At 40.9% G+C, this 72,089-nt stretch overlaps 3 protein-coding genes across 4 annotated transcripts in view; 2 read left to right on the top strand and 1 right to left on the bottom strand.

The window, feature by feature from the left end:
• Positions 1–26,011, top strand: part of lingo3a (leucine rich repeat and Ig domain containing 3a) — a 41,556-nt gene extending 15,545 nt beyond the window's left edge. Inside the window, exons 2-3 of one of the 2 annotated variants that reach the window (XR_520037.1) lie at positions 20,401–23,812; positions 25,956–26,011. Coding sequence is in view for 1 of the 2 variants with exons in the window: in XM_008277500.1 (XP_008275722.1) it covers positions 20,462–22,288 (1,827 nt within the window). In the remaining variant the exon portion in view is untranslated. Of the gene's footprint in view, positions 1–20,400; positions 25,010–25,955 lie in introns of those variants that run through there. The other variant, XM_008277500.1, reaches the window with a different exon arrangement.
• A 15,843-nt stretch (positions 26,012–41,854) lies between these two features.
• LOC103354200 (uncharacterized) lies at positions 41,855–43,625 on the bottom strand. Its single transcript, XM_008277498.1, has 2 exons — positions 43,588–43,625; positions 41,855–43,221 (listed from the first exon to the last, which is right to left on the bottom strand). Exon 2 carries the CDS (start codon positions 43,215–43,217, stop codon positions 42,162–42,164), a length of 1,056 nt encoding a protein of 351 aa, XP_008275720.1. The 5' UTR covers positions 43,218–43,221; positions 43,588–43,625; the 3' UTR covers positions 41,855–42,161.
• Positions 43,626–51,535: 7,910 nt separating this feature from the next.
• On the top strand, positions 51,536–67,508 carry atp8b3 (ATPase phospholipid transporting 8B3). Its single transcript, XM_008277526.1, has 29 exons — positions 51,536–51,608; positions 51,895–51,985; positions 52,071–52,138; positions 52,239–52,296; positions 52,653–52,735; positions 52,867–52,980; positions 53,476–53,574; positions 54,190–54,251; positions 54,921–54,993; positions 55,223–55,293; positions 55,923–56,014; positions 56,180–56,338; positions 57,295–57,383; positions 57,471–57,664; positions 57,761–57,969; positions 59,245–59,354; positions 59,706–59,892; positions 60,061–60,173; positions 60,598–60,765; positions 61,063–61,174; positions 61,311–61,386; positions 61,479–61,602; positions 62,844–63,030; positions 63,159–63,382; positions 63,490–63,573; positions 63,656–63,880; positions 64,615–64,753; positions 64,997–65,127; positions 67,112–67,508. Exons 3-29 carry the CDS (start codon positions 52,130–52,132, stop codon positions 67,310–67,312), a joined length of 3,393 nt encoding a protein of 1,130 aa, XP_008275748.1. The 5' UTR covers positions 51,536–51,608; positions 51,895–51,985; positions 52,071–52,129; the 3' UTR covers positions 67,313–67,508.
• The last annotated feature ends 4,581 nt before the right edge of the window (positions 67,509–72,089 follow it).

Here is a 72,089-nt window from a genome sequence, read left to right as displayed (position 1 = left end):
AGCTTCTTAGATCTTGAAAACAACTGCTGATACCTGATTGAGGCTGGTAGGTAAAGGATATAATGCCTCTGCTGCAGCTCCAAAACCTTGGAACAGGCTTTCAATCAAATAGTCCTTCTCCATTTACACTTTTAAGAAGAATCTCTAGGCAAGCTTTCAACTGCTTCTTGTCGCTCTTAGTGGGCTTAATATTTTAGTATTTTCTGTTTAGAATTAGAAGTTGCTATCATATTTTTAAAAAGCACAGTTTGTTGCCTTTGTATATTAAACAGACTAGATATATTGCGGCTTGTTAATTAGCTCCAAGTGTTGGCTGGCAGATTTATTTTTGGCCGAGTGTTTCCCGCTGTAGCTTCGTATTTACCGTACAAACATGAGAGTGGTATCAACGTTCTCGGCCAACTCTTGGCAAGACGGCATATTTTTGCAAAATAATATTTAATAATATTTGGGGTTGTTTCTTTACATTTTAACCCTACCTTTGGCTTTTGTAGAAGTACACCACATTCCACCTTCTAAACTCCTCCTATTTCCTCGTCTTCACTTTGGCTGGTTCCTCCTCAGCTTCAGGTCCGTCTGGTGTCACAACTTCAGGGGGGCCGGTTCTGCCGCAGGACCAGCCAACACCCCTGACAACCAAAGTCACCCCCACAGCGTAGATTATGTGTTGTCACCAGGCAAGCTGTGCGTGTTTCAATTAGAGGACATTTTACTGAACTTGTGTACTTGTGAACATGTGCCTTCAAGGTGAAGCCTCGACTCCCCTTCAGCGTACCCACTCAAGGGTGAGGTAGAGCTTCTTCTCTGAACTTGCGTTAACTTTTTGAAGCCATTTTTTTTTCTCTAAGGTCTGTTTCAGTAAAGCTGGAGTCCATAAACTCTCTGTTTGTCACAGTGATGCAGTTGCTTTGTCCAAAAATGTCACTGTCAAGCTGCTAAAGGACATCTGCATCCTTCTGTCGCACGAGCGAGTCACACTTTCAGCTCCAGTTATGCCTCACATCTAATTTAAAATAATGAATGAATCAATTTGTTTTGTGGAGTTTGTCACAGATGCAGCTCCAGGAAAAGTGCCATTTCTTGGATATCACTGAGATAAACTTATTTCGTTGTGCTGGGTTTGCAAGGATGAAAGGAATGAAGTGCCTGTGACTTGTTTTTATAATAACAAGGGATCAAATGAAGCGTGAAAATGTAAAAAGGCTGTCTCTAAAAACGCAGAATCCACAGAGAATTATAACACCACTTACTATTTCCTCTGGGTCCAATGGACGCTTTTAATTTCTTTTAGATCAAACAGCATACATGGAAACTTCACCAACTACAGTAGCAAGTGATCATAGTTTAGCTTAAGTGTTTTGCAGCTAAAGGGCCAGAATTTAAATTAACCAAAGACTACACGCGATCAATTTAAAAGCCGAATGTCAGTTTGTGTTGAAGCTTGTTTCCACTGCCCCCAAGAAGACGAAAACATGACTTGTTGCTGCTTTAAGCTTTAGCAGCTATTCCTGTCTCTTACATTTGGTTTGGTGAATGCACTTGCCAGAGGACTGAGCAGTTATACTCCCTCGCGGGTAAAAGCTTAAATGGCTCCAATTGGAGGAAAACCAGTGTCTCAGCTATAAAAGTCTTAGCGAGCAACGCTTGGCAGCTGTCTAATTAGGCTTTTGACACTTCTTGTTAGACTGACACTGGCTCAGTCAGCTTATCTCCTCTTGAACTTTGTGGATGGACAGCTGTAGGATCTAATATGATGTGAACGCCGCGCATTCGTTGCTATCTGCCCCGTCCGTCTTTCCGCTAATAACAAGTGCCGTTCTCACCTGGGACCCTCGACAGCTCGGATGCCGATCTGCCCGATTCCATCAGCGCCTTTCAGAGATGTCTCTTCTTGGTTTATTACACAGACAGAACTTTCTCCACCTCACTGCTGTTGAGTGATGAATTATGAATAGATGTGAATCCAGCAGGCACTGCCGGCCAGACCTGAGGATTACTTTCAATTTGCACACAGCTCCCTTTGCTCCCTCGCTGCCTCGCGCTGTTAGTCAGACTTCTTTCTCAAGGGACCTCCAGGGGAGTATTAGATTACCACCTGAAACCCTAACCCCACCAATCGCGTAAAAAGTTTAAGAAATGAAGCTCTATGGATGCTCAATGTGGCGTATACAGTTACACAATGCACGCCGCCTCCTCTGCATGCGTAGCACTGCCTCTTACACGTAGATAACATTTCTCACTTTCCATCTGCAAGGAAGAGGACGCTCCATGTGTGACCCCCCCCCCTCTCAGATACTTGTTGACTCCTGATAACCGCTTGTAATTGGCCCAGTTGATGAGCAGGCAGCAGGCAGTGAAAGGGAAGTAGAAAGGACAGGGATCCTTTTAATGAAGCCAATGAGAAGGACATGGAGGGCCTGCGGGCGTCAAGAAGGATTAGAGCAGGCTCCAGCAGATTTTTGCCTTTTGATGCTTCCACAAGTCGCTCGAACCTGAGGGGAAGAAAGGCTAAGGAAAGTGTTGGAGTCAGAATATATAATGAGAGTTTACATTTATTGCAGTCATGCGCTGTGCTGTAGATATCCCCTCCTCTGCTATAACTTGATCTTTAGCTGCTCTTAATTCAGAGATGGTGTAAACAGGATTTTTTTTTTTTTCTTAAAGGTCAGCGTCCCCAAGACACTAACCTTTTATTATACAACTCACACACATCCCTCTGCAGATTGAGGACAGGGAGTGTGTGTGTGTGTGTGTGTGAATATGCCTGCCTCTCTTGTTTCTGCATCTTTGCGCATTCTTCTGTTTTCATATGTAAACTGAAAAAATCTGTGCATGTGTGGGGTGATGTGGAGTGCAAAAAAACCACAAGCGTGTGATGTGCGATGCCGGCCTAATACGCCCCATCGCCGCCTCCCCTCCCTGGATGTGGCGGGGAGTGTGAGAGCGCCGAGCCAACTGGCATGGAAAGAGCCTGGGTTGAAGTGATGGCTGGTGACATGGCAGACAGGCCAGCCAGGCAGGAAATAGATGCCAACAGAGATAGAGATCACACTCACCTCCACCTCTTGATGACTTTGTCTTTCTGGCCCTTGTCTCTTTGCTATCTATCCAAATACAAGCTGCAAAGTGCTTCTGCTTCAGATAAAAAAGCTGTGTACTTGTGCATTTATGGGGGTCACAGTTAAATTCTGCTGCTGTTACAGTAGCTTGTCAAAATTATTAACCTTTGCTCTGAGGTTGTGTTCAAAATCCTTTCCCAGTGGCTCATTTTGCTTGGCGCTGGGGTCTGCATCGTGATTTATTGCTTCCTACTTATTTTCAAAGTATAACTGGGCTCAAATTACCGGTATTTGTTTATTTCGCTGTAAGCAACGGGGCCAGATGAGGAATTGTCACTGCTTGTGCAAATTTACAACCATGGGGGTCTGAAATAATTGGTAAAGAGGGGAAAACAGCAAATGCGTTCAGTTATATTGGCTCTCTATTTTGCCAGCATAATGGAAACAGAAGAGAGTGTTATACAGTAATAGGTTGAACAGGTGCCATGCATACTGAACAATCAAAGCGGATGAGATGACAACGAGCCATTTGCTCTGAAGTTATGGAGAGCCACAAAGTAATGGATGTTTCCAAGTCATTACATTCAGTATTTGATCAGGGGGGCTTTCAAGGACGTGCATCTCATAGTTAAATGGCCCCTGACGCCTCCGAACTGGATTCTATCAACTTATCAGTAATTGCCAGAAACAATCAGGGCACTGACCTAATAACAAACTGTATTTTATTTTCCTTTTTTAAAAAAACAAAACAATAAAACAGCACTAAAAGATCTGGACAAGGACAAATGAACATATCTGATCTGTTCACTGAGCACAAACAATCCGTCCGTTCTCCCAGTTCCCCCCCAATTATGTCCTCTCTTTTCTGGTGGTCTGTCACTTCTCATCCCTGCTGCAGTCGTGTACGTAGCCTGAGAAGCTGCTGGAGGAGGGAGGACTGCTGGTTGACTGACACACTCTGATCATGGGGGCTTAAAGAGAGGATGGTCATTTAATAGGCTCGCTGCCAGCAGCAGCCTGTCCACATGGAAGCTGGCTGAAAAGACAGACGGGTGACCGACTGCTGTTGTTCTGCTGCGACGCCTGTTGTTGTTGTGTCCATATACGAAGACCAGCAGACCTATAAGGGTTCCAGATGCCACTATGTTGTCAATCAGTTTTCAGGGTTTTGTGCCAGAATGACATGACTGACACATGAAAAGGACTGTGAACATAAACTGGAATTGCTGTTTTTAAAAGGTACAGCAGTAAAAGAATAGTTTGACATGTTGGGAGATTTGTTTGATTGCTTGCTGAGAGTCAGATGAGAAGATTAACAGCACAGTCATGTCTGTCAAACTGGAGCCAGAAGGCCAGTAGCTTAGCTTTGCACAAAGAGGGACTCAAGCTGTCCCTAACTACCACAATGTTTAATCTGTGCAAAAATTGAAGTGCAACAATGACAAGTTGTGGTTTTACAGAGAGTAGAAGTCATTGTCGACAGGATGGTACTTATATAGCGCTTTTCTACCTTAGCGGCACTCAAAGTGCTTTACAATGTCTCTCATTCACAAACACATTCATACACCAATGGCGACAGAGCTGCCATGCAAGCCTGCCATTGGAAGCAACTTCAGTTCAGTGTCTTGCCAAAGGACACTTCAGCTGTGGAGGGGCGGGGGATCGAACTGCCAACCTTACAATCAGAGGACAACCGCTCTACCACCTGAGCCACAGCCGCCTAAATAGATAGATATTAGAAAAATAAGAAAGCATGTGTAAATAAGTGAGCTTTTCAAATGTTGGTGTATGTTTCAGCTTTAGACAGAACCAGATTAGCTCTGTTTCTGGTCTTTATGCTAAGCTAAGCTAACCATCTGCTGGCCTCATATTCATGTTGACATTACTAACAGGGAACATTTGTGTGGACTTGATCTGTTTGAAAAGATTCAGTTTTCAAACAGATCATTCAGTTGTCTTTTTCTTATCAATAGAGAAATGCTGCCATGTAAAGGGGGAAACATGCACTGCTTCAACATGGAGTGAGAAATCTGAATAATTAATGACTATAATTGGATTTTTAATCATTATTCGTCTATTCCCTGCAGACCCTCAAGTCTCATGAGACCATGAAATAAACAAGCAGAGGATAAATAAGTCTGCCACCCCTATAATAGGCCTAAACTAATGGAGCACAGTAATGAATTACTGTTACAGAACGCTGCTAATGAAAGTGTGTTGGGTTGTGTATTGTTACGACAACACTGTTGACGGTTCCATAAGCTTCAACTGGCATCATGGAGTGTGTGCGTGGCAGGAAGACGTTTCACACTGCATTACAGTGACGGGCTGTGGCCTCTCCCAGTGTGGCATCGGACTTAATGTTCTTTGGAGCCGCAGATGCCTTCGTGCTAACTCAAACTGACTGCCCTCGGAGGGCTCGGATTGCGTGGGAATGTTTGTGTTCGACCCTCGATATTTGTTTTAACCTTCAGCTGTGAACATGCCCCAGTACAAATTGATAAGAAAGAAAACCAGGTCATGACCCTGTCATGAGGCATCGCAGCTCCACCTATCCTCATGTTTGCACTGGATGAATTCCATGAATAAGATTTCCGTGAATACACTGAATTGAACAACTGCAATCTATCCTCCTACAGTGTATTTGTTTTGTAAGGTGAGGTGATAATTTCTGGGTCAACATTATGCCAGAATTTCTTGTGCTACTCTTCTGGATGTCCATGTGTTCACTGCAGCCATGTGAATAATTTATTGATTTTTTTTACTTCCCAAAATGAGAACACGTCTCCAAGATGCATTACATTCAGCTCTATTGTGGTCGCTGTTCCTGAAAAAATAGTGGCCTCTAAATTAAATTTCGTTCTGTATGAGCGCACAGTGACAATAGTATAGTATAACTGCTTGTTCTCCTCAGGGAACCTAAAACCTGAGTGAGGTCTATCACTGGATATCACATGTTACAGATCTCATTTCTCAAGCTGATCCTAAATAAAGTTGTGGGAATTTTTTTTTGTTTTTAATTTAGTGGCAGCACTAAAGCCCTCCGAACAGTTAGCTGTAAGTATTAATGGTCCAAAACAAGATAAACGGTTAATGCTATGTATAAGCAATTTCTTAGATGGTGCAATTGGAGTTTTGCATTTACATTTTAATAATATTATTAACTTAAACTTGGTGCAGGAAGACTTTTCAGTCTTTGGCAGTTTTAGCTGAAAGATGGAAATCCAAGAATTCAGCAACAAACAAACACACCACAGACTCTTACAGGCCTAAAAAAATAATTGCACCAAACTGTGTACTATTATTTACTACTTTTAGAACTCAAAACATATATCGTAGTAACAGTGGCCTTGAATTTCTCATTAATTAGTGGGATTAATTGCCTCATTAATCACACTAATAACCAGAGACCGTCTTGGGTTCACACCATCTGTGATGCTCATCACCACGTTGAGATTCTGAGCCAGGAACACGGCGGTCATTACTACGTCACGAGTTCTCAGATCAGAACCAATAGACATACAAGCAAAAGCCCACCATCAGAAAAGCAGTCTTTAAAGCTTCAGTAGAGGGCAATTGACTTGAGAACTCAAGAGGTCTCTTGGATGAGAACTGAAACATCTTCAAGAACCCAAAAAAAACAGAGGTCCAGTTGCCTTCTACTGAATCTCTTAGGATTACTATGACCTGGATGACTGAAAATCCTCAGAAAAGGCAAAGTGGGTAAATTATTTTGACCTTCACAACAAGAGAGATATTCAATGGCCATTTATATTTGCACATTTTCCAATAAACACTTTAAAGGCATGACTATTCCCTTTGAATCCCACTTTTGAAAATAAAATGTGCTCAAAATCCTTAGAAACATCGACAATGCACAAAGCGTCCCATCCATCAACATGCTGGTGACCACTCAGTAACCATGATTACATTAATGCATGAGTAATGATAATAAAAATACTTTTATTTGTATAGCACCTTCTGATAACAAAGTTACAAAGTGCTTTAAAACAAATCAAAAATCAAATTAGACAAATAGCGAAAACAAATTCAAACAAATAAACAAAATCCAAACACACAAGTTTTTTATATGGCACATTTAAGACAAATTACTCCAGTGCTTTCTACTAGAAAACATTATGAAAGTAGCAAGTGTAAGTGATGGGTTAAGACCCTTAAGTTTTATTTGTGGTGTGATTTCGCCAGAGTACTTTACATATGACGGATATATATAAAATGCTGCTTTACCTGAATATAACACATATGAAGGCTGATACCCCACAGTGTTATTAATTATGGACAATAACGTATCTAATGCAATAATATAGCTAAGACCCTACGGTAATATAAATTATGGAATTTAACCTAAGTAATATCAACATCATTGCTGGACATTACAGCATAATATTTGGATGTATTTTGGAAATTAATCTGACAAGTTTAAAGTTTTTAGTCTACAAAAACATACATGAAAACCCAACAGGATCCCCTCTGAACAAGCTTTTTTATTAGGGTCCGAGCACCCAAAAGGGTGTGAGACCCTACTGGAACTGCTTGTTTCTTTAATTATTATTATTATTCGTGACAAAGAGATGCCTTTTTGAGGTCCTAAAGATACTCGCACATGCACAAAACTTGGCACACACATCAGACCTGGCGAAAAATGTTACAATTAGGGTCAAAAGACTTATCCCACATCCTTCAAGTGGTGACTTCCACAGTTTCAGTTCACTGACACCTAACAGCATTTACTGTTTTATGAGAAAATTACCAGATGGTAAGCCAGAACATCACCAAAATTCAATCATGGGTTCATTGTGCCATTGTCAACATTTCCTGAAAATTTCATGAAAATCAATTTATAACTTTTTAGGTTATCTTGATAACAAACAAACAAACAGTGAGGAAAACTTGGCACACACATCAAACCCGGCGAAAAATGTTATAATTAGGGGAAATACATACCTCAATAGAAAAATGGCTCAACAGCGCCACCTAGAAAATTACGACAAAAGGGCCCCCGAACACACTTTAACATGCCAAGATGCACAAAAAAGTCTCCAGAACACATCCCTGAAACTCAACAGGAAGTCGGCCATATTGAAACAAATGTGGGATTTCATTCATAAAACCATGTTCAAAATATAGTGGCCTGTAGAATTTCGTCAAAACATCATAAAACGCCATAAAATGGGACGTGCTGTGTAACTTGCCTGTACACACTTTGATCTTCCTGAAACTGTACACGTGTGCTCCGAGTCCCAGCACGCCTTGCCACACACGCCGCCTCGGCTCGCCATTAAACAGGAAGTGGTGGGCATACACTCACAACGCAACTTGGGGCGTAGTCACAACCATACGCATTCGCCATGAAACAGGAAGTGAAGTGTAAATGCTTAAAATTCCTGTTTCATCGCAGTACAAGCCACATTACATACATATGCACACCGACTGTCTCAGCCGCAAGAAGCGAGGACCCGTCAAATGCCGCTTGCTTCTTTAACTTATTTTTGTATTTTGGGGGGGGCTTTTGCTTTATTTTAGAGTATTTTATGTGTTTTATTGTTATATTTATTTGGAACAGTGGAAAGAAACAACCTCCTTGTAACAGAGAGAGACCTCCAGCAGAAGCAGGCTCAGGGAGGGCGTCTGTCTGCCTCGACCGGTTGGGGTGAGAGTGAAGGACAGCGAGGAAACAGGATAGCAGAAGCAATCAGACAATGAACAAGAGAACAAATTGGCAGGGCAAGTAAAATAGATTAGACCTGTCCAGCTCCAAAGCCAGAAACACCTGAGAGAGAGAGGACAAAGCACAAACTACGAGAGAGACAAGACACGAGTTAATAACAAGCAACAGCAAGTATAACTGCCAGGAGGGCATGGCGAGGGCTGACATGTCAGCAATATAAATAGGATGACTACAGGGAAGTCATCACTAGATGAAAAAAGTTGGTCTACCATTTTCAAACTTGATTTCGATCCCAGCTACACACCTGTCGTGTTTCGTTACTGTATCTTGCACTGTTGTGGCGTTATTGTGTTGGCAAAGTCTGTCCAGAAAAACATACAAACACCTGCCAAAGTATTCAAATCCACTTTCTGTTGTAGCTCCTGCTGCAGCCGATGACACTCACAAAGTGAAAACAACTTCAATCACACTGTCACGGCTGGTAATCACAGAGATATTCTGCAGCTCACACGACTTATCTTCAAAAACTACTCCTTAGAAGCTGAAATGAGTTTATTATGTCTGACAAAAGAGAGGAAATACACCACATAGGCCTGTGTACTCACTCGTATAAATAAACTGAGAGAGCCAGGCTATTATCAACTTGATTTTGAGACCACATTGAAGCTAAGATGTTGCTTTGAAGTTTACATAATAGTTTCATAGCAGCTGAAATGGAAAATCAGTAGCTGACTATTACCAGTGCTGCTGCCGGTGGTTAGGGAGTATCATCTGTTTGTTTAGTTTTTTTCTATTTCTTTGGATATGTGGCTATTGCAGCTCCAGGAAAGGTCAAAGTCTCCATGTCAGTGGGTCATGACCACGCAGCATAACGTCATCTATTATTTAGCTCCTGTTCGTAGAAGCCTTTACGCATATAAGCCCTGAAACAGTTCTCTCTTATTAAACATTCATGGCACATGGCAAGACACATTCTTAATCACCCCTTTGTGTCCTTTGGTTTCACTGTTCATGCTTTGCATAGGACAGAAATGCAATTTAAGAATCTCCCCCATAATCCATTATTATAATGAGAATCCCGTTTGCCACATTTAAACTAGTGCTTCATATCAATCTGCATGCAGTGCCGAGGTCTAATGGAAATTTTAGACGTATCAGATCAGTTAACTGCAGCAGTTTTATTATGCAGGGCCCCGGGATAAAACCACTTTAAATAACTGGACTGTTTGCACATGATGACCCTCATCCATCTTCTCCTGACCTCTCCTGTCACCTCAGTGTCCTCAGCTGTTGAAAGAAACCCCCGTGTGGTCAAACACAAAGACGTATTCTTGACTTGATGGACTATCGGGGCCTGTGTTTGGCATTTTTTCAGTTTATTGGCGTTGTTATTTTTATGAACCAATGAAATAAATCCAATGTGCTCTGATGCAGCCGCCTTTTCTCCTGCTGTTGTTTTGAGCAGTGTTTGGTTGTCTGATAGGTTAGATGTCACACGTAATAGCCAATCAATATTGAAAGCCACTGTTTACAGACAAGGACAGACGATTTGCAAAGCTGAGCTGTATTTCAAAGGTGGGGTAGCAGACACTGCAGAAGTTGTAATAAACACCACAATCGTATGCAAGCACGCCCAGTTTACCCTTTAAACTTAAAACGACAGAATAAGTCACTGGTCGGTTTCAACTGGAACTTATTTTACTGACAGCGCTAGGCTAAGGCTGTCACAAAGAGGTTTGCTGTCGGGCTTGTGACAGACCCGTAACATCTTTCTAAAGTAAGATTCATATTAGCAATCTGCTCTAAGTGGCAGGCATGTCCGTCTGACAAAAAAACTGAACCACGAGCACGAGCCGTCGCTACAGATCAGGAAATTTGCTTCTTTCACAGCGGCTGGTGCTACGCTAACGGCAGCCGCAGATTACACTGGAACCGTGTCTAAACCACAATAAGAAATAATGCTTTAAGATATAGTGGGCAATAAAAGTGATAGAACAGTGGAAAATTAACATAACAGAGAAGAACAGCAGGAAACTGTTTAATTTCAATTAATCGACTTTACAGTAAACAGAGGGCAGCGTCACATGACACTCGGACACCATCGCCTCTATTGCTATTGTACATATTCAGTTACAGTAATCCTTATTAATGAATTAGTGTAGTTATGAAAGACAGGTTACCTTCTATTACGTGCTTTTAATATATAATATTTAATGTATATCTGTTCCAAATATCGGCCCTATTTGAACACTAATTATCGGCTTTGACAAAAAACTTATCAGTCGATCCCTAGTACACTCATGTAAACACACTCTCATTCTTCTTCCTAATTTCACAACATATGCCCACAACACAGGTGCTCGTTTTCTACACCAGCACCCCCAGTTTTCTATTTATTACACAGCAACTGGGTGTCCTTGCCTGTGGTGGTGGCGTGACCCTGCCAGTAACAGCCATCCATCACCGTGCTGCAAGGTAGATGTTACAGGGACATAAAGGGGAACAAGAAACTCAGTCACTTCTATCTCTAGGCTCTCTCTCTCTTATCAAGTGAGTGTGTGTGTAATGGCCTGTGTGTATGTGTGTGTTCCCTGGACCATGCACCGCCATGGGCTTCAGGGTTTCCCTGCATAGATTGATGGACAGTGACGATGGCTTCCCTCAGTGTAAATGACTAATGTGTTTTCTCTGGGGGACACTTCAACACATACCACAAACACACACTCAGACACACACGAAGGGAATTATGCTTATATAAAGCACCATGAGTGGGCACGGTACAAAAAATCAGTGAGTGCAGCCATTTGAGGAGCTTTTGTGGATGTTATGCCTCGGCCTGTTCGCCTTTCTGGAGAGTGGTTGGCTACACCTACACACTCTCCAACACGCTTCCTGCTCATTTGTCAGCTGTGTCCTACACCTGCAGCATGATTATTGGTCTGGCAGTCGCTTCCTCTGTTCGGCTGCAGCTGATTTTGATTCAGCCCTTTGCTGTAGATCACACACACACACACTTAGATAGAAAGACAACCTTATCAGAGAAGCTTTATGCATGTGTTAATGGGATGTGTACGTGTTTAATGCGTAAGATCCAGTGAGATATCAGCGCTGCCCTCTGTCTGATCCCATCCTAATGTCCTCATGTTAAAACATGTGCAGGCCTCACAATCTATTATTTGGAAATTGCCATGAAGGGCAGCGTTTGCATAAGGCCCATTAGCTTAATTTGCTGTCTTTCAAAGCCTAATAGCTTCCATTTAAACATAAAAGAGGCAGTAGAGGGGGTGAGACTGGAGTAGAGGTAGGGACGGATTAAATGATGTAGTGGTTTGTGTAAGGAGCGGTTGTGAAAGGAGGGGGTAGAGAAGTGGCATCTCGGTGAGCCCCCTACCGCTGCAGCTCCACAGCCCACTCCCCTGTCTATATCTGGCTCTGTTGCTATCTAACCTGCATTTGGCTTTTTACCTTAAAAGCTACACTTCTCCCGCTCTGTCCTCCTTTCACCGGCGGTGTCTGGATGGTAATTGGGCTACAGTCAAAGAGCACATGAATTCCAGGTCACCTGCTTTGTCATCCGTGCTTTGGAGACTCCGAACTGAGGAGGACCCACGCTGGCTGTAGCTGTAAAGAGAGGACAGTGGCAAATGAAGCGTTGTTTACTACGTTACGCGATTACACCGATTAGCCACAACATGGGGGAAAAAACAACGCGTGCCTAATGTTGTGTAAGTTCTTGGTTTGACTCTTCGAGGCCTGAACTCCACAAGACCTCTGGAGGTGTCGTGTGGTATCAGGCACCAAGACGTGAGCAGCAGATCCTTTAATTCTTGGAATTTGCAAGATGGAGCCTCCCTGGATTGAGCTTGTTCTTCCAGATGCAAATTCAGTTGTAGATCTGGGAAATTTGGAAGCCAAATCAACACCTTGAACTCTGTGTAGTGAGCATGCTTTGACCCAATCATCTAGCCACACTAGAAAATAATGTTTGGGCACAACAATCATTTGTGTTGGTCTTTTTGAGTTCAGACATCTTCTAGTGAAATTATGTTCAACCAACAAACTATATTGAGTTAGGGGAGTTAGCTTTACATCTACAATCAGTGGCATTGTTAATTATCTCTTACTATACAATTGGTCACATAAAAAAAGTTGTTTGCTTTTTAGAATGAAGTTATTCTAACTAGTTCTTACAGGTTATTAAAAAAAGATTTTTTTGTGTGTTACATACTTCAAGTTTTTAAGTTGGCAAATAAAAAAATAATAAATTAAGTTACTCCAATATTATTTAGATAGGGGAAAGTTAAAAAGCCAATTCAAGTTACCTCAACTTGAATTTAGTTTTAAATCAACTGGCGCAGAAATTTGAGTTTAAATTATGCACAATTTCAACCCCAATCCATCAAAATAATGATTGCAACTTAATTAGAAAATCAATACAATTGAATTTTTGTCTTGCAACCATGCATTTAATTAAGTTGTAAAAATAGATTCCTTGAATTGCTTTTTAAAGTACATCACAATCTGGCCCTTTACACATGCCCTTCTCCTTCCAATACATCAACTTGAAAAGCAAACTGTTGATTTGCTGTCCCACCTTTCAACAGGTGCCAAAATCAACAGTATTGATTTCACCTGACCTGTGGCTGTAATGTTGTGGCTGTTTTGTGTATATTATCTCCAAAGACGAAGCACAAATATCTGAAGTTGTAGCTGCAGTATTTGTCAAAGCAAGTTTGTTTCTGCAGACATGCTAATGCAGGGGTGTCCAATCCTGGTCCTCGAGAGCCCCTATCCAGCATGTTTTAGATGTTTCCCTCTTCCAACACACCTGATTCACATGATCAGGATCGTCATCAGGCTTCTGCAGAGCTTGATGATGAGCTGATCATTTGAATCAGATGTGTTGGAAGAGGGGAAACATCTAAAACATGCTGGATAGGGGCTCTCGAGGACCAGGATTGGGCTTTGTGAGGTTACACAGCAGTGTGTTGTGCTGAATGCTAACTTTAGCATGCTAACACTTTTTTAAAAATAGGTGACAACCTCATGGTGGTGCCAGAGGAGAAGTCAGAAGATCACCAAAGCCTTAAGGATATATTATCTGGAAACCATTTGTATCTGTACAAAATGTTCAGTTTGGACCAGAAGGTGGACTCAGGTCAGCCAGGTGCCCACTCTAGTCATATAATTAATTCTAAAAATTTGTGAATATTAATGACAATATTAATATAAATGTGAGTTAAGTACAATGATGGCTTATATGTGAGTAAGAGACACAATTATAACCCTGGAGAGCCCAGGAATGTCGAGTTTCATCTAAAGTAGAATGAGACATCTGAAAAACTAAAGATTCTGATGCACATCTTGTTTGCATCAGAAGCCCCCAACAGTTGTTTACTGTGAGACAGATCATGAAAGTGAAGGCATCAACAACCGCTTCCCTACCAAAGTGTCTTTAATGAAATTTTAATAACGTCGTATTCCCAGTCGTTTTCAGTCTGCTGCAGCCCGCTCACGGTTGAGGCTGTGCCATTAAACAGACGTGTACTGAATATTGTAATGTGACTATTTCATGAGGCAATGTTTGATTCATGTGCACTTTAGCATTTAGAAAAAAATGAAAAATGCTGTGCTGTTCTTCACTGAAATGGTAATATTGCGAGTTTATTTTGGTGCTTTCAAATGTTAGAAACGATAGCAGGGTTTCAGTGCCATCTGTTTGTAAAGTAGTAGAAGATTATTCTGTTGTTGCTTTTAGTTTAGCATATTCTTTGTCCGTTTTTGGATACTTCAGGCTAAACAAAAAAAAAAAGTTAATAAAGTTTGTTTCTTGTTGTAGATAGTGTTTGACTTGTGAGATCTGCAGTTTCAAGTCTCACAGTGCAGGGGAGGACAAGAGGAAGCCAGAATCCTTGATTTACACTTGTGTTCTGTCTTTCACAGCCCAGTTTGACTCTTCCGTAATGGAGGCGTTTCATCTCCTCAGGGACACAAAAAAACATATGTTTGGTACGAAGCCAACGATTGTGCCATGTGCTGGCAATGTGTAAGCAAACTCTTGTAAATTTGGACAACAAACAGTATTAGATCACTCTTACTTTTCCTCTAATGGTACCCATCTAAGAAAATGTAATAAGTGAATTTAATAATATTAGACTCAAATAGAGAAACCGTTTCTGCTTTTAGGGTTTTTTAACAGCACATCATTTGGTATATTGTGGTATAAAAAAAAAACAGGTGTAAGCAATTAAATGAAAGACGACTCAATTCTTTTTAACTGATTCTGTCTGGTGCATGTTGGCTCATTATCACACCTGCTTTTCCTTCTCTAACAAATCAAAATGCTGTAAAAAGCTCTACAACCCTCCATCCCAGTACAATCACATTCTACTCTATGCCTTTTAAGTGAACAAAGAAAAAAAAAAAACAGCTAAACTTTCATGCATGCAGTGTCTCTTTAAGCCCTTTGGTCTTATGAAGTCACCATGTAATTTATTTGTTTTTGATGTTGTTAGATGAGATGCCCCAAAAAATATAAAACAGGTGTAGCTAACGGCGGAACATTCTTAACAGAACATAAAAAAGCTGTTTCAAATCAATTCATCCCCCTGTGTATGAATATTGAGGCACCTCCAGAATAGAACATTACTTCAGGCGCTGAAGTTGCCTCTAATAGCTAGATGAGTAAATGTTGCCTGGCAACGAAAATAGTAAAATAAAGAGGACTGACCAGTTGTCTGATGCTAGTGGATGTGTGCACAGAATGTACTGACAATGCTTTTTATATGTAATTTACCAATTTGACAGTGACAGACAACCGGCAGCTGTCTTTTCTTGTGGTTTTGGCAACAAGTAACGAGAAACAGGATCGTAATGCAGATGTCAAGATACAACAAGCAAACACAGAAAGGCAGGAAATTATATGCAGATACGAGGCAGAAAAGATGTAAACAGCAACTTGGCAACATCGTGTAGATTGTCATCCTTGATATTTACTGATACGCTAATGTGCAAATGAGCGATGACCCGAACACTGAGGTGAGGTCAGAGCACAGAGGTGTGAAACTCACTGAGGGTGTCGAGCTGACAGGTGAGTTTTGAGCATTCTGTGGAAAAAAACTGGGAGATTAGGAAAAGTGTTTCAAGCTGGGGAGGAAAGTGTAGATGGAGACGGGCAGGCGTCACCATGACAACATTAAACACCTACAGTTTTGTCCTTTCAAAGCCGATCCGAGCATTGCAGTTCATATCAGAAGCTGCATATTGATTCTGTCTGCGAGGCAGAGCTGCTGTACTTGGGTTTTGGTGAACATCTTTTGACTTCACAGACGAGTTTTTACATAACTTTGCTGAAGCCAACAGCATATTTATCTGAAACAGGTATTTTAAGACCTAAACTGCATGAAGACTGTGACAGCAGCCGCTTAGTGCTGCTGCTCTGGAGGTTGTTTTGCAGTTTCATTGCTATTTTTCATTCTGCTTCAGAAGTGCTGTGTCTCTTTTTTTGTTGCAGTATCATCACTATCCATGCCATCGATCACGTTTTACCACTTGACTTAGCGTGAAACCACAAGAATTTTATCCTCCCGAAAAAAACAAAACAAGTGCTAATGAAATGTGAGCACTGAGGGAAAGTGGCTGTCAGTCAATCCCCTGTCAGGGGAACCAGTTTCTTTCCCCCGAGCAGTACCTCTGCTCTGCCCGGAGTCACCTGCATCTGCCGAAGGTCAGCAGGGAAGAGCGGCGTTGTAATCCTGCTGCATAATCAAAGAGATGTGACTCTGCTGGTTATTTTTGACTGCAGCTTACTACCAGGTAACAGTACTCCCTTGGACAGTAGTTACTGTATGTGGAGGGATGGTGCTGTGTACAGTAGTGTGCACACCGCTCCATCCACCTGCTGCTGACCCGCGGTGTGTTCGCTGGCAGGGGGCCCCAGGCTTATTAGTGAGCGACTGCTACCAGATATGGGTTTGTCAAACCTGGCCATGTGACTGACAGGGAAATTGGAGACATTTCAAAAAGGGGCTTGAGGGCAGCGGGGTGTGGGTCGGGAGGGAGGAAGTTTGTGGTTACTGCTGTTTCAGTCACTGCCCACCTACTGTTTATGGGAGGAAAAAGCTTAAAGTTTTGCAGAGGCAGGTGAGTTGCTACTGTTTTTGAAGGCAGGCTGCATGCCCCTAAGTCATACTGAATGGGATATAATGTCAACAAAAGGCTTAACAACAGGCAACATGCATGCCAAGGGGAGAAGTTCTTCAAATTATGCAGACAGAGCTGTCAATAACAGTGTTAGTTTTTTGTCTAATTTGACCTGATAATGGAATTTTCCACTATAGCAATTCATGAGATCCCAGCTTATAGTGTCAAATAATAATAACATTCCTGATTTAGAGTCAGTTTTGTTGCCAAGTAGGTTTAAACATATGAGGAATCTGACTTAAAGTGAACACTAACAGGCAGAAAGGTTTTAAAGAAAAGCTAAAACACACACAACACACATTGCAGTGTTGCAAGGCAGTGGATGGTAAGTGCTACAAGACAAATAATGGAGCAAGTGTCACATGTCAGCAAATCCAAGGGATTATGAAAGTAATAAAAAAGTAATAGAATTGTTTCCGGTGTGCAGGAATGTGCAAGTTTACATAGTGTGTAATGAAAACATGAATACTGCATCAGACTCCCAGCAACAAGGAACCCATCTCGGTACAAAGGTAATTAAATATTATGAAATATTGAGCCAGCGAAGTGCATTCACATTGTATCCAGTGGAATAGGGAAATGCACAAAGCATCCATCTATTACACAGTATCTGAATAGGAGGGGGGAAATAAAGCACAATTATCACACATGCACCTATGGAAACAGTCTATGTGCAGCATCAGTCACGTAAATGATGTCCCTCCTCGTAAAAAGAGAAGCAAAACAGGGATTTTAAAAAAAGCCTGCAGTGAGTGCTACCCATCTCACACAGCTGTAATCTCATGAGCACAATATTCACAGTGAGGTATTGGTTTTGAAGATTGCTGCTTTACAGCCGGAAGCTTCACCAGTGACGTCGTTGAGCAAATGTGTGCTTTTAACTGTGCATTGTTTATGTGATTGAATCCCCTAATTCTGTCAGAATTTCTCACCACGAGCTTCGTTACCGATTTCAGTGGGATGTACGGTGAAATTTGTCAGTGCCTCCAGATCTGCTGCCGTGTTTGTTTGTTTTTTTTTTCACAGTTACAAAGCCTGAACCAAAAATCCGAGCATTTCCCATGAGTGCAGAAAGAGCTCTTGCGTCAGTGTGTGTTCAGCCTTGTTAAACCACAGTGAATGACACAAAATTTGTGGGCTGACTGCAAAAGGCTACGTGTCAGGCGGCGATGACGTGTGTGTTTTTGTGTACGTGTGTGTTTGTTCGAGGTGGAGGGAGGACAAAGACACCTCGCTGTCTCTGGCGTTATGACTAATGGATTGTCAAAAGTCTGACATTTTCAAAATTTTGTGTCATGTTTAACAACGTTCTGCTCATTTTAAGTCCTCCTGCTATCAGCGGTGCTGCTCACATTTTTAGATTCAGGTAATTTTTATTCAGCAGAAAGTTGGCTAATGGGGATATTCATCTTTGAGCAAGGCTGAATTGTAAATTAGAACATGTGTAGAGGTGAGGGACATTAAAGGAGTTATTAAATCATCTGTGGAAGCAGGTGAGAATTTAATCTTCTGCGCCCCGAGCAGTTTCTGGGTGTTTCTGGCTGCTGTGGACTCATTTGTCACTGTAATATAAAATCCTGCACCTCTATTGGAACCGCACAGCTTTGGCTTTGTTCGGTATAACTTAACTTATTTTACAAGAATTGAAAAAACCTGGAGTCAACATTTACAAAATTGTTCCCGTGGGGGAAAAAGGACAACTCCACATGCTATAGATATTAAACTATTTACATTTATAATTTACTTGCCACCTGTTTGCGCAATACAGTGCTTGCAGTTCAGTCCAGTTTAGCTAAAAAGTCCCAGAATTTTTGTCACATGACTGTTGGTTGTAGCTGATTCATTAATACCTTTTCGGTTGAGCCAAGGAACACAGAATTTTTTGTTTTTCACAGAATCTATATATTGCAAATGCTTTATTTTTGGTGATTTGTCGACATGTAGAATAAATTGATTTTGATGAAATATTACAAAACAGCATGAATGGCATGTCACACGTAACATGCAGTGACATACTGAAAGCTAAAAAATCCATTAATTATTTCTGTTCTTGCAGTTTCTGACTGTAATTAATGGTGTCAGTTTGGTGATAACATGCCTTTCAAACACGCTGGCAGGTTTTGGGCTTCAAATGCCAAAACCTTTCACGTCTCAAGACTTTGTTTTGGTCGTGGCAAGTCGGGTTGTGTGTGTTTCTATGCAGTGATATTCTGGAGATTTTCTCTAACTTTGTCAAACATTCATGTCCTATTTCCTTTTTAAACAGTTGTAAATGTCGTATTTTGTAAATGACAGGCAGTAGCGAGAGAAAAGGGATCAGGGTCTCATGATGTGCTGTCTTTTGTGTTTTATAAGTGGATGTATCAGTGTGCATGTTTATGTGAGGCACAGGAGATGTGCCTTGTCAGTGTCTTTTAACACACTGTCAGCTTCACCATTCAGTTATAAAATTGTGGAATATGTTTTCCGGACTTACTTTCCTTCCGACTATTTGGCGTTTCACTGGAGGGGGGGGTTTAAATAGGGATTACCACTCTGCTGTCGACATCCATCTGCAGACAAAGGCACTGGGTGGGAGAGAGAGGAACTGTGCATGTGTGTCATACGAAACCCATTGGCAGGTCGGAGTAGGCAAGCTCCTCTCATGATAAGCCTCATGCCTCAGAGACTCATGCAGATGATGCGGTGGCCTGAGTTATTGTGATGCACTGAGTCGTAGCCTTCTGCTATGGTGAGCGACCTTGTCGGGCAGGAGAGGAGCTGGACATACTGTGCTATATGTCTTTTCATTGGTCAGTGTCAATTTGATGTTTTATTCAGCCTGCTCCCATGCCGGTATTCTCTCCTAAGTCTATTTGTTTCCTCACAGTATATAAACGGGCCATTGGAGTGCATTTGCGGGGCTATTTGCTGTCAAAGGCTTCTGAGAGCGCACAATTGTTTTAGATTTTCATGCATTTTAAGATGCCTCACATGAGGGCCTGTGAATACAATGATTTCTCGTTCTCATTTCCCTATTTCCCTGTTTTCATTTACAATGCATGAGCTCAGGAGAGAGCGAGCAGCTAGAGAGCAATACAGGCATCAGATATAAGAGTGACTCATAGCTTCTTGGGGATTTTTTGGCGTAATGGCATATGATTTTAAAACCTGACATTTTACACAGGCACAGTCGACAATCGTGAACCAAATTGTTTCAACTGAATACAGACTCAGTCCTTTGAGGATTATCTTGGAGCTCTAGCTTTAATTTCACTGCTGTGTCGGGTCAATTAGAGTTTGTAATTGTAATTCCACTCATTTAGAGTGTTTGATCGCTGCTGTTTAAAGGGAATTGAGTTTAATTAATTTGTCTCACTGTCTGTCTTTTTGTCTTCCTCTCTCCTGCTTTCTGTTCTTTCATCCCCTCCCCACCTATTCTTTTCTTGATCCGTCCTTCTCTTCTCTCAGGTGTCTGGCCCAGTGATTCAACCCCAGACAGGTGACGTAGGAAGAGGAAGAAAGGAGGGCCATGGGGGTGAGCCAGAATGGAGGCTGGCTCCTGCCTTTCCTGTTCTTGCTACTTATGATCACAGTGTCACCCGCCCAAAGCCAAAGTTGTCCACAGCGCTGCGAGTGCATTGCCAAGCTCAAGACTGTGTCCTGTTTTGGCAAACGTCTGTCCGCACTGCCAGACGGAATCCCGTCCGACACCAAGATCCTGGACCTAAGCGGGAACAAACTTCGCTGGGTCGAGCATGGTGACCTGCTTCCATATCCACGTCTCGAAAAGCTGGACCTGAGTGACAACATGATCAGCGTCCTGGAACCAAATGCTTTTTCTAGTCTCCAAAACCTGCAGTCGCTTTCGCTGAGGGGTAACCAACTGAAGCTGGTCCCTATGGGGGCCTTCTCACGTCTCTCCAACCTGACGTCACTGGACCTCAGTGGAAATAAGATTGTAATTCTTTTAGACTTTACTTTCCAAGACTTGAAGAGTCTAAAGAACTTGGAGGTTGGAGACAATGATCTGGTTTATATCTCCAACAAGGCCTTTTTGGGTCTAGTGGGACTGAGGGAGCTGACCATTGAGAGGTGCAACCTGACTTCAGTGTCCAGCCAGTCTTTGTCATACCTGCATAACCTGGTCACTCTACGGCTCCGCTACCTCAGTATCTCCGCCTTAGAGGACCAGAACTTCCGAAAGTTGGGGAACCTAAGGGGCCTTGAGATCGATAACTGGCCCTTCTTAGAGTACATCTCCCCTCACAGCCTGCAGGGTCTTAACTTGTCTTGGTTGTCTATTACGCACACCAACATCACCTCTGTGCCCACCTCTGCCCTGCGCAGTCTGGCTCACCTCACCAGCCTCAACCTCTCCTACAACCCTATCTCAGTGCTGGAGTCCTGGGCGCTGCGGGATCTCATCCGGCTCAAGGAGCTGCATCTAGTCAACACTAACCTGGTCGTAGTGCAGCCGTATGCGCTTGGCGGTCTTAGACAAATCCGCCTTCTTAACCTTTCCACCAACAGCCTGGTGACCCTGGAGGAGGGAGCCTTCCAGTCCGTCAACACTCTGGAGACGCTACGTTTGGACGGAAACCCTCTGGCCTGCGACTGCCGCTTGCTCTGGATCCTCCAGCGTAGGAAGACCCTCAATTTTGACGGTGCCTCCCCAGTGTGCATGACGCCTGTTGAGGTGCAGGGACGGGCTCTCAACGCTTTCTCTGACTCAGCTCTCTTTGACCACTTTACTTGCCAGAAGCCCAAAATTCGCAACAGGAAACTGCAGCAGATATCTGCTCGTGAGGGGCAGGTAGTCTCCTTCATTTGCAGAGCCGAAGGTGAGCCCACACCAGTGATATTCTGGATTTCCCCTCAGCGCCGCCGCATCACCACAAAGAGCAGCGGCCGCCTAACTGTGTTGCCAGAAGGCACGCTAGAAATACGGTACGCCCAGGTAACGGATAGTGGAACTTACATCTGCATTGCTAGCAATGCTGGTGGAAATGACACCTATTTTGCCACACTTACAGTAAGCGGGCTGCCGCTGGACGCAGCCCTCATGGCCAACCGTACCTATTATGCTGGAGATCTTAATGACACAAATCTGAACGATACCAGAGTCTTCTTGAAGTTTACTCTGGACCTCAAGACCATCCTCATATCCACAGCTATGGGCTGTATCATGTTCCTGGGAGTGGTCCTGTTCTGTTTCATCCTGCTGTTTGTGTGGAGTCGAGGCAGAGGACAGCACAAAAACAATTTCTCAGTAGAGTATTCTTTCAGAAAAGTGGATGGACCTGCAGCCAGTGGAGGACAGGGTGGAGCGCGCAAGTTCAACATGAAGATGATTTGATTATTCAGAACTCTTTTCCTTTTTAGTACTTTTTCCCCCCAGTACTGTTTACAGGCAGTCACAAACAAAGACACAAAGGGACATTAAGGACATTAAACTGGACTTTTGTGCTATAAAAACATTCAAGTCAAGAATTTATAGGACATTTTATCCAGACGCGGTTTTGCTATTGAAAAGCTACTATATGTATTAAAAAAAAAAAACGCAATCTGTGAGGCTTTGATATATTTCTACTGCTCTTTATTGTGTGTTCACATTATTGTGCAGAGAAAAGCTGGATTATACTTAAAATATGTCTCAAAATTTCCAATAGACTGTTAAAAGACCAAGCAACAAAAGCACTCAGAGTCCCACCAGTGTTTAACCTTTAGAAAGCTCTTGCCAACTCCATCCTCCCTCCCTACAAGGAACTCCGTCCTCTTCATCTTTAAAAAGGACCTCACCTCTCTGCTCCATCTCAGATGATTCAGGCTCCAAACCGATGAATACGTAATAACAGGGTGGTGCTCAGTGAATGCCAAGTACTTGCCAATATGTATTTGAATAGTTCCAGCTATATACTGCATATTTACACTCATTTATAGTCAGGACTTGAGAGCAACGGTGTGACATAAATATAGAGGCTCTGCTTGAAGGCGTTTCGCTGATGGGTGGTTTGTATAGAATAGATGACACCTAGAGACTACACTCTGCAACACTGCCAATATGACCGTAAAGCACCATCTAATATCACTGTCAGTCCAATGGCGTGGTAGAGAGGAGCTACTCCTCACCGGACCCAATGCACAGTTGTGTGGTGACAAATCAGTACATGCAGATGCACATTTAGTTAGACTTTCCATTGTTGTTCAGTAAATCTGTACAAGAATCCTACCCTCTGAAAAAAAAACAACTGTATGTAAAAAGGAATGCATGTACAGAGTCGGCTTCTTCTTACTTTGGAAAAACTTGTAGTATTTGTATATTGAACATTTGTTGGGGTGCGTTCATCCCAAAACTTGTATAGGTAGGGTTATAAACTGTATAAGATTGTATTATATATTTTGTAATCGCTGAAATCCTTGTGGTTGTTTATAGTACTGTTGAGTGATTAATCAGATTTTACTGTTCTACTGTAAGTTAACTGTTAATCTCTCTTTTTGAAAGCAGTCTAGTTATAAACAGAGCTTTTACAGTCTCACTGTAGGATGCCATCATTTAGATCTGGTACTGAAACATGCCTGAGCTGGCGCAACAAATCCCGAAGGACATTTACATCAGGTTTCAGTTCACTCGCCTATTTTTGACCGCGTGCGAGTGACAGTGGGGAGGCTCGGCTGACCAGCGGGTGAAGGAGTTAAGTGGTTTCTCATCAGGACCTCGATGTGTTGGAGACATGCAGGGAAAATGCAAATGTGATGAAGACCTTGCGCAGAGGTCATAATGAAACTGAACCAGTGAGGAGAAGGAGTTGAGATATTCTACGAAAGACTCTCGCTGAGTGTTAGAACAAATGGCTGTATGTTAACTTTCAAAAAACACGAGGTAGGTGTGTAGTCTAGTCGGAGTGATTCTGAAAGTGATTTCATCAGCAGCAGCAGTAGGATGTTGATATTTCATTTTGGTTCAAGGTAGTAATAAAACAAGCAAGCTGCTTATATAATTCTAACGTTGAGGTATATCTTTTGATTTGTGGGTTCAAACCTGGGAATCAAAACCATTTTTTCAAAACCTACTTCTTCTGTTTAACTTCAACTACTGCATTTCCAACAGTGTTGCTCTGCTGCCCTCTGTTGGCGATACTGAATTTTCCACTATTTGTAGTTAAAATAGAGTTAACCTCAGCTAACCTGCAGAGTTAAAACTAATCAGCATCTTCCATTTCCCAAAAGGCAAATGTGAAAATTCAAAGATGGCTGACCTGAATCCAGTAGTGCTGGAAATGTAAATTAATTCAACATTTGTAATACAGCAAACCCTGCCTCTCTACTTCTACTTTTGCAAGTTAAAATGAATGTTTAAAAAATGCAAATAGAATACAGTGTCCCATGTTGCCTCATTTAGTGTTTACCCAGATATACACTGCACAGGAAATTTTGCAAACAAAATCGCTGATAATGAACTGTGAATATGTTCCTGGACTGACTGAACAGCAGTTAAGCTTCATCTTTGTATTTTAGATATGTAAGAAATTAAATTTCAGCTGTAATTTCTGTGTCCTTTACTGAATTCATCCTGTAAATATAGAAACCATTGTGTCTGGAAATTGTGCAAGACTGTTTTGTATTGTATTGTTTTATAAGAAAAAAAAAAAGAAGAAAAGAAAAGAAAAAAAAGAAGCACACTGTTTATAAAGCATGTGATATTATCTGCTATAATGATGTCTTGTCCCTGAACCCATTTTTATAGCAGTTATCTGGTCTCTCAGTCTTTATGGTGGCAGCCTGAGAAGCATATTAATCATTGAGTCTACAATAGACCCGTGACCCCCCCACTGTGAAATTTGTGTTGCTAATTTTGTGTTTTTGGGTCTGTTTCCCCAGGGGTTTGTCATATTTAAAATTCAGAGGGATGGGTATGTTATCTACATACTGCTTAGAAGAAGACATCTGTGTCATAACTCACTTCAGTTCATGATAGAAGCATGATGCGCTCTATGAGGAGGGTTATTATTGTTCATTTTCTATGCATTCATCAAAAGTTACAAAAAAAAATAAATGAATTTTTTGTGAGCAGACAAAAGCAGCTTTGCAGTCACACTTCAATGAGTTGTCTGTTTGTCGTGGGTTGTCTAGATCCTGACTGGGACTTGATCTACTGTAACTGTGTGAGGTATAGAAGTGAACTAACCTCCAGTGATATTCGCTGGGTAAATGAACTGAGAGTGTTCTGTTCTGAACGGTAATGGGTCATGTAAATAAACACCCATATGTGCTCAAGGAGGACGACGACATGAAAGAAATAACAGCCAGTACACTTGGATCTATCATAATCTGTTGCAGCTTTATGCTTCTTAAAGTTCACATGCTTTAAAAGACGTGTTCTACTAATAGTTACTTTGACCTTTACTGTGCTTCTTAGTTTGAATTTATGGGGCTGTTTTCGCGTTCATCTGCAAAAAAGGGGAAATTTTTTTCTGTGCTCGCCTTAAATCTGATTTGAACGTGTGCAGAAAATGTTGTGACATTAATGCTACTTAGGAAACAAACAAGAAGGCCGCTTGTCCAAATGTCATGACGCAGTGTAAGTTATAAAAGTAAACCAACCTCCATTAGTATTCACTGGGTAAATGAACTGATACTCTTCACTTACAGCACACTGACTTTATTGATAGATTCTGTCTAGCAGCTAAATTTTCTGCACTGTCAATGATCTTGAGTCAATTTTAACTTTGCAACTTTCACTGTGGGAAAATATTTTACATCATGTCTGGAGGTGATCTTTAATTTTTTTTATTTTTTTTGGGTCAAAGGTGAGCTAATGAGGTCATGAATTCTTGCAAAGGTGTTGCACCATCAGGAGCCTCCAGAGCAGCATCAGTGCCCCTTGGCACAGATGACAAACTGTACTAGAAAGATGAACAGATTTCCCCTGACATTGGTCCAAACAGAACGTCCCGTAAGTGTTCATTTAGTCACTGTGAAGGCCTATGATTCACTTCATATTTCACGCTGTGTTTGTCACGCAGCTCGTGGATGCTGGTATTATCAGGATGGAAGAACTGACTCCAAGCAGCACACAAATGTTCCATCAAAAGATAAACGTGCTCATTCGTACGGAGGAGCCCTCCTGCTCAGGAGACAAGTGGATCCAATTCAGCAAAAGACACATAACACCAAACCCCCTCACCGTGGGACTCAAACACTGACACTTGTGTCGCTTTGCTGCTGTTTACCAGTTTTGCACTCCTCCACTTACCAAGAAAATGGTCAAGAATGACTAATGTGATGATATCACGTTACCTCCGTAGAGCAGTATCTCGGTGTGGATTTCACACCTCTGAGACCCCAAATATGTGTCTGACTGTGTAATGAGTCACTTAGAGCTTTTCCTTTTTGTCACTGAGGTCCAAATCATGGATCTCAATGACAAAGTCATCTGGGCCTGCTCAACACTTTCATGAAAAGCTGCCTAACTGTCTCACAAACTCGATCCATGTGAAAGCATTTGCATTTATTGTAATTCTCTCATTTATTGAGGGCTGTTCTTAGATTTGTCAGTACTAAGATTATAGCTCCTTTCCATTGTTTACTCCATCATTTGGAAATTGGTGGAAATATCTGAAGTAATTTAGGTATAGTGTTATAAAATAAATAAATAAATAAATAAAAATAAAATTCATAAAAGCAGTGAATTTCTGGTAACAAGGGTGCTAGAAAAAAAAGTGAAATATTGTAATATTCAAAACTGTAAAAACTGAAAATAACAACAAAAATCTGTAAACAAATGATATTCAAACTGATTTAAGTAAAGCGAAACAAAATCAGATTTTTACAGCCGCACTTTATAAAACAACCAATTACTATTTGTAAAAAAAATAATAATATATTTTTTAAAAATGTATATTTTTGATGTGGACATTTTTTAGTTAGTTTTATTCGGGGTTTTTTTCTTTACAGCCAACATGCAAATGAATCCATTATTTTACTGGATATTGTCTCTTATTTAACAAAATAAGGAAATCTGTAAAGTAACAATGAAAAAATTATTTACCATGTTTTATTCCTTAGTGTACATAGATGTCTTCTTTGAAATAGCAATAAATATCTGTAAAACAACTATGTTTTTGCTGATTTAAATATGATGGAAAAATAAAAGGATAATTTTGTAGCCAAGCGCTGTTAAAGAATGAATTCTCATTTGTAAAAGTACAGATTTGTGATGTTGGCACTATTAACTGTTTTGGCCTGTTTCTTTGGCAGCTTACATATAAATAAAGACCTTTTTTTCTGTTTTTTATTATCTTATTTTAACAAATGTGTGTCCACAGCTGCTCTTGTCCTGGCATTGATATAAATACTCCATAAACTGTACAAGAAAGGTCATATTTTAGGTTTTCTGTGCAAGTTTGTACAGTCATGCGCATTATACACTAAACTGTTGTGTATCGTACATGTGATTTCCCAGTATGGACCAACTTGAGTAAAACCTTGTTTAAAATGTGATTTGATTGGGAAATTATTTCTTTTTATTAACAGTTCGGTAAGTGTTGACTGTGGCCACCTACACACAGGTGGGGTTCTCTGAAGAGGAATTAACGCAATGTTTCTGATGAACCACCGAAAGATGTGTCATCATCCAGGCATTAGACACCAGCATCAAACTGTGAAATTACATCACTCACCAGACTGGGCTGGCTCGCACGTTATCCATTTGACTTGGAGCAGACAGCAGTGTTAAAATGTTCTCAGCTCCTCCCCTCTGGTATTGTTTTCAGAGGAAATGATTTCAGTACGCTTTTTAACACGGAGGCACTCAACTTCTGCTTCACCAAAGCTATTTGCAGCTATACGATGGGAACATTGATTGGGTGACTGAAATGATGTAACGCAGCACGTGTGTGCGTGGGTAGTTATCAAACATTTTGTGTTACTGGTATGTTGCATTGTGGCGGTCGAAATAGGGTTATAGTGGTTAGCAGCTGTTGAACAAAGTTCATTTGCAAAGTGCATGTCTTACCATCTGGTTGTACATCAGTTGCTTATCTGCAAACTATATCTTACAAAAATAGAAAATGTATGCTGTGAAAAGGCATTTCATGTATGTTTGTGTATGATTTAAAGATTTTTATATGTGTTCTACATGCAATCCTCTGGGCTCAGTTAACATTTTAAAAACGTGTGTTGCATCAGCTGAAACTTTACCATTGGAAGCTCCAGGTTTACCTCATTCTCATTATGACTTAAATAAGGAGGAATCAAAATGACTCGAATGTCATGTAATCCATCACTTGATTTTGCATCTTATGATACAAAGCGTAGCTTTGGTTCCTGAACTTTGTGAGTAATTAGAGTCAACCCAGACGTTTCAGTGGTGACTGGTAATGTTCAGTGACTCCTAGCACATAAGCTGGTGAGGTTACAGAACAGTAAGAGATGTCAGACTATGTAATGTAACAAATGACAACTCGCCATCAAGTCTGTATTGTTTTTTTATGCTTTAAAACCACACAATTCTCCACAATCAAAACTCATGGAAATGGGCGTATGTCCTAACATGAATAACACAGGAAGGAATTTTAAAAAGCAAATGTAGCATAAGTGTAAAATTTCTCATTAGACCCAGACAGGGATCACAAAGTCTACAGTTTGGCTAAAAAATGATAGAACACTTGTTGTAGCCTATAAACAGGGAATCACTCAGCACCGAACATCATCCAGCTGCAGACTGAAACGCAGACGTATGAACATTTAAATGTCTGTCAATGGCTGTGAGTTTTTGAGTCCGTAACATGTCCTCAGACAATTCTGTTTAATGAAGAACATAATGCTAAAGGGTCACTGCTCTGGACAATGTAGTCATCGCCATTGGTTTTAAATAAACCTTAACTTACACACATTAAGATATAGACACAGCGAGGCATGTGGCTAAGCTCTGGCGTTCACCATCTCATATGTGTGTATATATATTCACACACACATACTCATCTTAACAACCACAGGACAGGTGTGGTTATTATCAGAGGCGATGTTAGGGTCCTAAAACATTGTGACCTTAGCTTAGCACAGAAATCTTTAACTTTAGCGTGTTGTCATTTTTATTTTTAATTTTTAGGTTACTTAAAGTCCAGAGTTAAAATAATCTCTCATCTGCAAAGCAATGCCGTCTGACTTTCTTTATGTGCTCAGTCTATGTTCCACATTTATATTACAATGAGTGCAGCTTCATTTTACCTGCGATTCTCAGAGCGTGTGTCCTGGAATTTGTCCTAATTTGTGACGATTTTCAGAACCATAATCACATGTGTAGGCGTTGGCTCCAGTGAGATCTAATTAGTTGTTAAGGTAAATTAAAATATAAAATAAGATAGAACTTTATGAATCCCAAAGGAAATGCTAGAATGAGCAATTCCTGGGCAATGTGCAAGTGCAAATGCTGAAAACTGCTGTTTATTCTTTGTAATCGCTCATACAGGTGTAAAGAAGGAACCTGGTGTCAAACCTGCCGTCTTATGAATGGAGAACAAGCTACCACAATAATAATCTGGATGATCGACCCCTTGGATAGCTCAGGAGAAGAGCTGCAGGTGCTGATGAGGGGAAAACTCACTCTTAAAGTTCCATAACATAATAAATCCAAATAACTAATAAGAACTGGAGCAACTCTGTGTTGCTGACAAAATGCACTGAAACTTCTGACCATGTTTAGCTTAATGATAATACATCTGGCAGCAGCAACAAGAGATAATTCTTCCTTCACCTTCTCTAGCTTTGTTGCCTTCATCCTTTATCTTTATCTTAAAAAAGCTTTTTATATCCTGAATCTTCCCTGCCTTGATTTAGTGAATTAGTTAACTGGTGACAACAATGACAGGCCCTGTGACCGGCGCCCTCTCTTGTGAACGCTCCTATAAAATCTGCAGTTGCTAAGTAGATCTGCTGCTTGAATGACACACAGAGGACTTAAAACAAAGACTATTATGTTTTTGATCTTATTTTCAAGGGGTTTGATGCATAATTGGAAAGACACAAATGGATCCGGCGCACCAGGCCAAAATCAGGCCTCTGCTCAGAACATATGGGGGGTTAAATTGAGCTTGCCTATTTTATACCCTGGGGTATTATTTAGGCAAGGCTTTTTCTTACCACCTTCGTCAATACCTAATTTTATTCCACACACTGATGACACAATCTTATCCAGGACAACACACACTTTCAATCACTTAAATACAAACTAATGAAGTGCAGACAACAATGAATCATGAGATGAATGGGAAAAACATGATTATCTTTGTACAAATAAGCTGAATAACCCTGAGTTTATCAAAAAAGAAACTAATTTCACCAAAATGATTCACCATCAGGCTTTAATTTTCTTGGCACTGAGTGTGTGACTCAAGAGCTCTCAAGTGTGATTTCAAAACTACTGGGATTTTAGTTAAATCCAAGCAGACGATGTTTTCTGTGTTTTAACAGTCAAATTTGACAGGATTGCAACATTTTCCATAACATACAGGGAACATTCCCTGATGGTTTTAACATTTTAAAACTAAATAAGGGGGAAAAAAATGTCCTTTTGGGTTACAAAATCTGCATTATCCCCATAAATTGTATAAAGAATCCCAATTTCTTTTTCTATAATTATATGAAGTCTCAACCTAGATCAAAGTAAAGTATTGCCGATAATCGTGAATGAATTAACCAATACTTTTGCCCATAAAAAGTGATACCCTGGTTGTGAAAAGGCCAGACAGACAACTAAGATTTGATGCTGATCTTCTATGTTGCAGTAGAATGCTGTTTTTAAAGCGTATGTTGGAAAGACTTAGTATTGAAAAACACAAAGGGGTATAATCTGGATTTAGTCCAGGCTAAAGTTTACCTCAGAGTATGACACAACCTAGAATATTTTGAACCCAGGGCTACACTTTGGCCTGATTATACCTGAGTATAGTTTTTCTTGGGTGTTAATGTGGCTTTGTACACCTGGGCTCAGTCAGCCTCAAATTACAGCCTTTGTTTATAATCTGTGAGTTTATGTTGTTTGTGTCTGTATTATAGATTGTATATAAAAGGCTGCATACGCTGTACATATACTGTTTAACAGTTTATGGGTCTGTATGAGCCAGTTGAAGCTGCTCAGATGGAGCAGCGCCTTCTACAGTCACAGAATACAATGGTCACCAAATTCAGTGTTACACCTGTAAAGTGAACTGAATAAACTAGTCCCTCTTTATCTTTCTAACTGTATCGAAGTTGCACTGAATCGCACTGTGGTCACAACCATAAGGGATCAACTATAAAATGTAATGCTGTAGCTTAATACAGCTCTGGCTTTTTATGAAAAGTACAGGTTCTTGTGAAGTAATTCCTGAAAAAGACCCTTGGGGGACGCCGTACTTTGCGCCGCGTTCACCGGCAGATCCTTCCGCGGCGCGAACTACGGCGTCACATAAAATCACCGATTTTGTTCGTTTTATTTTAACATTTCCAGAGCTAAATACAGATATAGACAGCTTGGCTACTTTGTCCACCTCACAACTGTAAGTATGTCTTACTGTGACATGCAGAAATTCCTCTCTTACTGTGTTAAATACGTGAAAGTTAGTTGTTTTTGCTGTACGAACTAGCTAACCTGCGCCAGTCCTAGCAAGCTAACAGGTAACTAGCACCGCGAAGTAGCTGCTATTTGCTAACTGTTTTGGTGTTTAAACTGTTTAACCACGTAAATAAGACGAATTCGTTGTCATTACACTGAAAACTGTATGCGAAGGATTGTTAAAGACAACTGGGCAAACTAAATACATCAAAAATAATTTGCCCGTCAACTTAGGCAGACTAACATAAACAGTTTGTGACTTCAATTTGTACTGCAAACAACTGAATTTGTGAGAGTTTTGGGGGAAAAAGTTATTAAAGGGCACACTGTAGTATTTCCAAAAACACATAAATGATAGTTTGGGTTGGATAACCATAGTTATCACTAGTTGGTTCTGTATGTTCCCAACAGTGGTTGTTAATTTTTTGTAAGCTGTTTAAATTATTAAATGTCTAAAGCAAAATTAGAAATTTTAAGAAAGGGGGACTAAATGTTGCATTTATGCCGTCTGCTCATGAAACCTAAATTGTTTTTCAAGACAAGCCAGCCTCTAGTTTTTCTTGTACCTCCTCATGGGCTCTGTTCCTGATGTTAACTACTTCATACCTCATGTTAAATTGTCATAACTTGGACAGCTGATAAGGTGTCGCGTTCTTGGCCATAAACAAAAATCGTGTTACGTTACAGAAACTCAGTCGTCAGCTGCTGTCTTCCTGTTGGCATCGACTGTTTCTTTGAGCTTGTCTTTGAGCCAGCGGGACTGGCTGCTTGCCTGGCCAGCAGCAATGTTGCCATCAGCACTGTCAGGCTACGAGCCAGCAACCTGCTGCTGCCTGGGGTGCTGCTGACTCAAAAATACACTGAAAGAATCAACAGGTGCCAACTACAAGAAGAGGGTAGCCACATCTGTTTCTGTAATCTAACTGAACAGTTTTACTTTTGGTTTCTGGAAGATTAGGCCTTTTTTTTTTCGTGCTTAAACCCTCAAGCTGTTAGTCCAAGGTAGAGTTATGGAGGTGGCATCACTAAAGGGCAGAGCTTTTATCTCCTTCTTTATTTCTACAGTAAGCGACATGGTAATTTAAAGTTTCACTTTTGGAGTACAGAGGAAGGAAGGAGGGATTTTTGAACTGTTGTATGCTCTACATTGTTCAGAGCTGTAAAGAAGATAAAATAAACTCAAGACCTTGTTCTCATTTCTGTAATTTGACTGCTTTAATCCTATTTGAGTTAATATTGTTAACACATCACACCCTGGCTTATTGTAATATTGGAAAGTTCAAAGACAGTTGGCTCACAGTATGGAGGGAGATGACTACTTCTGCCCACACAGCAAAACCAAAGAAAATCATCATCATCATTATCGTCATCACCACACTTCACTGTTTCCATTTGGACAGAGGTTGTAACCCACAGTTTGTTATGACAATGGTTGAGTATACATTTCTACATTATTTAAATCAAGAATACAGTTGCCAGTTACCAGAAGCATGTTAGCACCACATATTATTTACCTATCAACAAAATACAACCTGGCATTGGACAGTCCAGTTCACTCACAGTTCTGGTCAGCATTCACACATGTCAAAAAGGTTGTGTTTCTGCTGGAGCGGTTTGAATAGTCATCTGCCCTCTAAGTTAAGAGCGGTGAGCTGAGAATAGTGAGAACCGTTACCTTGTTTATGACCCACATCTGACTGTCAGCCCAGTTTTGAAATGCTCAAAAAAAAGCACACAGAAGAGCTGCCTCCGAGCTCTATTTTTACAATGGTGCACTGCAACATGAACAGCATGAATCGATTCTATTTACAGCGTTTATGCAATATGTTGTTTATGTGGCTGTACTGTCAACAGTCAACGTCCAGCACAGAACTGTCAGTGGTTTTTGTGATGCAAAAAGCAGAGTGTGTGGAGGTTTTGTGCACCTAAACAGTATTACTTTGAAAGTAATGTGCACCCTGCGCCTTCAATGTTACATTTTCAGTAGAAGTATTTGACTGTCAAGAAAGAGAAATGAAAAATGTGCTTCTCTGTTAACCAGTCCCACTGATGTACAGTAGATACACTTCTCTGCATTTGTCAATCAGACATATATTGTCTTTGTGGAGAGTGGTTTCTGGCTCTTCTGCTGGTAATTTTGTGAGGTGGAGCAGAGCAGGAGTAGGACAACAGGCCTGGGACCTGCTGCTCCTCCTCCTCATCTGAGGTGACTCTTGTAGGAATGGGCATCACTAGGGGAGCTCTCGGATGAGATGCGTGAGTTGGCAGTAGATTTCGAGGAAGGACAAGGGGAGTAAGGACTCCAGGGCCAGTAGCGCCAGATGTGTTTACGTATGAATAGCCTCTCATGGTATGTAGAGTGTATGCAGGGATTACTAAAGGGTGAGAGGGTTGGTGGCTGGGAATAACAGGAGAGTCCCTATCACACCAGTAATAGTTCCTCTGCAGGGATTGGTGATGGTCGCTGGTGGTGGTGAGAGGCTGGGTGCTGCTGGGGAAATGGCGTTGCAGTTGGTTAGGTTGGTGATCAGTGTAGGCTGCAGGGTGAACCAGGCCAAAGTGGAACTTGATCGCCATTAATTCGGCACTAAGCCTGGCGTTTTCTTCTTTCAGAGCCATCAGATGAGTCTCCAGCACATAGTCATTCATCCTTCTCTTCTCCCTTGACCGCTTTGCTGCCTCGTTGTTCTTCCGGCGCTTCTCCCAATAGAGGGCATCCTTCTTCTCCTCAGGTATGAACTCTCTTTTGCGACGGGATCCTTTATGCATCAGATCATTTTCCATTTGTAAAACATGGCTGTCGTGGCCTCCGTGAAAAGGTAGTGATAGAGACTCCATTGTAAATCAAGACCTGAAATGATAAGAAATGAAGATAATTTTTAGCAGAGCTGCAGCAATTAGTTGATTAATCTAGTAGTCAACAGACAGAATACTAACCAGCGATCATTTTGTGAATTGAATTATTGATTTGTTACATGACAGTGATACTAAATAAGTAAAAATGCCAAACATTTGTTGGTTCTAGTTTTTCAGGATTTAAGGATTTTTTCACATTACAGGATGAATATCTGTGGGTTTTTGAAACTTGGTCAAACAAAACAAAACATTTGAAGACACCACCTTGGACCTTGGAATCTTTTTCTGATCTTGTAAAAGTAAAATAATTTAATTGAGAAAACAATTGGCAGCTTAACCAATAATGAAAATAATTGTCAGTTGCAAGCCTTTTCTTCAATCTTACAGTGGAGGCTGAGTAATTCGGGTACTTCTCTCTTGCGTAACGGTAACCATATCGGATTTGTGTTTACGTTGTTTTACTGTATGTTGGTTTGTGCACTGAAAGTACCGTCGTATTTCTGAATGCAGTGCTGATAAGAATCTACTACTTACAATCTCTTTAGATGTGTAAGTGATAGATAAAGTGATAAACACCCAAAGTCAAAGCTGTTGAAAAACAAACAAAACAAAAAAGCCAATAAGCCTATTGGTGTTGAATGTCTTTTTCATAATGTAATTTTTATTGTTTTTATCAGTTTACCAAGATAGAACTGTTTTAAATGTGCACTCAGTCTCATTAAACTCTCTCTAGAGCCTCCTGCACACAACACCCCCCCCTCTTCCTGGCCTAACCTCACCTCCTACCTGTCTAGACCACGTGAGAAACTGTGACGGGAAACACCGAGTAGACAAACACGAGTGTGGACTACTGTGTTTAAACCAAGTTTCATATAAAGAATTGTTGTGCTGTTGTACATTACAGGGAATTGGAACCCAAATATGGAGAGTTTACACAGGCATGTTTGTATATTTTGAGCTGGATATGTTTTGTAAAAAAACATATAAACACACTTATAAACTGAAGCAAACAATTAAATACAAATTCTGTATAATATTTTCCTCAAACTTATTTGTGAAATTAAGTGAAATGTGTTGGTATTGCAGAATTGTGCTTTGCAGAGGGTTTTCTGTGGCTATAAAGTTGAGGTGATGTACTAACTTCAGCTTGTCATATACAAAGAGACAAACTTTCCACCATCAGAACAGACTTAATTCAGATTTTCACAAGAGCCCATTCTTTAGTTCACACACAGTCTGACACTGCTTTGTGTTTCTTACTTTATCTCCTACATCTTCCTCTTTGATGGCCTTGTCCACCTAGTCTCTGCTTCCTCCTCTTCATTTCTTTTATCTACTGGTTTCACTTCATTGTGGGTATGAAAAGGCAGCCAAGAAAGATTTATCTGCTTTCGTTGCATAAAGTAAAATCGAACAGGACAGTACTTAAAATAACTAGCCTGAGAGGGCTGCTGGCACCTTTTAACAAATTCTCTTTCATTTTGCGTGGGTTTGTGGGTGGTTTTATGGGAAGCTGTGCAAGAATGGCAGACACTGTGTCGAAACCACAGCCAACCTCCTGTATGTGCGATAATGCACAGAAAGAAACATGGACACATACACATATTAACCTTACACCTATAGCTCATTGATGTTTCCCCTCGCACCTTACTCTTGCACACAACGCTGAAGCTGAATAGTCCATATGCATATGTCATACAATAGCCGTTAGATGTGACGCCTCATAAATAAGCTGCAAAATAAGCTGCCACTTAGTATATCACACTAGTAGCATTCCTTTAGGCACAGCAGTCTGTCACTTCAGAAACTGTCGCGCAGTGTCTTATTTAGTAACTGATTTATATTTATCATATTAAGACATCTTCGTAGCATTTTCGCAAACCTTGTAGTCATACTTCAGCATGTCATTCAGACAGAGGCAGGAGCATCAAAACAAAAAATTTCAAAGAGCCCTGTGTGCGGTACTGAGAATGCACATCAGGTTAAAAATACTCAAACCTATGCCCAGCCAGAATGTAGACCCAAAGCCTATCTGTTTGTATGTCTGTGTGAGAACATGCACACCTGCATACTGGTGTGCGACACAAAGGCTGAGTGTTGTATACTCAAAAAAAGCAACAGCAGGAAGAGAGAAAACAATAATCACACAGGGAGGGGGAAAATAAAACAAAAAAAAGAGAGGGTTCCTGAGTTAAGTCTCTCTTGAGGCCGAGCCTGCTCACTACTCTGGTGCACATTTGCACCTGTTTCTTCTTGACTAATTATAGCTAGGCTGCTTTTTAGTAAGGAACTTTCAAACTTCTTCTTTTGGTGTCTATCCGTTTTCTCACACTCTACCATCTGTTGCTGTGTGCGCTGCCAGCCATTGTTAAAATAACTACTCATAGGTAAAATTGGTCAATCCATATTCTGCGGCTTTCCACCAAAGTGTACTCTGTTCATATCTCCTTTAAACTGACACTGAGGAAATTAAAGTGAATGAATTCCCCTTGGTGGAATAAAAAAAAATTACCTTCGATCTTGAATTGTCCGTTAATAAATACATTTCTTGAAGGGCAAAGCTAATAATTTGTAACACCATCTTCACTCAATGCTTGGTATATTGTAAATGAACTCTATAAATGGAACAGTCGCTTTTTTAAACTTGTAACTATCAACGGAAATCAGTGAAATGTATAAGATTTTGTGCTACCCAGTAATAGATGGGCGGACAGCACCTTTTCTTGAATTCTCCTAAGTTCTGTTTTATTATCACATAGTTAATATGGTGCTTTACTGTCAAGCAAACATACAACCTTATTACAATATAATCACATTTCCAAGTGCTGTGATTGACACTTTTCTTTTGTGTATTTATACTTAAAACCACTTGGTAGAGATGTACTGTATTCAAAGCTCTTGGTGTTAACTTATCTGTGAGACAGGTATGGAAGAGGTAGTAGATTTGAGCGTACTAGTAAAATAATTCTAACATGTGTGCTTCTGCAACCACCACAATCGTAAGCAAAATACAGAAAAACAGGTGCTTCTCAGGACGTCTATTATTTGCAGCCCGGTTCAGTCTCAGGCTTCATACATTTGTATTTTGCAACCAGAACCGACTCTTATCATGCAAAATATAAAGCATGTTTTCCTATTGTAACTTATTGATCAAGAGTAGACAGCTGTGTGATGCTCTGGAATGTAATGCAATAAATGCCATGCTATTTCAAATTGTTGCAGCTTTTACTCTAGCAACTCAATTGTTATACTGACCGCTGATATATTGTGTAGGTGTTGTTAATAGCTCTTTTATCCTCCAACATATATGCAGTACTGACCTTTTAAACCTTAAAGTACAATGCAATCTAAAGCAACTCTACAAACTACTCTCTCAAAAGTTTTTTAAGTCAACTTTCAACAAAAACTTTATTGCAGTTCTGCCTAACGGGTCACGTTACAACATAAAGGTTTTACTAATTTTTTAACACTTATTATAAAATATACCCCCCAGAATTCAACAATAATAGTAAAAATAATAATGCAGTTGAGAGATGAACTGATAAAAAAGAAAACACATCAAGCTTGCTTTTTGATTGTCCAGGCATATGTGAGTTTTCTGAGGATTTAGATCATCTGAGATGATATGTTGTAATTCAAAACAACAGGTTGATAATCATTAGAGTTGCAGACTTTGATTTTAATTAAGTTAGCATATGTTTACAACTTCAGTAGAACAAAGTTTTACCAGATTAAAAAAATACATTTTGAGTTTTGTGTTCTGTGCAAGTAACACATCATTTAATATACATTGTGCAAAACATAAAACACTAATCAACCCAAGCTTTGCCCGAAAACGTATCGTTGTTTTACTGTAGGGATGTTTACAACAGAACAGCACCATGGACACAACTGTGCTCCCAAGTAATCAGATTTTTACAAGTAGAAACACTTCCTCTTCCTCAAACTATTCTGACAAGATAGTATCAACAGATAATATATTGTAAAAATAATTATTTTTATTTTGATAGTGACACAAGTATGAACAACTAACCAAGTGTGCTTACTTTATTTTTTTTTTTTTGCATTTGACAGTAAATTAAATAGAATAATTTAAAGTATGGTGAGCGTTCTGTCTATTTCACATCATGCATCACTGGGTTATGCTATCAGTATAAGATAATACGAGTGTATGCATAAAAAATGTCTGTCCGTTGGTCAACAGCACCATAACCATTTCCTTCCCGCTATCCGTCTACGCTTACGTGGTTCACACCACTGTACGTGAGAAAGTGAGCTTGAGGCCTTACCTTTAACGGTTGTGTGAGCTGCCCGTGAAGTATTTCAGAGAAAACTTGTTGTCACAGCGTGGCAATAGGCAACTTACAGCACGAACTCTCTTGTGAGACTGTATCAAGCAATTAATGCGCGTATGAGAAGAGGGTGGGGGTTGCAATAGCTCGTCGCTTTCCCTCCTACCCTGCTCACCTCTTTCTTTGCGTCCTCCCGCCCTTTATGTGTTGTTTTCCTGTCTTAAACACCGACTGTCCACCTCTGTTGTCGCATGAAAAGTGTCGTGACTGCCCCCTTGATCTCGATCGTATTGTGGTATTGGTGGCATGCCCACACAGGGGTCTCCCCTATACAATTTTGCTGTCAATTCCGAACAGACATTTGTTATGTATTATGTGCTAAAACTAAATGAGATTATACCTTTAACCACCTTAAATTTGTAGATGCCACATGGTTATTTAATTCTTCGTGTAAATGCATTGTTAATGTCGTTACAGCATTTTGCTTTGTTGTTTGGTGGCCTGTAGCTGCATTATGGTGTGTTATTCAGTGTACACTTGCATGTTTTATTCACAGACTTTACATTTCAGACACTTAAATGTTGCCTCCTTTAGAAAAAGAACTTAAACTTGGCTGCAGTAGAAGTTGTAGTAGTATAGAAGCAGTATTGGAGATAGTCACGACACACATGCAAATTAGTTCTGTGTTCTACATGCATTCACAGTGACGCATAACTGAGAGCAGCAAACCAAAGTGACTGACTTTGTGAGTTTAAAAACATCTTTGTCACCTCAGATTCACAGAAAATACAGAAGTGCTTGTCACTTATCAGTGTAACTGGCGACACTGAGACTACGAGAGTCCACCCATTTGTTATCTGTTTGCTAATCTGCTTTTTGCACCACACTTTGCTCACTTGTTATAAGAACAAAATGACTTTATAATGGAAGTCATAGCACATGCTGCCATTTCTATATATAGACAGTAACATGTAGACAACTTTTTTGCTTCCTGTTGTGATGCGTCGAAGCCGACAATGTTTAATAAAAAACAAAAAACAAACATCAGAAACTCGTGTGGACACAGAAATGCTTTACAGTTGTCATATGGCCAAAAAGATGCTGTATGTCTCAACGTTTTATTGATATTTTATCTCATTAAGACGTCTTGTCGGTCTATCGCTCTGTGTCAGTGTGTCAGTGGGACGGAAAGGACTGTGACAGTCCTCTAGCCAAAGCTGAGAAGTACAGAATCTGGACATTTAAATTTAACATCATTTGTCATTACACAAAGCACAACAAAACTTTTAACGATATGGTTTGGAGCTGTCAATTTAGTTGGCTGACATTTGCAAATTATTTCATATGTTCAGTAAATGTTTACTGTTTAAAAGGTATATTCCTGTGTGAGTTCTTGTGTGCGAAATGTATTAAATGTTAAGCTTTACAAGTATTCAGTACCTTATTGAAAACAGTTGCTTCCTTTATGACAGGTTTTTACATATCCAGGATTTGAAATGTTTATTCGACACATCAGAAAGTGTAAAAAACAAATCCGTGTATGAACTCATCGGTTTTCTTTAAATGAACACGATCACTAAAAATGTAAATACAAGCATGTGTATTTTATTTACTATTTGACAGCTGCTTGTTTACGAATTTCATATATATTGGAGGGGCAGAACTTACTTTGCAAAACAATTTTTAGGCAACAATACACTGCTTCTTTGAGTTTCACATCCACTGTCAGCCATTTGTGTTGTAGCGCCATCTACTGGTGTTTTTAGGAACAAGAGCTGCTATTTAAAACCCACTTAAGCTGCCTCAGAGTACTGATATAATGACCAAGAGCAATGGATCTGTTTGTCTAAGCAGATGTTTTTATTACAAGGAAATAAATGTGAGATTTTAACAAAGAAACGCACCTAATCCAAGCTTTAGAAAGACTGAGAGACACAAGTTTTCCATCAGAAGATCCTCTAAGCTGCTAAATGTGATTCACATGCAACAGTAATTAATAATAATTCATCAGCCCTGACTGTGTTATCGAAGTTTGACAGTGGATGCCAGTGTATAGTAGGGCTGCAACTTACATTATTTTCATTGTGCATTAATCTGTTCATTATTATCTTAATAAATTAATTGTTTGGGCTACAAAATGTACAAAAAAAAGTCAATCCAAAAGCTCAAGATATCAGTTTCACAGTCAAATGAGTACAGAAACTATACAATATTCAGTTTGAGAGGAGATTAGAGAATTCTGACTTTTTCTTTTTTATAAAGTGACTAATTAATGATCAAAATAGTTGCCGATAAGTTTATTAATTAACAGCCGGGATGTGTACAGAAGAGAGATGTATGCAGAAGAATGAAAGCTTCTTGAGTTACCAGCTTTTTGTGCAGCCTGTTATTTGAATAAAGGCTCAAATTAGCATAAGTTTCAAGAATATATATAAAAAAGTTGGATTTTACGTGGGTTTACGGCATAGCTGAAAATGGAGGTATTGTTCTGGGATGACATTAAGAAGCCCACCTTCAAAATATAGCAGGCTTGTTTCCTGAACGTTGTTTGTTTGTTTGTTTGTTTGAATTAAAAAATGCGGGGATGTTGACGCAACAGACGTTTTTTTTTTTTAGTACCATGAAAAATACCCCACGTTTGTTTTTATTCTAGACCGCGAAACCCCTGTGGGCTTTCCGGATGCATGCATGCATTTAATTATTGTATTTTATTCCAGATTTTTTTTAAAAAAAACAGTTGAGCACGAAATAAAGGCGCGACCAGATGCAGCGGAGAATCGCATCTCGACGAGCTGGTGGCCTCAATAACCTTTAGTTTTCCATCGAATCAAGGTCTGCCGGGAAATCACGCTTTGGGGATAAAGGGGAATGCCAAGTCAACAAGCAGCCAGTTTCGTTGGTGCGATGTTTTTCACCACAGATAAACGGTGAAAAAGCACAAACAATGAATCCTCAACCTGCAAGTAATGTCACTTATACCCCTATTATACCACATGATTACCCACAAAGACCTGGAATGACTTCATTGTGTCTTTAACTGCAATTGCTAACAGTAATTAAAAATTTTAAAAAGGCAATAATAGGAGATGGAAATGATCTAGTTGTCTTAAATTAAATTGGTTTCGTGAGTTGCACGCGGTTTCATTCTAATGAAAACACTCTAAACCACAGGAAGTTAAACAGTAAGTGCGCCAAGTTTTATTGTCATGTTATCAGTCCATTTGATGTTTCTGAAAATATATTTACAGTGTGACACAATAAGAAATTCAAATAAGTTCCATGTCTGTTTGTTTGGCTGTTAAAAAGAATAAAATCTTCAAAGCAATAATTGCATTTCACATTACATGTAAAATATGACTGCAACATCACGTTAAGCTTGGCTTTTTTTTTTATTTTTTATTTTTTTAACCTCCCTCCGAATAAACTGCGTGACTGTCAGACTGTCCCGTGCGCATTAATCATCCTTTAGGATTGGGATGCATCCCGAGTTACGACAGTCCTGAGGGTACACTGCTGAACCGGCTCCTGAACCCCCTCTGAATGTGCGTCTCCACACCGAGATCCTGAGCCTGCCTCTCCGGTACGTGGAGGGACAGGCCGGGGTACACGGCCGGTGGAGCCAGGTAGGAGGACCGCCATGGTAGTAGGAGGTCATTACGCACTGCCGAGTGATTCAGGTGTGGAACCAGCCAGTTTTGAGGTGGGTAGGAGAGGGTGGAGGCATGGTGGGGTGCGTCAGGTGTGGGCAGTAAAGCTGGGAGGTATGAGGGAGGCTGCGAGGGTGCGTCGCTGGAGGACGCCTCTCGCTGGACATCCAGCTCTGCCTCCGCTGACCTTCCGCCCCCCAGAGCTTCTCTGAGAGAGAGCACACTGGCCCCAGAGAGGGGCTGTGTCCCACAATTGCGATGATTTGGGTGATTAAAACCACCTCTAGTTGAGCTAAAACATGGGAGCATGGTCTCAAACTGGTACATCGGTGCTTCTTGTTGTCTCATCCCCATAACTGAGGCTGAGCCGCTCATTCTGGCGCCCCAGAGTCCTGCCTGGAAGAGCGCAGGGGTGTGAGTGCGCATAGGCGATAAGGACAAAGTGGAGGCTATAGATGCGTGTGATGCTGCACAAGCAGAAGCAGCTTTGCTTTTTTCCATGCTCTGGCTGGTGCGATGCTGCAGGCTGAGCACCTGAGCCCGCAGCTGCGCGTTCTCCTCAGTCAGCGCCAGCAGCTGGCCCTCTATCATCAGGTCGCTCAGCCTCCTTTTCTCCCTGGACCGCTTGGCTGCCTCGTTGTTCTTGCGTCGCTTGTCCCAGTAATTGGCATCTTTTTTCTCTGCGGGGGTCATCTCTCTCTTGCGGCGCGTAGCGGGCTTTAGGTGGCCACGGCAGGCCCGTAGACGCACGAAGCGTCGGGTCAGCAGGGCGGTCCGTGTCACCGGGACGAGTGCGGGGTCTGGATCGGGCTCAACGCATCCGCTGCCCTCCACCCGGGAAGAGAGTTGACAAGGAGCGGCCGTCCGAGCACCGCTGGGGCTCCTCGGAGGGGACATTGCGCTAGTGGGGGCAATCAAAAGTTTCAGTACAACTTATCTAATCGTCTGTCTGTCTGTGAATCTATCTGTGGTTGTACGGGCGAAGTTTCATATGAGCGCATCTTACAGCGCTCTGTGGTTGACTACTTCTACTATCCGATTATACTTCTTCCATTGCGTAAAAGTTTGTCGTTTAACAGCACAGACGGCAATGAAGTCTGCCTTTCAAGTAGCGCGTATTTGTCTTCACATTTAATAGACACACGATTGCGATCAACATCGGGTAACTTTAGGTTATTAAGTGAGTAGAGGAAATTTTAGAATTTACGTTTTGTTTCCCACAAACAAAGTCGAGCCATCTGATTAGACGTTACAGTGTTGGACTGACCTGAGGTGAAGGGATGACACCTGAGGGATGATTTGGAAGACACAGTCAGCTCTGATCAGTCTGCTCTAACTCTGAAACACACACACACACACACACAGCAACGCACTGCTTTATCTGCATATCACTCAGACAAGTGGCTTAATTTCATGTATAAGTTTGCGGATGCTCGGAGAGGGCTGCGCTTACCTTAAAATCACAGACAGCGGTGCTGAAGAGAGCAGAGCCGCTGCGCTGCGCAAACATATACCGTATGTGCGCAGCCAATCGCGTCGTACCGCTCGAACTGTCACTTTAATGCTGTGGAAACTGATCAGCCAACTTCACTTGGAGAGAGGAAGTTCGAGAGAGCAGCGTGGCCACGACCAAACGAGCAGGTGATGGCTGACTGAAATGAGTCACTTTGGATCAGCTGCACCAGTTGAGCTTTTAAAGTCACTGCGCATCCATCTGCATGGATTGCAGAACAGTGCATAGGTAGTATTCAGTGAGCTTTAATTAAATATTCCATAGCAGATTTTTCACAGTTTTTTTTACCGTTGTGTTTTTTTGTTGGGGGCTTAACCTTAACCTTTTTCATCCTTTCGGGGATTTTTTTTTTTTTTTTAATATACCTGCAAGAAATCACACAAAACATATTTTCAGATTTGCAGAGATGTCTCCTTTCATTCAACATCATTTACATGGCTGCAGCATGGGAGCTCATTCTTCTATGGAGGAACTGTGGAAATTAAAACAAGAGGCCTCTTTTCAGAACTTTTTCCATTTCATTGAGGAAATGAATTCACTTGCCTTTACTTTTTACATCTCTGACTCCTCCTTCCATAAGCATTATAGCATACATCACTGCAAATGTCTCCCACATGTACATTTCCGGGTCGATTTTGGTTTAGCCACCTACCATCTAGTCACTGCGTGTGTCTGTTGCATTCTTGCTCTCCTGTGTTTGTTGAATTACACCAATCAGTGTGTAACTCTTGTTTAAACTACGTGTCATACTCGTGTCACTTTTGTATGTGATTTGAGACTCTAGCAAGAGTGAAAATAGTTTGCTGGTGCTTTGCTCAGTTAGTGAAAAATTAAAATCCTGCTTCATCCCTTTGGATGGTCCATCCATCCACTTGTCCAAACAACACTTATGAGAGAGTTTATGTTTGCTTTAAACGTGATGAGTTACTGCCAGCCTCACTTGTACTTTGTAATGGAAACATGTTGTGGTAAATGTCAGTATGTTATATGCAATGGAAAAAAACTACTTTCATTATTCACAAGTATCATCAATTTTAACTGTTAGTGTCTTTTTTCATAGTAGTTTTGTTATTCTAAACTTTTTATTTTGTAGCCTAATAGATTGGAGATTGTGGAGCAATGTAGTGAGTAAGAAAGGTGAATTGTGAGTTTGGCAAGCAAACTGTGTAATAAGTAGTCTCTGGGATTGTTTTGGACAAATATTGGTGCTGGAGTGAGGGAGAATTCTTCCCTCAGTCACTTCACACAACTTAAGGTACCATTGCTTGTGCGTGGTTATCTGTTGAAGTTTAGACTTTTACCATGTCAAAAATAATATTGAAATTTTAAAGTTATGACATGGTAAGAGTGACAGCATGACTTTTACAGAAACATCACCAGAGTCCTCATTCAGACAAGACGCTGGCATGTTCAGTAGTGGAGTGCATGTCTGAAAGAGGCTTAAAAGGCTAATAAGAAATGTGACCAGCTAAACCCTTTGTGCCCAATTAGTGATGAGTCTGTCAATTTTTCATCTGTCCAGCTATATTTTGTGATGTGTAATGAGTGTTAAAATCTCACAGAGTTGGCACTGAAATGTAGTGTATCATTTCTTTCAGCTGGCCCTGTATCATAAACTGTTTAATTCAGTTTTGTTTATATAGCGCCAATTCACAACACAAGTCATCTCAGGGAACTTCACACAGTTAGGTCAGACCTTACTATATTTTATTATAGAGAGAAACCCTTTAAACAAGCACTTTGGCAACAGTGGGAAGAAAAATCACTCTTACTCTTAACCGTTAGAAACCTTTGGAAGAACCAGACTTGGGGTCAGCTGCCATCTGCCTTGAGTGGTTGGGCTGAGGCACATGACATCGTCAAAACTACAGGGGAACTCTGATTTCTTGTCCAGTCATTGCAAGAGCTATTCGTCATCACTGGTCTAACCACTATGCCCACTGTTTAGTATTTTTCCACTTGCTACAGTGTGTAGCCTTGTCGCCTCACAGCACCAAAGGTCAGAGCTCCTGGTCCACCTTTCTGTATGGAGTTTGCGTGCATTCTGTGGGTGCTCCAGCTTTCTCCCACAAGTCCAAAGACAATGCATGGTAGGTTGATGTGTAAATATAAACTGACGTTGTCATAATCGTCTGCTCTATGGGTTAGCCCTGCCAGGGGGCACTCTGCCTTTCAGTCATTGTCAGCTGCAGTAGGCTCTAACCATGCATGACCCTCGACAAGATAAAGCAGGTGTAGCTGATGAAGTCCTAGAGCCACTTGCCACATCCACAACAGCCACCAAGTCTAGCGCATTTAGGAACCAAAGAAACTAAGAAAATCTGCATAACACATTTCAAGGAGGTCTTCATTTCGAGTCATCCTTTACCTCAACTGTCAGGGGGGGGATCAGGGATGAATCACTACTTGCACAAGGCAGAGACAAATAACAAGGTTATGTTGTCAGCGGAGAATGCCAGAAACACCAGCTGAAAGTCTGTCTTGGTTTTAAGATGTTAGCAAGTTCAGGACAGTAGAAGAAGCTCGGCCTTGATCTACTCCTGTCCTCTCCCCTCCTGTTCACTGTGTGTATCATCTCTGGTATTCTGATGAAAGACTGTGAAAACAGCCCCAAGTGGTGAAGACACCCAGGTTGAACAACACTACTAAACAATGTCATTGAAGTGGAAAACCACACTGCATTGTACAAGGTCGCACTTGTGCAGTTTGCGCTGAAGATTTCCTTGTGTGCTGAGTGTGGGGGCTGTCCAGATCAGGAGGGGGGTAGGGTGTCCAATCGACTCTGTGTTTGTTAGAAAACTCCAGCAGATTTTTCTTTCTGACTCACTGTAACCACACAGGCCACAGTCGGCCATGTTTTAACAGTCAGATTATTCTTTCTTCTAGAAGATAGTTTCTGGATTTTTGAAGAGAGCAACACAGCTGGTTACATTTATTCTCAATTAGTTTTGCGACTTTGAAAAGAGTCAAACTAAATAACACAAACACATATAAATGCACACAGACACACATATACACAGAGAGGTGTGCAGTGTCAACACCAGCTTATAGCAGTAACAGAAAGGCTCTAATGAGTGCTGCTGCATCCAAATAATAAATCGAAGGGTTCATTAATAAATGCAAAACAGAGATGTGTTTATATGGAAGTTATTCAGATTAAATGAAATGTGTTGCACATTAATGACTGAAGCTGCTTCTATACACTGAAAGTATTGTGGCATATCATAGTGGGCCTGCATAATTTGTAGCACTGCCACTTTCTCATTGTGCGGCAACACCCACATCCTGGTTGCATGTTGCAAATGCTTTCTTTATGTGGATGACTTATTTTGAGTAATATGTCCTGTTGGTCTTATGTAGTGGCCAGTCTCGTAAATACTTCCAAGATGTACATCTGATTAAACCCTGACCTCAGTTATATTTCTCTTGTTTTTTGAGGATTATCTGAAGAATCCCTTACTGCTTGTAGCTTTGCCTGTTGCCCAAAGTATGGATGGTGTGTGCCTTCATTACAAGCCTTTGTCAAAGGCCAGTGGTGATTCATGTTTTTCTTACTGCCAACAAATCCCATGAAAAGACCAAAACTAACAATGCTTAGTCTGTATCTAACATTTATATTTTTTATTAGAGTCAATACTTACTCACACAACCTGTCAGTTAAACACAGCCTCAAGCTCATGTGTTCCTCTTGAACAAATCACAAATTCGTAGTTTCATTTTTAAAGGATACATGAATTCTATATGCAGCTGGGTTTAGCAGTCAATACTAAAACCCTACTTTTATGTTCTTGCTGATGTCATTACTGATTTAATGTTTTTAACAAAGTGTGGGGGGTTGAATGTGCTAGTTTTAGTATTCAGTTGTTTTGTAATTCGTTTTCTTGGTAATTTAGCAAGGCCTTGTTGCGATAACTACTATACAATAGCCACTTACCTCTTAGTTGTAGGAGTCGGAGACGCCCTTGAGAGAAATGTGGGTCGACCTGAGCCAACTCTTCAGTTGATCGTTGGCCATTTTTGAGGGAGTAGTGGTTTGTCAGTTAAGAAAGAAAGATCTTGAGCTGTCTGTTGCTTTAGTCTTACACTAGCAATGACAACTCAGCACCTCTGAGTCTGTGTCATACGACTGTCTCAGTGTGTCTCAGCACTCTCACTTTCAATCAAAATAAACTTGAAATCCCATCTGTATCGTAATGAATGAACATTTCAGCCACTGAAAAAGTTTGACTGATGATTTTATTTTTTCAAATTTGTTTTTAAACAATACTTGCACAAAGAAAAAAACAATTTCAAGTGTTAGTTAAACCCATAGGCAACCATTTTCTCAATATATTTTTGAACAGAAAACATTTTGACTTTCAGCAACAGACCAACTAAATGCTTAATTTTACAAATATGTTTAAGAATGACAGTCAAAGCTGTTGTGAAAATGTTCCATGCAATGTCACACGAAAAAAACACTGTTCACTGTTTTGTTTCTGTTTGTTTCGTTTTTACCACAGGTTCTGTTTGTATTCTTTAGCTTTAGCACTGTCCAGTCCTGTTCAGTAGGACCAGATGCCAGCAGCTCTACTTACAGTCAAACTTGTCAGAACATTATTTCAGTGTTTTTCTGCAAAAAAACCACACTCTCTTACCAATGCTCTTTAAACCGCAGTTTAATCATTACTAACACGTTTCGTTGCACCCACACAATTCACTTCAACAGTGATACCAACAGGTGACTCATCACTGGGGGTTAGTCCAATCAGTTTGCTCCTGCAAGCTTTTGAAGTTGTTATGTCACCCCCACTCACAGACACACACACACACACTCCCACCAAACCTCCACCACCTCCCACCCCAGCAGTGTTCTACTTTCAAGAAGCCACCGTCTTTGTACTTTGTACTTCAGCCTCATGTTAACCTAGTTAACATCTATTTGTGTGTCATGTCAAACCCAATTTCTTCTGCAACCCTTTCAAGGGGGTCATTTGTGTGATTGTTGGGGTTGACATCTGCTGGCCTGATTCCTGCTCCTTAACTCACAGCTCCACTGCTAACCACTTTTTACAGGAAGTCGAGCCACAGCAAAAACGGAGTGTATCGCCTTCTCGTACTCAACTGCAGTGTGACTTTTGTACGGTGTCACGTGACAAACTTACAGTGGTAATACAGGCCCCTGAGAAATAGGAGGATTGTGTACCTTCCCACAGCACAGGGCTTTCTCACACTCACTGTACAGAAGACAAGTTGGTCTGACAACCATGTAGTGCTGAGATCCTGTGAGATCCTGTGAGATACAGCGTGAGATGAGATCACACATACTAACGTTTAACACGAAATGTAGTCTGTACTTTGGTAGTGTAATAAGTTGCAGAGAAGTATTGTGTCTGTTTTCCAGTTATAGTTTTCATCGTCAGTGTAGGATTTCCATATATTGGTATCTGTTATATCGTTAAAGTAGGTGTCGCCCTGAAATTACCCCTCACTGTGCTCATTATTGCATTGTTTGGTAGCAGTAAATCCCCCAGACAGCACAGTATTAGGTAATGTCGCGAAAGTATTTACAGGACAGTCGCATTTAGTAACACCATCAAGATTCCTATCAACAAATGACCGTCTGTTACGGTACATTTCTGAAATGAAGCATTAGGGTTACTGCAGCGTTCAAGCTTCTTCAGGTTTAGCAGTTTTTATATTTCCATTTTGTAATGAGCAAAATATGAGGAAGCTGAAATTGTCATCTTCTATATTTTTCTCACTGGCTGCTGATGTCACAGTATGACTAAATCGTAAGTAGATCTAATTTAGAAATGGGTTTTTTTCTTTGTTCTGCTAAGTGGCACGCTTATCAGTTGGTGAGTTCTAAGAATTTAAAAGGTGTTAAAATGAATTAGAAGTGTCACTAATGTTTACAGAACTTCGTTTCTTCTTTTTTTCAGCTGGCCAATAAGCTAGCTTGGGTAACGTGAGATTATGTGAAAATGTACAAATGTGTGACCAATTCAGTTTTTAGTTATGAGAATCTCAGATATTATGGCTTAAACTTTGAAGGTTTTACATCTCATAACCAGCATATTGTTACACCAACACAAGCAAATAGATATGTAATTATTATATTTTGAGCAGAATGTCCTATTGGGCTTGAATTTACTTGTATTACTTATATTTTAAGAGTTTGCGCTATTTAATTTTTGAAATACTGGCTATAATTTTTAATATCCAACCATTTTGAGATGCCAGGTTGATTTGCAATCCAAACCAGCAGGCTTAAAGGGCCGAATTTCCTTTGTGTACATGTTGTGAGGTTTGGCAACGGTTAAACTGTTGCGGTGGGAAAGTCTGGCCTGTTGATTGTCATTTGTTTGTGGGGACCTCAGAGCACCCATGCCACACCACTGGCGCATCACCCTAACCACTCTGCTGCACAGCCCAGCTGTAAAAATAGATAGGAAAGATCGCCCTAGATATGCACACGCAGTCACGTACAGTCAAGTATAAGACAGAACCATACGCACAACCTCAGGTGTTGATGTGTGGCCGTTGTGGGGACAGCCTCACTTAGGGAGGAGAAATGAGACAAAGAGATATGAAACCACAAATAGTACTTTTAACTGACATTGACTGTACATCAATTTAGTGGGTCGCTTTTGTTCAGAGCTGCCATTGTTAGAGATTCACCTTTTTTGACCTTCATCGCATGCTTAAAGTGCAGTGGGGGCTCACCTCCACCAGGTGGCATTAGACACATGAAGACAGCAGAATGCTTACTATGAAGGCCTGCAGTCAATGACATGAGGCTTTATCTAAAGTTAAGTATTAGTTTACATAGAATCAGTTATATGAAAAATACTTATATACATTAGCTTTTCTTTAAATCTTACAAGTGAGTCATATTCTAGTCCTTGAACACAAATATTTTAAATATTTTCATATAATACGTGAAATAAGGCGTATGAATGAAAAACAAATTTTTGGTTCAGTGTTTCATTTTAATCTAAAAGTTTATGAATTGTTGATTTGGCCAATCCTCACGTCACTTTTCACTTGGCCTGCAAAAACAGCTTTTGGTTACTTATTTTGCACCTGACCTGGCAAACATAAACCAGAGTGAAGACAAGGTTTAATTTATAATGGGTCGTTTTAAGCCCAGTTTTGATCACATCAAGGATGAACTTAAATTACTTTATATAGAGAAGGATTGGGTGAGAAACAAACCAAAAAGGTTGTGAGCCTTGTTCGTTTCTCTGGTTCCACATTCTTGTAAACTGATACTCCCACTGCTGCTACAGTGCAAAAGGCCCATTATCATACCAACACAAAGACTTTCTGGGACACTTAATTATATAGGTTAGCCAAAAAAAAAGAGAGAAAAAAAAATCACCCCATTTGCCTAAGCTCTTATTTCAGGCATTTTTACAGTTTAATGAAGCAGAAAATGAGATAAACAAACCTCTGGTGTGATCTTTGATATGCTTATACTGGCCCTGATGCTCCTCCTCCATTCTCCTTTCTTGCCTCAGGTAAGGTGCATGGGGACTACAGCCTGCGATGCCAGAGTCTTCACCTGGGAGAAGGAGAGAGGTGGAGCCAGGGTCATGTTGCACCACGATAACAGAGGATAATAAATGACACAGATTTGTGTTATGAAAAGCAGCTGAGGAATGTTTCTAAAAACAATCCTGCTAAACGCGAGCTGTGGTCAGTGGAGCTTCGTGACAGGTGGCTCTGCCATGGTACCTATTTACAAGTCGTTACCAAGGATTCAAGGATAATAGTAACCAACACTGCAGGTAAATTCATGACTTTTTCTGAATCATGTGTGTTATTCATATGACAAAAGATGTTGCTATTCACAGCTTGATAAACAAGATTCATGCAGGCCGGTTTAGGATCCTCTGAGGCTTCACTCTGTTAATTTGTCGACAAGTGTTGCTCAGCTATTATTGTCTCCTTCCATTAGTGCTACCCACTTTATCATGGAGAGGGTTGCGCTGTAAAATACAGCATGACTTGCGCTGTAGCTGTGTTGTTCCTGTGCTGATGAATCTCTTATGAGTTTGTTATGGAAACTTGCAGGTTTGATGCAAATGTTTGCATCTGGGAAGCCTCGGGTCTCTCGTCAAGGTTGCTCATTCAGCTTCCATCAAAGGTTCAGCGAGAAGAGTTGGTAAGTTTCTCAGTATTTCATCATATAGGAGACAAGCCCAGAGTTGCCTTCACTTCACCTTCGTAACATTTTGTTTTTGTCATAGAGTAGATTATAGACGACTGATCAGCAGCAGTGATTTATTACCTTCTGTCTTTTTTTGCTATGGTAGAGGTAAGCATGGCAACACAGTGTAATAAGTTACAAGACAGATAAAGTATTGTTGGTAGGGGGACATGAGCAGCCACCTCATTGTGTTTTCTGCTTCGTTTAGCATAACTCTGAACATCTGAGTCTGCATAGCACCATGGTCAAGGAGAGTTTTAAATCTGGTATGTCTTTTTTGAGCTCCCTACTTTATTTTCCTTGTTTTTCACCTGCTAAACTGTGTTACACGCTATGTTGTGGATAAATCTCAGTGTAAATCTCAGTGTATGTTGCATCCTTCACACCTGGATTTAATTGTTTTCCTACAGGGCATTATGTTTCCTCAGCAGATGCTATTAGACTAATTTTTGCCTTCTTGAGGCTCTAACTAAGAATCCCTTCGAGAGTTGGTTATCAGCAGTATACTACAGACGCTTTCACATAAACATTCACATTTTTTCATCTGTTGTCTTCTGATGGAAGTTCTACATAAAGTCATTGCATGGAAACGGTCTCTAAGACCTAAGTGTCTGTCTAACAGGCCTCACATGGGAGGTGAAGGCTAACAGCCGCAAACACAAACAGAAGAAATCCTTCCTGTGTTTGCACTGGGGGAGATACGCGGTGAGTCCATCACACATTTACTTCCACAAGGTCATGTGACATCTGTTGGCATGCAAAGAGATACAAGCTAATGTGTAGAAATGTGTACTTATGTCCCTCTCTCTTACTCTCTGCCGCTCTCTGGTTGCCAGGACAATGTGGTGCGCAGCTACAAGTACTCCCCCCTGACTTTTCTGCCCCTGACGCTCTTCGAACAGTTCCAGCGCGCAGCCAATCTCTACTTCCTCCTCATGGTGGTGATGCAGGTCGGCTGAAGGCTCTGCTGTTCTCTTTCACTCTTTTCACGTTTTAAATTTTTAAATAAATCTTACTTAGTTTTAGGTGCTTTTATGGGCTCAACTTGAGTCATTTTGACAATATTTATGCATAGCCATGGTGGCTGTCTGGAAGAGGAAAACAAATAAAAAGTAGGATCTTCCCACAAGAGACATGTTTATTTTTCAAGATGATATACATGTCCTGTTCTTTTACATTGCATCCTGTGTCTCTGGAGGTATTTGAGACATAATCTGTTGAGAAATTGACTGTCAGTATTTTTTATCTGTATAAGTGAGGGTAGACAAATTATGTTGCACGTTTAGTATAGCTTTGCAAAACAAAATACCTCAAGATGCGCTTACAAGCTTTCAACCTGTGTTTTGGCTCTTTTTGCATAGTACTTATGCAAATAGTTTGTGTGGTGCATAACATTGATGCAGTAGATGTGACTGTTTCCCTTTCCCTCTCTGCGTCGTCTCCAGTGTGTCCCTGCCATCTCATCCATACCGTGGTACATCACCATCATACCGCTGACCACCGTACTCACTGTGAGAGGCCTGAAAGACCTCAGCAACGACATGGTGAGACTGGCTCGTGCGGTGATTTTGGGTGCTATAATATCTCTGAGTTGCATGTACCTGCTCACACACGCATGCATGAGCTTCAACACAAATATATGACGGGTTTTGCGCCTACTTTTATGCTCTTGACACTTAAGCATGTACGCACTCTTTTCTCTCCTTCATTGTCCTCATTGACTCCTTGTCCTCTTCTCATTGACAAAACCAGTCATCCCAGTAGCATTAATTTTCTCCCCTATCATTAAAGCTTTTCCTTTTAAATGCAGGCGTGATGTTTTGCATGGAGAATTCTCTGGTTAAGTGCATCACTGAGTTACGGTCGTTAACAGCTCTGGGTGAAACGCTTGCTTGACCCCTCTCTATTGACTAATCATTTAGTGGAGGGTGTAAATCTCCCAGCTGGTGTCACTGTAGAGCCCCGTAATGGCATTTCTCCTTTCTCTTTTCTCCTGTTCAACCTTTCACGGCCACCCTCACTCCCTCTCACAGGCTTCCTGTCCATCACTCTTACCCTCCATCCTTGTCATGCTTCTCAACCTACCTCTTATCTTTTCTCTCATTCTCGTTTTCCCCTCTTTCCGTCTGTCTCCATCCTTCTCTCCATCTCTGGTCCAGGCAAGAAGACGTTCTGACTCTCAAATTAACTCCCGACCCTGTGACGTACTCATCTCCCAGAGGTGAGGACAAAGACAGTGGGTTATTCTCTTAGGAGTCAGCAAAGCTCCACTTCGAAACAGCCCTCTAATGAATCTCTAATGAAGTGTGAATGAGTGAATCCCTGGATGGTCCCTTTGTGCATTAAAGCAGTGCAAAAACACAGAGCATTTTCCTCACCTGTCAGAAGACAAGAACTATGACCAATCTCTTGATGACGTTTTCTCTTATTTTTAGAGGTGTTTTTTCTTCAGTCTGTTTCTGCTGATGTTCCATATCGAATGTTCTGCCTCCCTCGTTGACTTCTAGACATTTTTTTTTACCATTGAAAATTTTGTTTTAGTTAAATGCCTCATCAGACATTTACTACAATACAAATTACTGCTCTATTCAAATAAATATTTAGAAAGTTTACTTATAGATTGGAAATTGGCACTTTTGTGTTTCAATTCAAACTGTAAGTCAGTTTTGATAAAAGGTTTGTTATCAAAAGGCAATCCTTTGGTAAATTCTTGTCAGTTTTTTAGTAGTGAATTTTGTTTAGATTTTGATTACTGATAGTGTTTTATCTCTCTACTCTTTCTTTTGATCTATTAAAAACAAATTGGTTGAGTTTGTCAGAGAAATTATATGAAAATTGATTTTTTTTTTCCACCTCCAAATGTTCATTCCTCATCTGTCCTCTGTCTCAGTTTCAACACAGTACAGTGGAAAGATTTGTGTGTGGGAGATGTGCTGCGGATCCATAAAGACCAAGTCATCCCTGTGAGTTTCTCAATTCATAAAACATAGAAATTAGCAGCAGTCTTTTCCAAAAAAATGTCTGATTTGTCAGTGTTTCTTTGGTACGGTAAGACTGCATGTTTTTAACCTACAGTAGAGACAGCTGTAAATAAAAATAGTAGTAATAGTAACAACATTTGCTTAAAATCCATGGATCCATTTGTGCAGTAACTTTTTATTTGATCCCTCTATATTCTGTCTTTTTGTCCAGGCGGATCTTCTCCTTCTGTGTAGTTCAGAACCTCACAGTCTGTGTTACGTAGAGACGGCTGATATTGATGGGTAAGCAACGTAGTGGACATAATCAATCTGATGACGCCTTCTAATACCTCTTTGTAATTTTATAAAGATAAATTACTTATTTGAAATGCGTGCACTTGATGATTTTTGTAGTAGTAGCTGTAGTGCTTTTTTTTTCTTCTTTACATTCTATTAAAACAAGTCAAAACAATATGGTACTACAACATTAGAAATACAAATGCGCAACCAAATAATGATAGGCATTGCAAATAGCACAGACTGCAACAGAAATGTTTCCAGGGGCCACTTAAAAGGATGAATGTGTCTGGGACATGCTTGTTGTTGCCATGGTGGCTCTTGAAAATACGGAAGTCAACAGTCCATTAGTTGTGTTGGAAAATAAACTAACATTTTAGATAGGCACAAATTAAAGATGCAAAGTAACCTTTACATCGATTGTATGACGCAATAAGCTCTAACTAATTTCTCCTGTACTAAACAATATGTACATTTCTTTGTTGAACTTGTGAGCCAAAGCAATTACGACTGAGTAACTGTGCTTATGCATGCTATCTATATATTGTCATAACGTCTTAACTAACATTATTTCTGGTGGATGAATCAACTCTTCAGTGCTAACTATAACCTTTTTTTTTTCCCCCTTCATACAGTGAAACCAACCTTAAATACCGACAGGCGCTCAGTGCTACACACAATGAGTTGACCTCTCACCCCTCAGAGGAGGCCCTTAGTGCCTTTGATGGTGAATAAATGTTTTTTTTTTTTCATAAAAATGCAGTTTACTGCTACAAAACAATGCAATAAAAACTGCTCCTTTAAAAGTAGAGTAAGAAGTAAAGTGGTAAAGTTACTATGAAACTGCATACTTGTCCTAAGTAAAAGCAAATGTAACCTCTCATTTTTACAGGTGTTGTACTCTGCGAGGAACCCAACAACCGCCTGTACAGCTTCAGAGGTCAGCTGCAGTGGAGGGGAAAGTGTCTTCTCCTGGACAGCGAGCACATCCTCCTGAGGGGAACAGTCCTACGCAACACAGACTTTGCCTACGGCTTGGCCATATACACTGGTACTGGCAGAAGAATGTATTCAGTTTCGAGAAACGGATATGACCATGAATTTCATGATTGCAGTTTTTATTTATAAAATGAGTACTAGCTACTTTAAAACTAGTCTGCTTCGTCTAAAGATGACATTGATGCAGAAAGGATAAAGAATAGCTCTTATGTGTGGCACAGTGGCTCACAAAGAGAAAACTATTACAAAATGTTCCCAGACCACGTATCCTCATGACACCTTGCACTGTGGCCTCCACTAGCTTCAATGACAAATTTTATTATGTGAAATACAGTCTACTGCTAATTATGGCACTAAGTACTTAACTCCTAAATGCGGGTGCGTTAACGTATAGGCTCCTCCTGTCTTTTAAGTGATCATTGATCGGATATAACCGGACCAGGCAGAGGTGCCACGGATCTGAAAGCTATGACCCTTTCAGTTCTGATGAAGCAGATCAATAGATCAAATTCTTGCAGAGATGAGTGTTATACCATTTATCAGAAACTGTCTATTGGTGTGACCCCAGTTCAGCCAGATTATAACTCTAACCAACCTCCTACTTGACGTGGCCTACTTTAAATTAAGCAGGATCAAAGTTGACATATATTGCTGTTGTTGGGCTAAGTTTGAGTCGGTTTTCTGCCCTTGAACTATTTGTCATTTTTACACATGAAGTTCACCGTCTTTCAACAGTCTATGTGAGATTGAGACAACATCACCGGAAAACATAATGTGATACTTTATTGATCCCTGCAAGGAAAATTCTCTCTTCCCCTGACCTCTCCGCACCGGGGTCAGACAGCCCCGGAGCTGGTAGGGATTCAGCATCTTGCTCAAGGGCACATCAGCAGAAGCTTGCTGACATGAGGGCTTGAACTCTCACCCTCTGGCTGCAGGATGATCCTCTGACTCACTTGGCCTGGCCGCTGCAGCGATAGCATCTAATAGTTGTCTGTTTTATGCCAGGCGCGGACACTAAGATCCTGAGAAACTGCGGGAAACTGAAAGTGAAGACGACTCAAACAGAAAAAGTTTTCAACCAAGTGGTGATCGGGGTGAGTGGGTAAAGGGCAGGGGGATGACAAACACGAGGCATCTTGTGGAGTTGTTCTAAACTGTGTGTCTATATTCTGGATTTCTAGATAGTCCTGTCCGTGCTGCTAGCAGCTCTGCTTCTTGCCATTGGCAGTGGCGTGTTTTCGAGTCAGGTCATGAGCCAGACAGGGGTGCCGTCTGCTCTGGTGGTTAACGGCAATCCAGTCTACACCGGATTCCTCATCTACTGGAGCTACATCATCCTTCTCAGCCCAGCTATGCCCATAGCACTCTATATCTCGTCAGTTCCACCTACAATACTGCGATCGTTTGTGGGCGGGCAGGAAGGTGGAAATACACGTGACTGTTTGTGTGCTCTGTGCATGTGTGTCTGCAGGTTTGAGATGATCCACACGGTCCACAGCCTGTTTATTGGCTGGGATTTGGAGATGTATTGGCAGCCGGCAGACAGACCGGCCCAGGCCAGGAATACGTCTCTGAATGAGGAGCTTGGCCAAGTGGGGTACCTGCTGAGTGACAAAACTGGGACACTAACCCAGAATCGTCTGCTCTTCAGGCAGTGCTGCATAGCTGGGGAGATTTATGGTAACAACAATGAGGGAGTTATGTCATTATAGATTAACAAAACTGTCTCATTACCTGGTAAATGTCTGTCTCTATCAGAGGCTACATGTTTTAAGTTTCGAGTGCAAAAGAAACAGCACCATGATGCTGATATGTGAAAGTGTCTTTGTGCTCATGCTACATCAGTAGGTAGAAATAATATAATGTTCTTAAAATGCCTCCCTGCAACTTTAATTGTATCTGTGCAGGCATATCAGGAAGTGGTCATTTTGTCAACAATGTCAAGACAAGCAATATAATGATGACTGCTCTTGTTTAGTAGAAATCTTTATGTTTCAGACTCATTGGATGACTTTGCTTACTTTAGTTGAAATAATTGTTTTAAAATATAGTCACAAAGTAGGAAGCTGCAGAAGAGTTGTGATGTAAAAAATATGAAAGGGTCGATGCTTAGAAGTTTCCATCAAATTATGGATCATTTATCATGACTATGAAGTAAACATGTGAAAACACTAAATCATTTTCCTCTTTTCAGTGTGACACAACAGTGGCAGCAATAAGACAATTTTTACGTTTTGTGTTCCTTTACCAGTGATTGCTTTGCAACTGAGTGCCCAGTTTGTGCCCAAGACTGTGTGAATTTACAAGACCGTATCACAAAGAAAGAAAATTACTGTCATTTATGTAACAGGGTTTGCTAAAGACCAGAAAGCAAAGTTTCCTTGTAGACTGACAGTGGAACAAATATTGCTCTGTTGAGACAATCTCATAAATCCCTTGAATAATTCTCAAGAGAGACAACCGGAGACACTTGACGTGCTCATATGCAATGGCCATGTGGCCATCTGCTAAATATATAAACTATATGTATGATAAACTATATGTTGTTTGTCTTAGCCATTTCCTGACTGTTGATGTCTTTCTTTCTTTCTTTCTTTCTTTCTTTCTTTCTTTCTTTCTTTCTTTCTTTCTTTCAAAAAGTACTTGTGTGTATGATTCAAATGCTTTTTGCACCTCATTAAATATAGTATTTTCTCTCATAGGTGATTCATCAGTCCGGGCAGAGGACGTAGAGGTACCGTATTAACACCTTTATCCACATCTTTGAACTGTGTTTTGCTATTTTTTGCCTTGTATGTTTCCAACCTCATCACTCTGTATTCTGTAATCTTCTTTCTCATTAGACACCAGGTCATATCTTTACACGCTGACATTTTGCCTACCATCTTTTTCCCTTTCTGCAGCCCATGGAGTTAAGCTGGAATCCGTTCTCCTGCGGTGGTTTGTTCATGTCAGCTCCCGGCCTTGTGGAGAAACTCAGAGGACAGCAGTGTCCACTCAGCAAACAGTTCCTCACTGCACTGGCTTTATGTCATACTGTCATGGCAGAGTGGAAGGACGGTGAGGTTTTGTGTGTACATCAGTGTTTTTTGTGATTAATAGGGGTTTTTCTCCAAGTGATAAAAGTGCCAAACCTCCGGCAACAGCTGACTTCAGGTCTGATATTTAGTGAAATGTGATTAATTGTGTTTTTGTTTTATTTGGACTCTTGCTACAAATTAAGGTCTAAATTCTGTAATTCACGAGCATATTGTCAAGCAAAAGAAAGATGTCTTTTTTGTTATTTTCCAACCTCTAAATCACGGGTCTGAATCTGAAATAATAACATGACATCAGCAAGTGACTGGCACAATGGTCCATTCCTGGAAGACAACATGTTTACGTCCGCTTCGTGCAATCATGGCATTCCTCCAGAGACTCCGGTTTACCAAGCTGCATCCCCAGATGAGGAGGCTCTTGTTGGTGCTGCCAGGGAACTTGGCTGGGCTTTTCTTTCCAGGACCAGAGATTTTCTCGTTGTCTCCGAACTGGGTGTCACTCGCCAGTATCAGCTGCTAGCTCTGCTGGACTTTACCAGCAAGAGGAGACGCATGTCTGTGCTGGGTGAGAGTATAACACACACTCGTATAATTTCTTTTCTTTTCTCTTTGGTTTCATTCCGACTCATTACTTGGCCTCAACTAAAACAATCTCTTCATCATCTTTTATAAGTCTCTTCGTCATCTTTTATAAATCCACTTATATCCATACTGGATGTGCTTTTTCTTTTAGTGCGAGAGCCCGAGGGTGGGTTAAAACTGTACTGTAAAGGGGCGGATATAGTGATCCTAGAGAGACTGCAGAAGGACTGTCCATATCAGGAAAGAATTGAAAGAGCCCTGGAGGTGAAGTACTGTACTTAACTTTTGGACAGACCCAGGCTAGCTCTTACTCTTGTTTTAGGTCATTATGCTAAGCTTTTGCTCTAACTAACAGTTATCAGTCCAATACTGTAAAGTTGTTTATAGACTCTCTTCTTTGTCGTTTTGGTGTGTATAAGTCATGGACTCGATGTACAATATCTTCTATTATCAATTGTCTGATTATCAAAGATTGTACACACTAGTAGTTAAAGATCTATAAAAAGTTCTTGACCACTGATCAGTAGGGTTTTTAAGAAAGAGTTATCAGTTATCAGCTGAGGCATCCCTGCCATGACCTAAATGTTTATTTGGTGTGTTTTCTTACGATCATTCAGTTTTGCCCTAAAGATAGCTCGGTAAATAATGTGCAGCCTCTCAAAAACCATGTTAACTTATCTTCTGTCAGTTGTTTGCTGAGGCCTGTCTGAGGACACTGTGTGTTGCGGTTCGATCTGTTCCTGAGGCATCATGGGAGCAGTGGAGTCAAACTCTTGCAGAGTCTGCTGCCATGACGACCTGTGACCGTGACGCACTGCTGGAAAAGCTATATGATCAGATGGAGAGAGACCTGCAGGTGGGCTCTTTCTCACTGTGATATTACATGTTTAGTGTCAATCCATAATATAAAGTGGTGTTGCTGATCAGTGACACAGTGTGACCAATACTTGTAGCTCTTTAAATCGAGCTTGTACTTAAAGGTTTGATATGTGTCGAGCACAGTGTAGACCTTTAAGAAAACAGGCATCTTTGTTACATCTTGTGCATTTTTTTCTTGTTATGAGTTTTAACTTCACTTATATCATGTAATAATCGGCATACTACTATATAGTAAAGTGAGTAATGTGAATGCTAAAATGAAATACTGTTGTAGCTTCTGGGGGTGACAGCGATAGAGGATCGACTACAGGAGGGCGTTCCTGAGACTATTGCTCTTCTTCAAGAAGCTGGGCTCAAAGTATGGGTACTGACTGGAGACAAAAAAGGTATTGTGATCTGCTGTCGCAGGAGGGGTTGGCACGATTTTGAATGCTGTGCTGCAACTACCTAGAAACAGAATATCACTGTGATTTGTGTGTTTTTTCTCACTGATACCTGCCCCGTCTGTCCTTGTGCTTATAGAGACTGCAGTAAATATTGGATATTCTTGCAAACTGCTGGATCCTGATACAAGATTACTGGAATGGCAGGAGCTGAGGTTGGCAATGATAAAAATAAACAAACACACACAAACAGACACATGCACACACTCACACCATCCCATTGATCTTTGTTTGTTTGCCCCTGCAGACAGATACTCCAGTCCCCAGACCCACAGGTCAGTTTCTTCAAGGCCAGACAGACAGAGCTGTGGGCTGCAGACAAGGAGATGGCTGGTGCAAAGACTTCTGTGGTCCTCACTGGGCCAGAGTTGGTAAACACCACCCTGCACAGTTAATAGACAACTTATAAAGTTTTAAAAATGGACGTATAACCCTATTCATATAATTTGCCCGCAATTCAGTTTCATGAAAAGTTGTGTTGTTTATATCAGAAACACGGAGAGGTCAGTGGAAAGCAGAAATGTAAGCCTCTACTGTTCATGTTTTAATAAGGTGCTGGACATAAATTTCCATAAATACAAGTTTTTAGGCAGCAAAGTTTTTTTTCCCGAGAAATATTTACTGACAGAAGATGCCTTAAAGGGCCTGGAGACCTAATTTCGTATCTTTTTGTTTACAGCAGCAGGGTGACCATACATTTTTTTTTCTGCAAAGTTGGAAAAGGTTTGGGTGTCTGACATGAGAAAATTTGGTCACTGTTGTCCACTAGTTCTTGTTTTAAAGTAAGTGAAACTGCCATTGACTGTACAGTGTATAAAGATGGATTAACCCTCCATGACATCAACTATAAGTTTCCAGAACTTCAGTTGTAAAGCTCCACCACACTCCCATCTTATAGTATTGTACTTAAAGAACTATGAAGATTATCCATTAAAACACATAACTTTAAGCCTTTTAGTTTAAATGTGTGGGTTATATAGAGATTCACCGCCATACATAGGAACATTAGCTATGGATACCAGAACCATTTTTGGACCAGGCTGTAAACTTGTTTACTTCTCTTGTGATTGGGCATTTTACCCTAGGGGGTCTAAGGGGATTGACTCGCATCTGGAGCCAGCCTCAGGTGGAACCACAGTTTTTAGCTACTTGGGCTCTGTGGGCAAACAGTGATGTCACATACTTTTCCACACCAGTCTCGATTTGACTCAAAATCTGATGACAGTTGTCGGGTTGTTTACCTTTAAATGCTGGCAGTTCACTAGCAAGCTAATTAAACTACACCCACACAGCCGAGATGGAACAGATTAGTTGCATTTTTGAGTTTTAAACTCAATAAGTCTAACCTTTAACTAAGGGTTTAAAACAAGACTGCTGAGTGTCTGGGAGGTGAATGTTTACAGAAATGCAGGTCACATCCTCTCTCTTCTTGTTTCCTGTCTGCCTGTGTTACTACAGACTGATCAATAACAATGAAAATGCCAGAAAAAGACATCTACCATAAATTGTTAAAGAGGTTGTCAAACCCATAAGCAAAGATGGCAGCTCCTCCAGATGTCTGTTAAGGTTGCTCAGCAGCTAAACTGAGTTTTTTGATGGTGTTTTACCTTAGGCAGAGTTTGACCAGAGACCAGAATGGGGGGCCACATTCATGCGCCTGGCAGAACAGTGTCAGTCGGTGCTGTGCTGCCGTGTAACACCTGCACAGAAGTCTGAAATCGTCAAGCTGGTCAGGAAGCACACCGGCTCGATCACCATGTCCATCGGAGACGGCGCCAATGATGTAAACATGATTAAGAGTGAGTATGGTGAAATGAAAAGATGAAAATTTGTTGTTGTAAAATGTAAACAAAATGTGTGTTCTGATTTCTGTGTTCATGTTTTCACGTTTTTCTTGTTGAACTGTGTTGTCCGTCCACAACACCAGCGGCTCATGTTGGTGTGGGACTGGCAGGAGTGGAGGGAGGTCAGGCGGTGCAGAATGCAGACTTTGCATTGTCCCAATTCAGGTTTCTGCAGAGGCTGCTGCTGGTCCACGGCCGCTGGTCCTATCGCCGCATTTCCAACTTCCTGCGTTATTTTCTGTTTAAGACCTGCAGTTTTGCTCTTGTGCATATATGGTTTGGTATCTTCAATGGCTTCAGTGCTCAGGTTAGAAACACACTGATTACATTACATACGTTAATTCATAAGGTCACATTATAAACTGAAGTTGGAGAAAACGCTCTGCATTATTCCACTGTCTATTTCTCTCACAGTCACTGTATGAGACATGGTTCATTGCGTTGTACACAGTCAGCTACACAGCGTTCCCAACTATGTGCTTGGCCATTTTTGAACAGGTCAGACTGAGGTTTTTATTAACTGCATTATCTGATAAAAGATGAATTTCACAATAGTAAAAGCTGCCTCTTTGTGTCTTAGGATGTGAGTGCAGAAAGCAGCCTGAAATTTCCTGAGCTGTACAAGTGTGGACCGAGACAGGAGCTCTCCAACCCTTTAATGTTGTCCTTGTCGCTCCTGCAAGCTGTCTACTCATCCCTTGTCCTCTTCTTCATCCCGTTTGGAGTTTTCTACGACACAGCCGTTGATTTCCAGACCATGGCAGTCACTGTCGCTATGGCAGCTACGTTTGCTGCCACGATTGAGGTCAGGATCATCTTTTTTTGTAGATGCAAGTGACCTTCAGTGAGTTGCAATCGCAGCTCAAAATCTGATTAGGAGCGCAACATATTTAACAGATATTGTGATAGTGATAGTGACATGTGAGAGGGGAGGAAAAGAGGAATGTTAGAAAGGATTATTATGAAAAGACATTGAACTATTAGTGTAATTTTGCATTGTCTAAATCTTTGAAAACATAAACATTTTCTCATAATTTTACATTTAAATTGATCATATTCAGAGTAAGGAGCTTCATTTACTAGTGAGTTCTTTTAGAAATCACGAAATCTACGAATGCAAACTGCAGTTTATGATGACAAATGTATTCAATCATTACATAATATTTCATTGCTTAATTCTGTGGTTAGGTTCTTCGATAAATTGACTGTTTGCTGTGAACTCGTCAGAGAAAAGATTGGGGTTTTTTTTCATTTTAAGAGGACAAATTTTGGTAGATGCTATAAAATACCTTTACTTTTATTACTCTTTGTACTGTAGTGTTGTGAACTGTGGAGCCGACAGTAAGTTTGATTCTAGTATGTTCTGTGTGTTCTGTTTTATTCAGTTCTAATCTGTTGTGCTGAGCTATTCTATTCTAAAAGAAAAAAAAAACAATCATGTTGAAACAAATGTTTTTTTAAGTGTTGCTTACTAAGATTTGCTGTTCTGTGTATCCAGATGTCCTATTTTCCCCTAATTACAATGTTTCTATTTGTCAGATTGTGCGGCTGACCAGGTTCTGGACAAAGTTCAGCATAGCGGCTCTGTGTGTCTCTGTGTCGATGTTGTTCATCTGTACGAGGCTGTGCCACAGCGCTCGCCTTTTTCAGAGTTCACCCGTTGACTATGTCTTTATTGGTACTATTCTACTTCATTCATTGCAGACCTGTTCTTAATTCACTTGTTGGTTTGAGTTTCAACTTTCCATTTTGATTCAAATAGAGACAAATAATATCAAATGCAGACAAAAACATACAATTACACAACATGAACTATCTATTTTAGTGGCTTTCTATTGTTTTCTGTACACCTTGAAGAAATGAAAGGTCTGTCACCTTTCCTGCAGACAGGTTTGATTGCTTTGTATGCTCTTTTCATCAGGAGTCTCTGATAAAGCCTTCATTGATCCAGTTGTGTGGCTCACAGCTCTGCTCACCGCCTGGACAGCTGTTTTACCCTCAGTGACTGCTCAAGCTCTCAATGTGATTCTCACAGCTCATGACAAACACAAGGTGAGGCATCTGCAAGTTTTTTTGGCATGTGAGAGTACAAAAAAAAAAAGGGATTTGTAGTGTGAATGGTACTCTGACTCATCGTATGTAGGATGTTGATGTAAGCTTGCCATTAGCTTCGTGTTTAATGTGGCTTTTTCTTCCCCTTCTGCCATCTACGTGTTTTCAAAATCCCCTTTACTGCAGGAAGTAGCAACCCACTACTGAAAATTTCAAGTTTTGCCAAAGGTTTCATCATGCAATAAGGCAGCCATGCTGGTTTTTTCCCCCCCTGAATTGTCCATTTTAACGACGGTGCGTGCTTTCCTGCATGCAAATGTTCCACTAAAAATAATTCCCCCATCCCTTTTTTGAGGGAACATCCCTCCTGCATTCTGGACTTCGCGCTGGCCAAGACGATGACAACAAGGTGCCGTAGACTATTCTGCACAGCCCTGTGACAGGGCTTGAAAATGTCCCGGTTAATGTTACACAGGATGAGTTAAAACGAGACCACGAGATTAAGAGGTGCAGTATCTATTTATAGAGCAAGAGTTCTCAAAATCTAAAGCTGCAAATGTGTTGTACACCCCTGGCTTTTATAAATGACAAATTAGTTCAAACACAAAAGGGGATTACTCTTGACGAGCTGCATTTGTCATGATCAACACCTCTCTCCCCATTTCCTGATAACATTGCTAAAGCCGATTTAAAAAAAAAAACAAAGAAAAGAAGCAGTCTATATAATCAATACATACAGTAGATCGTGATGAGGCACCTAAGCACACAGAACAGTAGTACTTGTAGTTTCCATTTCCACATGTCCCTACAGTTCCGTATGTCAAACAGCCGGCATCAGCCAGAAAAAGTCCCATCAGTTACCAGTTATTTTAAAATGTTACTCTCAGTGATAACTCTCGAGTTGCTGCTATGTTCTAAAAGAGATTTTTAGAGCTCAGATAATCATAGGCCTTCTGCTCAGCCATCAAACGTTTTACCATAAAGTATGGATATTTAAAATGGCATCAGTGAAATTTTAGATTGATGCATCAAATCATTTCTGAGATTTTTTTTATTTTTTAGTTCCCGCTGACTTAATTTTAAATGTGTTTTTTTGCACATTCATTTTTGACGGTATAATCAAATGACAATATCTCGGGAGCTACTGAACATAACAGCCAGAGATTATTACTGTGTTTCTTAGCATGTTTAGGTTTAGACTCTGCGAGTGACTGAAAACGGTATGTCTGCATTCATAAATTATTTTACTTATGTATTTTGAGAACCATTTTGAAACTGCAGAATTCTCTTTGGATGAGACTATTGAGTGATTTTTGTTTTTTCACTTTTGTGGTGCAACTTGTCATTTCTGCTCGATAAATTCTGAAAGTTTAACAAGTTAGTTGAGTCGTTGACTTCTGTATTAGCAATTTTTTCGATTAGCTTGTGGTCAAAGATCGGATTTTCAAGACAGCCTAAACGTTTTTCATAAATCAACACCCATAACCAGAGATGATTTGAGCTACTTGTTCATTATTGCAGATTCTGACGCTGTGACATGATCAGGAAATAAGAAATAACCGTGAAAATTTCAGGCTTTTATCTTTAAAGTTTGTGACACATTGTCAGTCAAACACAGCCTCAAATTTCAAAGCACGTAAAAACATGCTGCAAGTAGGCTGATGGGCAAGTTTTTAAAACGTTAGCAAAAGAAACTTTTTGATATATTTAGCTAAAATTTCACGAATATCTTTACGAATATCCGTACTTCATGCTACACAAATTCCAAGCAATTCAGAGATAGTGAAGCAGAAGTTGTTCTAATATTTGATGGATTGAGATGAAATGGATGCAAGGTGACTGTTCTTCGAGTAAATGGGTGTCTCTTGGGCTGAAATGGTGAATTTGTTGCTTATGTATGTTACTGTTGGAAAAGCTGAAATTTTAACTTGCGTACCAATTTCAGTTTGGTCACTGATGCCATTCTGACCTCTCTGTGATCTAGGTCCACATTATAACCAATCAGCCAGTGGAGCTGAGGTCAAAGTTCAAAAGAGGGACGTCTCTGCGCCGTTCGTCTTATGCCATCTCCCAGGACGCTGGGTCCGGAAGAATCGTCACCACAAGGACCAGCTTCCACAGCACAGTACTACCAGGGCATGAGAAGGTGACTGCAAGTGGTACCGACCAACTAGGCCAATTATGATGCCCTCATGTTGCAGGAATACTGACTAATTATTGTTATTTTTATATTGGAAAAGAAGTGATCATATTTAGTGTTCCTGCAACATCGAGTTAAAAAGTTACGCGTTTACATTTCTGTCTTTCTAAACATGTTTTTGAGGGTAATTATGAGTGGAGCCCACATGTTACTGTATGGCTGTTTTCAAATAAAGTAAACTATATAACCCGCAAAATACGCAGCGTGCCCTGAATCTTGTTTATGACCTTTACATCGATGGTTTACTTCTGTGTGAATACCTCTGATCTTTGTTGTCAGACCGTTGTGGTAAAAATCAAATTTCCATCTGCCGAGGTCACGGGGGATTTCCTTTGAAGATCAAACCAAACACAATGAACCAGCAGCATCGCTTTGTTTTACAATTGTTTTATTTGTTAATTTATTTCAAAACACGCAATTTACCCATATTATCCTTTTAAGTTTTTATTTTTCTGTAACAGTTATTACTCAGATTTTTTTCCTTCTCAAAAGTCTCAACTAGAGTGAAACTAAAAGTCCTCCACAGGCTCTCCGGCTTCTGCAGTGGGAGGAGGGAAAAGAGGCTTTCCGATCAGACGTGAGTGGGTTATTCACTCGTTTCTGCGTGGATGAAGATGTGTGTGTGTGAAAGGTTTACACCAAGGTATGTGTATGTACATGTTTGTAAGTGCAATACGTGGAATGTCCACATGGCCGGTAAAATCACAGGACCCGTAGAGCAGCCCAGAGAGCTGAACATTGTCTTCTAGGTTTGGCAGCCAGATTGTCGTACCTCTGATTTCATCTTTGGTTTCAGCAAACACTCTCAAAAGGCAGACTCACCCTCTCCAGCATGTGCCTGTGTCTGTTTGTGTGTCTGTCTGTCTGTCCAAGTGCAATATAAGCCACCGTCTCCAGACGACTTTGTAAACTTAAGTAAGTACAATGTAAGTGTCTTTGCATTGATTGTGGCCCTTCCTTGGCGCTGGGGACAAAGACAGTCAAACATTGTAGAACAATGGAGCCATGAGCGGGGAGGATCAGCTTGCAAACACCAGCATGGACTCCATTTTGATGTCAGTGGCAGTTTGGGGCATTCATGTAAAGCTATGTGACATCAGTCTTGGTGAAACATGGGGCGCTGTAGTGCTCTTCTCTCCCCCGGCCACTCTCTACCAAATACCCTGAGTGGCCGGGGTTGCTCTGCCCGCACTGGGCTCGTGGGATGGGGCGGCGAGCGAGGGGGGCCAATAAGAGGTCATGGAGGTCATAGTGTGAGCGTTTAGATGTCAGAGGGAGGCAGGGAGGGAGGGAGGGGGTGGGATTGAGGGTTATTCACTCTGACCCAGCAGCAACGATTAAGATTGGGGGGGTCAGGTGTTTGCATAGTTCTCTGTGCAAAAGCCACCAACCGGAGCCATTTTTATTCCTCGCGGCTGGTTACATCATCATTAGATTAGCAGGATATTGTGGTGGGTGATGGGAAATATGGTCTTTGCACCACAGCTCTTTGTTCTTGTTTCTCCTCCTGCATTGCACTACATAGTAGCAGGAAGTGAGGCAGAGTGGAAAGTGACGGGGGGGATGAGGGGGTGAATTTAAAATGTTCGGTTCGTCGCGTGGAGCTCGAATGCTGCAGATTCGGCTGAGACGGGATGAACGTATTCTGAGCGAGCGGGGCAGTCGTTTGGCAGTCGGGCACTACAGCTTGTCACGATCCAGAGAGCCTCTTTTCCCGTGATTTTGTTCTTCCGTCCTCCCCTATCCTCCTCCCCACTGGCCTGCCCTCTCTCTACCTTTTTTCTTGTTTTGAAACTGATTGTCTTCTACCATCACAAAGACACTTGGTTCTGATTGATTAACAGGTAACAGAAGAGGGAGAGCACAGTGTGACTGGGGGTGTCTACATCAGTCCCATTGGCAACCTATTCGAGCCCGCAGTGAAATGACACACACATATGCTGTTTGACAGTAAATGCTGACGACATTTCGGGTTTGGATGATCAGTTGCCAGATGGTACTGTGGTTGGTTGGTCGGTCAGTCAGTAAGAAATGGTTTCAAATTTTTGCATGACAAATATTGCAACCCATAGTAAAGGAACAGAAAATAGAAAACACTTTTCGTCTTCCACATAAGTACAAATGAACACATATACACAGATTGAAGAAAAGCATGTAGACAGACATACAGGTATATTCACGGCCGCTCAGGCCTGTGTGTGTCCCTCTGATTAACTCCAAGAAAACAGCCTGTCTTTGGAAAAGCAAGACACACTTTTCAGGACCCGAGTGAAGACCACAAGCTGAGGAATGAAAATTGAATGCTATTGATTGGGAGGAGAGGAGTTTGACCTCCCCCAGCACACACTGCCCCCTACTGTCTGGATTTATATACATCAAAGAAACATGGGGAAAGGGGAAGGGTTGCAACAACACATGCACACAACCAGTGAATCCAACAGTGACGGAAATTCTAAAAACAAGGACCCCTCCAACGCCTAAAACCCAAATCCTCCCACCCTTTTTTTTTTGTTTATTTTGATAACCAAAATATCCCCCACCCCTATCTCCACCCACTCCCAAGTCTTTCAATCCTCCTCCTCTCCCCACAAAATCACAGGTCATTCCTGTTGGTTTCTATACAGTTATACAATATCCATGCACAAAAGAAAAAAGCGCACCTTCTTTTCAATAGGAGGTGCTGGTCTTTAATATTCTAAGAACATCAGGAGCACTTGAACACACCCAGGAACCTTCAAAAGTAACTGTGAAACTGTTTTTTGTTATTTTTTTTTTCAGAGAAAAGACAACTTAAAGACAGAAGAAAGCTAACAATGGATATAAGGTTATTCCTCCTTTGGTTTAACATCAAATTTTTGGTTTATAATTCAGCCCAAATCATATTTTTGTCATTTCTTTCTCTCTTTTTTTTTGTTGTTTTTTGTTTTTTCTTTGAATGTACCCGCCTGTGAGAGAGCTTTGAACTAAACATCTAAGGTGAATAGCTCTGACCCCTCTCCTGCTATTCTCTTCTGTCTCTTCTTTTCTCGTGTAACCCTCCACAGAAACATTCACAATGTCTTTTTCCTTTATGAAAAACAGTAAGTACATGCCGTAGCAAAAACAAACGAAGAGAACGTACGAGAAAAATAAGCAAACAAATAAAAGGAATTTAACAGTATAAAGCTTCAAGTCACAAGTTCCAAAACTAACTATCATAGTATCATAGTTTCATAATCATTGTTATCATTAGCAGTATTATTTTCAGTTTAAATTACATAAAGTTTACATGAAAGGTTTTTGAGGTATTTCAGAATTAATTGTCAACACACGCCTACCAAGTCTTAGCACTAGCCAGGGGGAAAGGTTGACTGGACAGACAAGGTGGAGGGAGGAGAGAGAGTTTGTGTCTATAAACTGTCAGTGAGTCTTCCACACTTTTCTAGTGCAGCCTCTGTGCTTGCACGCAGTGGAGAGAGAGAGAGAGAGAGAGAGAGAGAGAGACATTTCGTGGTAAGATTTTTTTTTTTTCTTTTCTTTTTTTTTGTTACAACTACAGCCCTCTAAGTGCTTAGAGCCACAGCCTTTTTACCCCCCTCTTTCTCTGTTACACAAAAATATCTCTGATGCGAGAAAGGTAAAGCGGCTGAGGGTTATAAGCACACCGGGCAGAGAGCGAAAAAAGAAAAACAACAAAGGCTGAAAGCTAGTAGAAGATCAACGATACAGTAACAAAGACTCTGACAGAGTAAGGAGTAACATATAATTTTGTTTCAAATAAATAGTGTATAGAAAATGTTTTATAGACTTTCTACATGATAAAGTGCTTGTATTCTAGTGTATCAAGATGGAAAGTCAATATGGGAGAAAATGCTGACACAGCCCCCACTCTGTGTCCCTCTCTTTGGCCCCCCTTTCTGTCCATCCAATTATGGGTGCTTTGTCTGTGTGAGTGCATGTTTTGTAAATGGGTGTGCAGCTCTATGCATGCATCTGCATGGCTGGGTGTGTGTCTGTGTGTGTCAGTGTTTGTGTGTCCAGTGCAGTCCCACCCGTGGTTGAAGGGAAAAGGCACTCAACTCTGTCTGCAAGGCAGCCACCTCCTCCTATGTGGCACGATGCAGTCTGACTGCGCTGTTAGTTACGAACATTGTGTGTGGTGTGTGTGTGTGTCTTTGTGTGTGTGTTATTATCAGTTTTGGGCAAAGAGGGGGGGCTCTTATTTTTGGTTTGTGTCCCCCTAGGCAGTTTGTGACTGGTAGGCTGCAGTATCTTTGGTATTAGTGGCGGTTTCACAAACCACTCAGCTTAGTGAGGTAGCCACATTGGTTCTCACTACAAACAAATGTCATTTTGTCAGCTTTAATACCTAGAGCTGAATCTAGCTATTTACTTATGCTCACTGAACTGTATACCACAAGTCAATTGAAGCTCATCTTCCTTTGGCGACTTGAACTCACTGCTTACAGCAACGTGAGGTCCGTCGGTACCTCCTGATCAACTCCTCTACAATGACCATCGCTTATCTAATCTGCACCGCTAATCTGACTACATTGTTGGAAATGCTACAGTTGCATCTTAAGACCATACAGATAACTATTGAGTCCCAAGCTTTAACACCCACCCCACCACCCCACCCCACCCTCCAATAAAACATACTGAGTCAGCCAGGACATTTGGAGGTCATGTTTTGTCCCCCTTCCGTTTTACCCCATTTCTTGGGGCTCAGCTTAAAGGGGGCTGAGAGTACCACAGTTCTGACATGAAATGCCAAAAGAGAGAA

This window comes from Stegastes partitus, unplaced genomic scaffold, assembly GCF_000690725.1.
Source record: "Stegastes partitus isolate 25-593 unplaced genomic scaffold, Stegastes_partitus-1.0.2 Scaffold99, whole genome shotgun sequence".
Classification (NCBI taxonomy): domain Eukaryota; kingdom Metazoa; phylum Chordata; class Actinopteri; family Pomacentridae; genus Stegastes; species Stegastes partitus.
The sequence above is the reverse complement of the archived record's forward strand: the minus strand, read 5'-3'. Positions and strand labels throughout refer to the sequence as shown.

Bases quoted from the DNA above. Each gene is read 5' to 3' on its own strand.
- LOC103354200 (XM_008277498.1), bottom strand. From the start codon at position 43,217: ATGTCCCCTCCGAGGAGCCCCAGCGGTGCTCGGACGGCCGCTCCTTGT.
- atp8b3 (XM_008277526.1), top strand. The intron at 52,297-52,652 runs GTATGTCTTTTT...TCTGTCTAACAG, and splicing joins CAAGGAGAGTTTTAAATCTG to GCCTCACATGGGAGGTGAAG. The intron at 54,252-54,920 runs GTGAGGACAAAG...CCTCTGTCTCAG, and splicing joins GACGTACTCATCTCCCAGAG to TTTCAACACAGTACAGTGGA.